This window comes from Crocuta crocuta, unplaced genomic scaffold, assembly GCF_008692635.1.
Source record: "Crocuta crocuta isolate KB4526 unplaced genomic scaffold, BGI_CrCroc_1.0 scaffold41, whole genome shotgun sequence".
Lineage (NCBI taxonomy): Eukaryota > Metazoa > Chordata > Mammalia > Carnivora > Hyaenidae > Crocuta > Crocuta crocuta.
Window position 1 is genome coordinate 3,306,148 of NW_027529428.1, and position 72,089 is coordinate 3,378,236.

Consider the following 72,089-nt stretch of genomic DNA (forward strand, 5'->3'; position numbering starts at 1 on the left):
AGTTTTCGGTTTTCTGGAGGCCAATGTAACATGATCGCTGTTAAAATGTTCAAACATTATAGACATTGAGTGTAGACAGGGAATATCCAACCTTGGAGACAAGTTTAGCTTAGGGACCAAGTCTACTTTTTGTTTGAATTGGCAACACATTCACCTGGTTCAAAAACCACAGATAAAAGACATATAGTGAAAATGTTCTTATCCTCTCCACCCAGCTAGCTTCTCTCCACCAGGAGACACGTTTGTCAGTTTCTTTTGCATCTTTCCAAGTTTCTTCAGCAAATCCAGGCAAAAACAAATATATAGTTATTCCTTCCCTCCCTTTGACACGTAAGGTAACATACTGTAAGCACTGCTTTGCGCCTTGCTTTTTTATTTCACATAAGAGATATTAAGCAAGTTTTGATTCAGAATGTAAAGAACCCAGAAATAAAAAGCCATGGCATATATGTGCATGCACACACATGCACACATACTCTCTCTCCCTCTCTCTCTCACACACACACACACTTTTCTTCTTTTTTTTTTTTTTTTTTGGTATAACTAAGCAGGATAAATTAATTGAGCCAATCATTGTTCAGTCTACTCTTCTCCATGGGCCTTAGGAAGAAATAGACCAGGGATAAGATCTGATAAGAAGATTCTATTTGATAGATAGTAGCAGAAGGTGGGAATAGGTGAGATATAGGAACCAGAACTTCTCAGGCTCCTTCCTTGCTGGTTCCAAAGATGCAGGGAGATCCAGCTATTTTAGGGACAGCCGAAGCTGGGGATGCCTCTCCTCTGGGGGCCTTCCTACTCTTTGGTTGTCTTTATCAGCAGAAATAAAAATGAGAGCATCCCAGGAGTAGAGAACGGGCTTCATCTCCTTTATTAACTACAATGTCAATATAAATATAAAACTCACCATTGGTCTGAGAGTAAGACTCTCCAACAGTGCAGACAGCCCCAGGGTCCAGAACTGGTGAAGTTCATTCCCCAGCAGGCAGCCAAGCAAGGACTTTTGCTGAGAAGTTCAGCCACGCCTCTGAAAGTAGAATTATCCAAGAAATTCTCTGACCCATTGCTTAAAATTTCTCTCAACACAAACAAAAGCTAAAATTTCATGATGTCAATCATAATCTTCTTTAACTTCTTTTGTGCATGCATGCACATGCACATGCAAACACACACACACTACAGGAACAAGAAAGCAAGCATGTTTTTCAGAGGGACTTAGCCTATTCATGGGACACTGCATTACTCCCCTTCCTCACAACACAGACAAGATATTTCCTGAAAGGAACACAGAAATCTTCATGTATTTTTTTTTAATTTTTATTTATTTCTAGGAGAGAGAGAGAGAGACAGCGTGAGCAGGGGAGGGTCAGAGAGAGAGGGAGTCACAGACCGAAACAGGCTCCAGGCTCTGAGCTGGCAGTCAGCACAGAGCCCGATGCAGGGCTCGAACCCACGAACCACGAGATCATGACCTAAGCGAAAGTCGGACGCTTAACTGACTAAGCCACCCAGGTGCCCCTCATGTATTTTGTTTAAGAGCTACAGTCCCAGGCTGTTAAAAAGATCTTACATAATGATGTTGGGGGAACACTGGGAATTTTTCCAAGTCTTCCAAAGTGGTAACTGTAATCATTGCTCAATCAGCAGAACTCAACCCTGGNAGACAGCGTGAGCAGGGGAGGGTCAGAGAGAGAGGGAGTCACAGACCGAAACAGGCTCCAGGCTCTGAGCTGGCAGTCAGCACAGAGCCCGACGCAGGGCTCGAACCCACGAACCACGAGATCATGACCTAAGCGAAAGTCGGACGCTTAACTGACTAAGCCACCCAGGTGCCCCTCATGTATTTTGTTTAAGAGCTACAGTCCCAGGCTGTTAAAAAGATCTTACATAATGATGTTGGGGGAACACTGGGAATTTTTCCAAGTCTTCCAAAGTGGTAACTGTAATCATTGCTCAATCAGCAGAACTCAACCCTGGGTGCATATTTCCTGCCTCTTTGGCCACTTCTGTCCCACAGCAAACCATCGGCTCGTGACAGCATTCAACCTTCGGAACAGAAGATGCTGAGGACAGTTTGTGACTCCTCTTTCTTCTGTCTTCTTTATGCTCCTTGCTGCCAAGCCCAGAGGTCTTCCTTTCATTAAATACCTGAGTACTTGACTGGGGAGATACAGGTGTGCTATTTTTCCCTCTCTTAGTCCTTCTAGGCAGCACAGGAAGGATTAACTTTTAAACCCTGTTAAAAAGTAAGCAAGTCAGCAAAAAACTGAAAGCAGAGTTGGAGTCAAAACGAAGAGAAGGCTCAGTAGTATAAATCAAACTGACATTTAAATATTTGAAAGAAGGGGCGCCTAGGGTGGCTCAGTTGGTTGAGCATCCAACTCTTGATATCGGCTCAAGCCATGATCCCAGGGACGTGGGATCAAGCCCCAAATCAGGATCCACACTGGACTTTAGATTCTTGGTCTCTCTCCCTCTCGCGTTGCCCCCTCCCCTGATTATGTGTGCTTTCTCTCTCTCTGAAATTAAATGGATGAATGAATGAATGAATGAATGCTGAAATGCCCTTTGGATGGCATTGTCTAGCCCCTTTGTTTTATGAGTTTCAGAAGGTAACTCATCCAAGACGGCAGTTAGTAGTGGGAGCAGTAGGCAGATTGCTCTCCTTTAAGGCTCTTCCAAGTCCAATGTTCAAGTCCACTTCCTGTCACTCCTGGATTTCTCAGAAAGGGAAGGCAGTAGCCGAATCCTGCCCTAGTTTATCTCCGAAGGATACCTCTGCACCCTGTAACGGCTGAGCGGCCTGTGCTGACGCGCCAGGCCGTATCTCCAGACTCGCTCAATTGCGAATGACAGAAACTCAACCCTGATCAGCTTAGGCAGAGGGGGAAGTGAATCCATTCGTGGAGCCTGGAACCAAACCTCAAGGTGGTGGACAAGGGTGAAGCTTTGCTTCGGGGACAACCTGGACAGAACCCTCATGTGCTGTAAGGTGTATATTTGTGTATGTCTTTGTCTCCCGTCTTTGCTTCTCTCTTCACATCATTTCATTCTGTCACATTGGCTTTCTCCTCAGGCCTGAAATCATGGCCAGGGACTGCCTCGTCTTTGCAACAAGAGAAGAGACTCTCTTCCTTTGTTTCTAGTTTGAAAACCACACTGAAAGGGCTCTGGGACCTTTGGGTCGTATACCTACCTATTCCTGCATTCAGGGGTACAAAGGGGTCGGCTTGGTAGCACCCCAATACTGAACAGAGGTGGGATTAGTTCATCCCACAGCGGGATGGTCTTCACAGAAAAGAGGCAGAGGTCTGGGAAGACAAACACTGGGTAGCCTCTCTCCTTCCCCTCCTTTGCACAGCTCGGCCTGATGACCCCTCATCTCAAATCCTGTCAATACCCTGAATTCTGAGCTATTTTGCTGATGTGCGCTGTCTCTCAGACATTCCAGTTCATCACCCATGTGGGCAGGCTCCTCAGTCTGAGGGACTCGCCCAGCAGCAAGCCAAGTTTCAAAAGAAAATCAATGATTAACATTTTACCCTGAGCTAAAGTGCTGGGTGACATTACCAAAGAGAGACTTTTTTTTTTAATTTTTAAAATCACTGAATCTTTATTGCTGCGAATTGCAACGCAACCTTAAATGCCTGAACTCTGAAGATCATACGTTGTTGGGGATATACTTCTCATACAAGAACATTTTATCTTAAGGCTTCAGCAAAAAAATCAGTCTTTCCTGCCCTCCCTGTCCTGGCATCTCGGATTGAACTTTTGAGTTTTATTAGCTTTATTCTTCTGAGCTTGGACAACTTCAAAACAAAAAATGGGGGAAAAATACTTTGCCCTTTCCTTTTGACTGGTAAAAAGGCACAAAACTACAGAATTGTTTCTTCTGCAAAAATTTCAATGACTCTTCCATTCCATTTACGATTTTCTTTGCCGCAGACATCTTTCAGCCACAGGATTCCAAAGCCTTTCAATGTCTCACTAGCTTCAAATTACATGAACGCCAGCAGCAGCGGACACTCAGTGCTCCTCTCTCTAAAGGAGTGGAGGCTCAGATGTTCTGGGCTGCTCCTGCCCATTGGCCACAATTGATGGCTTCGAGAGTGAAGCCCTGATCCAAGAGGCATTCATCACAAATCTTTCCCAGGATTTGAAAAAAATTGTGGTCAAATACACATAACAAAAAAATCTACCATCTTAACCATTTTTATATGTACAGTTTGGTAGTGTTAAGCACATTCATATTGTTGTGCAAGCAACTCACCAGAACTCTTCCAGCTTTCAAAACTCCAACTCTTCACCTGTTAACTCTCCATTCCCCTCTTCCCTTCCTCTGGGCCCTGGCAGCTGTCATTTGACTTTCTGTCCCTGTGAATATGACTATTGTATGTTGTATTAGAAAAAAACCCAGCCGTCCCCCTGTGTGTCTCCTTAACTCTCACATGACTTCCAATTCACAGCACTTCTGTCACTGGAGGTGTGTGCATTTCCCCCACAAGCTGTTCTGCAACACCAGCTAAGTGTCCCGCAAGTTAACTCACTTCTGACACTCTCTGCCCAGAGTTAGCATCAGACCCCACAAGGTAAGGGCTCAGTCCCTTAAGACTTCGTCGGACTTCAATGCCAAGAGGAAGTAGGAGGACCCCAGGTTCCTCAGGTTCCCCACATCTCCTATCTGACTTGGCCACAAACACGAGATTCCCATGACTTCCTCCATGGATTCAATTATTTACTAGAAGAGCTCACAGAACTCAGGGACACTTATTTATACTTATCGGTTTATTAAAGGATATAGTAAAGGATATGGATGAACAACTAGATTTAAAAAATACATAGGGCAGAGGCTGGGCGGGTCCTGAGTTGAGGAGATTCTGTCCCCTGTGTGGCATATATCACCCACCTGGTACCTGGATATGTTTCCTGACCTGGAAGGTTTCAGAACCCCATACTACTGGAACTTCACTGAGGTGTCCTCACATAGGCACGATCAATTATTAACTCCATTTCCAGCCTCTCTCCTCTCTCTAGAAAAGGGGGGGAGCAGGCTGAAAACTCCAAGCTCCTAATTATGTCTTGGTCCTTGTGGTGACCAGCCCTCACCCAGGAACCATCCAGAAGTTGACCCAGAGTCACCTTATTAGAACAAGAGATGCTCCTGCAATGCCCTTGTGACTTAGGAAATTATAAGGGTTTTAGGAGCCAGTATATATATTGACATATGTATAAAACAGATGTACTTTCTATTGACAGAGACCAACATATCTGGTTTCTATTATCTCGCATATGTATATACCACATTCTGTCATTCCATTCATCTACCAATGGACACTTGGGTTGCATCCGCCTTTTGGCTACTGTGAATGATGCTATGAACACAGGTGCACAAATACATATTTGAGATCCAGCTTTCAGTTCTTTGGGGTACATACTCAGAAGTGGAAGTGCTGTATCATAGGGTAGTTCTATTTTTCATTTTTTGAGGAACCTCCCTACTGTTTTCCATAGTGCCTGCATCATTTCATGTTCCCGCCAATAACGCACAAGGGCTCCAATTTATCCACATCCTCACCCACACTTGTTATTTTCTGGGGTTTGTTTGCCTTTTAGATGAGCCGTCCTAATGGGTGTGAGGTGGTTTTTGCCAGGATGTCTAACCAGACCTGAGGAAGATGATCGTTCTCTCCTATGACAGACGCCATGGAGGAGGGACTCGGGAGTTAACTGTCATATTTTCTTGACCATTTGGAGGAACACAGTCTGTGTTGTTTCTAGGGTGCTACATAGTCCTACCATTCTCCCCTTCAAAGTTCCGAATCCAAGCGAAACCTCTTCACAGAAGCCCAAGCGGCTGCAGTGGGGACTGAAGTAGCCACATCAGTACTTTTCGAGGTGGACCGCGGACTCTGACTGGAAGTCACGTCCAGGCTATTCTTTCCGTTCCTCTTTCCTCACCAAACGGAACTTATTTACCAGGCGATGTATGGGCAGGCCTGCTGTGTCAGCCGCTGCCCCTCCCCTCCTCACCCCGCCGCCTCCCAGCCCCACAACAGAGGCAGAGAAGGCTCTGGTGAATTTACTGCAGAGAAAGGACAAGATGACAAAGAAGACCACATCCTGCCTGTCCCCAGAAGGAGGAGGCCATGCCTGTGTGAGGAATAACCCCACTGCCAACCTCAACAGCCAGAAGAAGCCACTCCCTTGTGCTGGGAGAAAGAAAAGGACCTGACAGGGAGAGGAAAGCTTAGTGTCCAGAAGTTCTGAGAAAGCAGACACTCACCTTTATGGTTAGTTGACTTAGGCTGACACATGAAGGGAGGGGGAAAAGGTCTCTCTCCTTATGTCCCCAATATTTCTAACATTTAGGTTTCTGAACACACAGGACTCAGCACTGCCTAAGTGCATCTATTCTTCCTGAGAAAAAATGCTGAGTGTCCTCAGCCGTGGTGAGGCCACTCCCTGGGGTTGTCACCATCCGGGGGTGAACCCTCCTGAGGTCAGCCCGGGAAGCTTGAGGGCTCTGAAATGGGTCTCAATGGAGCATTGATTAAATTCCCTCCAGGCTAATCCAACGCTCTAGCCGAAAAATTCGCTCCCCAATCTGTTTTCCATCTTAGATTTTTCCCAGGTAGGACATTCAACAGAGCTCACTGGAGATTATGCAATGAATTCAATTGAAGGCGTAAATCTATTCCAAATAATAAATGCCAGCGATATTAAAATGCCCTGATTTGAACTATATGAAATGCCTCACGTTATTAAATTCTCAGGGAGGAATTAAAGTCTAAAAAAAATTAATATCCTTTCTCTGGAAGGTTGAGCTCTAAAGAAATTAAAAATCCACCATTATTTCCCGCCCAGATTCTTCTCGGTTGGGGTCGGTCAGAGGGGCCTCGTTCAGTGAGGGTGGCGGAGGCTGGCTCTTTCCACAGCTGCCTCCACTACAGGACAGTCCTGGCTTCGGGCTCTCCAGGGTGTCACTCCGTTGGCCGGTTGTCTGAGGTCTGTGACTTGTGAACTACCACTCGCCCGGGAGAAAACCACCCTCATGGGGGCAGTCCCGCTGCCACGGAGCCTTCCCCACGGCTGGCGGAGCTCAGGGCTGAGCTCAGGGGTTGCCTGAGGCGGGAGGGGGAGGGGGAGGAGGGAGGAAGGGGGGAGGGNGAGAGAGAGAGAGTGAGTGGGGGAGGGGCCGAGAAAGACAGAGACACAGAGTCCGAAGCAGGCTCCAGGCTCCGCGCTGTCAGCTTAGAGCCCCACGCAGGGCTCGAACCCACGAACCGCAAGATCATGACCTGAGCCGAAGTTGGGCGCTTAACCCACTGAGCCACCCCGGCGCCCCTCCCTCAAAACCTTTAAAAAGGAAACCCACCTCAGAGAAGTATCTCTGCCTGCTTGGAGGTAAGAGGGTCCTCGTTCTAGCAAGCACCTCGTCTCTTCCACGCGGGACTTTGAAGTCCCTGAAAAAATGAAGCTGTTTCTAACTTCTCTCAGAGTCTGTCCTGAAGAAAAGGCCTGTGGTGCTGAAGTCACTGGCAAGGACTGAGGCAGCAGTGTAAGCTTCACAGTCATACAAGGCCGACAACCTCCAAGGCCGAGTTCTTTCTTCTTTTTTTAAAGTTTACTTACTTATTTTTGAGGTGGGGGAGGGGCTGACAGAGAGGGAGAGCGAGAATCCCAAGCAGGTTTTGCACTGTCAGTGAGGAGCTTGACATGGGGCTTGAACCCATGAACTGGAAGATCAAGACTGGTGCTCAACAGACTGAGCCACCCAGGTGCCCCTGCAAGGCTGATTTCTGCAAGAAAACACTAGACTTTATCTTATCAGTTGTATTAAAAAAAAATCTAGGCTTTGAAGACGATGGACTTCACTCTGTTTAAGATGACTGATTTCTGGGGCGTCTGGGTGGCTCAGTGGGTTGCCTGTCTGACTTTGGCTCAGGTTATGATCTTACAGTCTGTGAGTTCCAGCCCCACATGGGCTCGCTGCTGTCAGCATAGAGCCGGCTTCAGACTCCCTGTCCCCCTTTCTCTCTGCCCCTCTCCCACTCATGTGCGTTTTCTCTCTCAAAAATTAGTAAAAATCAAAAAAGGAAGATGATTGATTTCTGCAAAGTTATTTTATTAAAAACATTATAATTAATTTTTTAAAAACAAAAATGAATGGAAAACTATGGTGAAACTTTTTGAGGCATTAGCCAATTTAAACTTATTATCTAGTTGTAAGGCTATTGTATTAACGACATTGTAGAAAGTGATGTAAGCTTAAGTGTCCATAAAGAAAAGGAGACAAAAAAGTCATGGTCCACAGCTTCAAATTTCCCATTCTCACCACTCATCACAAAACAGTCTGTGGTTCACTTGACTGTAAGCAGTAGCGTGTGCCAGGGTGTGCATGATATAAAGTGTAAAAAGATAATATCTCTGACCCCTTACAGGTTTTCAAGTCTTGGAATGATGTGTGAAAGTGTCTCCTATCTGGTATATACAGTAAGGTGCTCGGTTCATAGGAAAGACTTAGGTGACAGTTTGACTTTGGGGTAAAGAAATTAGAGAGGCTATTTAGTAAATTGATTTTAGTGTGTTTTTTAAAATTAAATTTATATTTGACATATAACATTTTGTAAATTTAAGGCATCGAACATGTTGATTTGATACATTTGTATATTATGATTGCCATTGTAGCCGTAACTTAGTACCTCTACCACATCACACAATTATCACTTCTTTTTAGTGGTTAGAATAATTCAGATCTAGTCTCTTAGCAAGTTTGACAGGTTTTAAAAAACTTTTTTTTTTATAGTTTATTTATTTTTGAGACAGAGACAGAGCACGAGCTGGGGAGGGGCAAAGAGGGAGACACAGAATCTGAAACAGGCTCCATCCAGGCTCTGAGCTGCCAGCACAGAACCCTATGCGGGGCTCAAACCCACGAACCTCGAGATCATGACCTGAGCCGAAGTCTGACGCTTAACTGACTGAGCCACCCAGGCGCCCCCAAGTTTGATGATTTTGATACATTATTGTTGTCTATATTTACTACACCGTGCATTCTATGTATATTCTATGTATAGGACTTCATACTTGTTGCAGGTTTATAGCTTTATACAACACCTCTCCTATCCTCTCTCCCCGTTATAGTGTTTTAACACCATAGTCAAATTTTAGCATTTAAGATACCCACCTGGGATTATCTAGTTTTAAGATTTTGTAAAGTTTTATTTAGTTTTTCTGGTTTAGAGATAAAAGCCTCCTCCACACGTCAAGGACTCTGAGGACTATTTTTTTTCATTTTTTAAATTATTATTATTTTTTTTTACAAATAGTTTGTTGTCAAGTTGGTTTCCACATAACACCCAGTGCTCATCCCCACAAGTGCCCTCCTCCATGCCCATCTCCCCCCTCCCCCCCCCACACCCACCAATCCTCAGTTTATTCTCAGCATTCAAGAATCTCTCATGGTTTGCTTCCCTCCCTCTCCCCCACTATTTCCCCCCTTCTTCTCCTCCTCGGTCCTCCGTTAAGTTCCTTTTAGTCCTGAGGACTATTTTCTAAGACCTTAAATAAACCAGCTAGTCCTCACTGGTCACTCCAGAACAAAGTTAACAATTATATAATCTATAGGAGGCATACTTATCTAATTCTAAGCTGCCTGGTTGTTGTTTTGGTTTTTGTATTTGAAATTCACACAGGTTTACAATTTATGAACTCTGCTAAGACGACATGTGTATTGAGCCCTTTCAACCTTCCAGTACCTTCTGTGCTTTATGAGCAGCCTCCCATACCAAGCGATCGCCTTAAGTCACAGGGCATCTGCTTTGCTTTTTTTAACTCTGACAAAATTATATTTTAGGATTCTGCCATAGATGTGTCAATGTGAGGCTTTAAGGGTAACAAAAGGACTTTTAAAAGGGGAATCTAAGGTAAATTACCTTAAGCCTATTGAGAGGGAAAGAGACAAAGAAAGTTGGGCTTTGGAAGTAATTTACAAACAGAGAGAGGCTTTGACCCGTCCAGTAACAAAGTGAAGGTAGGAAAGCTTTACATTCTCCATGCACAGCAATTTGGTCAGGAGCAGAGCAAATGTTTGAGACATTCTACCCAGTGTTTTCAAACCATAGGTCATGACCCAGTAGTGGATTGTGAAACCTACTTAGTGCGTTGCAAACAGAACCTCTTTAAAGGAATGAAACAGAACAGGACATACCAGAGTGTCCCTAGAAGTACTGTAAGAGCAGTTTGATGAAATTTTCCATTCATTGCGTATGCACACAAGGCAGGTGTGGGCCAGGACCATTACCTTATACTTTGCACAAAATATTATTTTTATTGTGGGCTGTGTTAAAAAAAAAAACAAAACCCAACAAACAGTTTGAATATACTATGTAGGAAGCCATCCAGGGGTACAAAGCTCATTTTCCACGTAGATACTAGGACAGGTTTTGAAAAATAAATGGACACAGGACATACAGGGTGACCGACCATCCATATATTTGTATTTTCCAAGTTTTGTGTCATGAAGAGAATTTAGAAAATTATTTATCGACCATAAAACATACTTCTTAAAAAACAAAATCAAATAACCTGAAGTGAATGGAGTCAAATATGAAAAGTCCCCTTTCATCCCTCCTCTCCAGCTGCCATCTGCAGAGTCACCATCAACAGCTTGACGTGTATTATTACTGAATATTTTCTAGGTGCACACAGACACCCATGTGTGCTATGTATATGTAAGCAGGATTTTAGCCATATACGTGTAAACAATGTGCATTAAGAATTATGGTGGAACTTGTTTTTCATATCGGTATGACTTTAAGATTTTCTTTTTTTAAGTAACTTCTATACCCAACATGGGGCTCAAACTCACAACCCCGTGATCAAGAATTGCACGCTTTACTGGGGTGTCTGGGTGGGACAGTAGGTTAAGTGTTCAACTTCAGCTCAGGTCATGGTCTCACGGTCTATGAGTTCGAGCCTCAAGTTGGGCTCAGTGCTGACAGCTCAGGGCCTGGAGCCTGCTTCGGATTCTGTGTCTCCTCTCTCTGCCCCTCCTTTCCCCCACCTCCTGCCATGCTCTGCCTCTCTCTGTCCCTGAAAAATGAATAAACCTTAAAAAAAATTTAACAATTGCACACTCTACTGACTAAGCCATCCAGATACCCCACGTCCGTAGGTCTTAAAAATACTTCCATGCCCACACTACAAAGCTGCTATTTTATCTGCTGCAGAGTATTGCATGGTAAGAATTGGTAGGTACTAATTTAATAATTTCCACATTTATGTACGATTATGTTGTTTCTAATTTCTTATAATTTTAGAAAATGCTTCAGTACACGTTCTTCTACCTGACTCTTAAGACACTTGCGTGAATATTTCTTTAGGCTGGCTGCTTATAACTATTGTTAAATCAGAGTCTGGGCACAGTTTACATATCATATCACATACAATGATATACAACATCGAATTGTCCATTCAAAAAGCTGTATCAGCTTACATGTCCTTCAACAATGAGGGTGCTCTTTACGCACATTATCTCCCGCAATAGCTGTTTACTGGTCTTTTCATATCTGCCACTTCAAGGATTGAAAAACAGTATCTCATTTCAATTTTTGATTTCTTATGAAGTTGAATGTTAACTTTTCTTATTTCTGAGAGAGAGAGAGAGAGTGTGTGTGTGAGCAGGGGAGGGTCAGAGAGAGAGGGGGACACAGAATCTGAAGCAGGCTCGAGGCTCTGAGCTAGCTGTCAGCACAGAACCCGACGTAGGGCTCGAACCCACGAACCGTGAGATCATGACACTTAACTGACTGAGCCACCCAGGCGCCCCTAGGTTTATTTTTCTTTACAAAAATATTTATATCTTTTGTCCATTTTTTTGGTCTAGTTTGTAGGTGCTTTATATTAGGGATATTTCACCTTCTCTTATGTTTCACATATTTTCCCAATCCTTTGTCTCCTATTTGTTTAATTTGCATATATGTTTGATATATTTTAATGGAGTCAAATCAGTTTTTTTCCCTTTTATGGATATGGGTTTTGAGTCTTCTTTAGGAGGCCCTTCCTCATCCCACAAATTGTTTTCCAATATTTTCTTCTAGTTATTTTTATATTTTAATGTTTAATTCACCTGGATTTTACTTCCTTCCCTTGAAATGAAAGAAGAAAGTGTTTTCCAAGTAATCAGCAATCCCAACATCATTTACTGAATAGTTCAACTCTTCCTTACCTGTTTGTAATGCCATTTTTCAAGTATTAAATTCCCAAATATACACATTATCTTAGATTCTCTGTTTTGTGGCTTTAACCTATTCGACTGTTGCCAGAACCCCATGATTTCATTCACTATGGCTTCCTGGATTCTTTTGATTTCAGAATTGTTTTGTGTATAGTCTTCCAGATGAGCTTTGTAATTAGGTTGTTCCATCCGTTTTTAAAGCTTTGCTTTGATTATATGAAAATGTTCTGAATTTATAAGTTTATTTGGTGGAACGGACATATTTAATGTGTTGCATCTTCTTAGAAATGTGGCATGCCTCTTCATTTTGGCAGTCTTTTTTTTTATCTCTTTCAGCATAGATTTCTTTTTTCATACGGGCCTTAACATTTCTCTGTGGACATTATTTCTGCGTGAATGGGATCTTTTCCTCCATACATTTCCTAACTGGTTATTGCTGGTGTATAAAAAAGTTTTTGTTTTTGTTTTTTTTAATGTTTACTTTTGAGAGACAGAGCAACAGAGACAGATTGTGAGTGGGGGAGGCGCAGAGAGAGAGACACACACAGAATCCGAAGCAGGCTCTGGGCTCTGGGCCATCAGCACAGAACTCAACATGGGGCTTGAACTCACGAACCACGAGGTCATGACCTAAGCTGAAGTCAGACACTTACCCAACTGAGCCACCCAGGTGCCCTTGAAACAGTATTTTATAAAGGCTTTCTGCAAAACTATACCTTCTGTTAGTCAAAAAGAATTTTTTTCTATGTCCCGTTTAATGGTTTTCATCTTGGATTCTATTTAGCCAGAAATCAACGGAGCCACATACACTTTTGTTAGCACCTGCCTAGTATACTTTTATCTACTTCTTTATAATCCATGATATATTTTTTAGATTTGCTTTTTGTAAATAATGAGCAGTTAGACTTTATGTTTTTACTCAAGCCTAAGGAATTTGAGGATTTAACCTACTCAACATTTATTGTGAAAAAAGCATCTAGTCTTATTTAATACCTTTTACTTGTTTGTCTTCCCTGACTTTTCTTGGATTTTTAAATTACATCCCCCATTCCTGGTAGTTTGGTAGCTATTATTGACTTATATTTGCCTTGCTCTCCTTGTCTTTGCACATGGTAAGTTCACCCTTCTCTGCTCTATTAAACTTGAGCATGGTCATGTGACACACTCTGGCCAATGAAATGTGAGAAGTGGCACGTGTTTGGAAGCTTTCAGTTCCGTTGGCTGACTGCATTAGTCTCTTTTTCCTTAGGTTGCAACCAAGAGTATTGTAAATAGTGATGCTTCATCAGCTGACTCCCAGGTTGAGGGTGAGATGGAGTTCACTTTATTTTCCCATATGCATGAATATTTCGACTTTTTCTGACTATAGGCATCTCATGATTATAAAGGAGAATGGCGGGTCACATGGCATCATCAGTTTCTTTAATGTAAAACCTTTTATGGATTCATTGTTCAGTTTGCTTTGTAATTCTTAAAGAAAAATCTTTTTGTTGCTAAGAAATCTAATACCAAAATCTGTGTCGTCTCATTAATCCCATGAGTATCTGTGTGCTTGTGCAATTAGTCTATGCCTGTTTGTGGATGGCTCTCACTTTTCTTTCATAATTTTTTTCTTTCATCCCTTGGCAGAACTGGAGGGGGAATCTCTCAAAGCTTCTATTTCCTGAATTTAAGCTTCAGCTGAACCCATTCTGTGATCTAGCCAAGTGCTTTTCATAATCGTATTTTTAATTTCCAGAAGCGAAAGATTTCTTTTTCCTAGCATCTTATTCTTCTTTTAATGAAGAACTAATTTTTAAAAATATTTTTATTTTGCACAGAGATTGAGATTGAGCAGGGGAGGGGCAGAGAGAGAGGGAGACACAGAATCCGAAGCAGGCTCCAGGCTCTGAGCTGTCAGCAGAGCCCAACGCAGGCTCGAACTCACAAACTGTGTGATCATGACCTGAGCCAAAGTCGGACACTCAACCGACTGAGCCACCCAGACGCCCCCCTAGCATTTTATTCTTTAGGGATACCATATCCATATGACTCTCTGAAGATCTTAATCATATTTTTATTTACTTTTATTAAAAAATTTTAAAACATGTTTTATTTCTTCTTAGCAGAGAGAGAGAGAGAGAGAGGGAGAGGGAGGGAGGCAGAAATGAGTGTGTGAGGGGCAGAGCAAGACAGGACACAGCTTCCAAAGCAGGCTCCAGGTTCTGAGCTGTCAGCACAGAGCCCGACATGGGGCTTGAACCCATGGACCGTGAGATCATGACCTGAGCCAAAGTCGGATGCCCAACCGACTAGCCACCAAGGCGCCTCATTAATCATACTTTTAAATTTCTTCTGTTTCTTCTAGGAACAACATTCTTAAGCAGGTTAATTTGTTGTAATTTGCAGTCTCCTTTTCTGTTACTGGTTTTCTTCAAATCTAATGATTCTTGGCGTATTTATAGATGTGGACCTAACGCCACAGTTTGAAGTGCTTTTCCTAAGCCAAGTAATTCTGTTTGACTTTCAGTGAACACAAATTCTGATCACAGGTGCCTCCGGTGATGATCAAGGGAGTGGCTGGTCTCCACAGCCAGAGAGAGTGGGTGAGTGCCTCATCTTCAGTTCCTCCTCATAGTCACTTGGGTGACATCACTCTCCAATCTCAGCGTGTCCTGTGCCAGAGCTCCCACTTCAGAGAGCTGATTTCTTAGCCTCAGCCTGGTTCTAAACTCCCCAGTTAGGTGCTTCAAAGATGCACGGAACGGAAGCTTAGCTGTTCTGCTCTTGATAACTAACTGATCCTTTGATAATGTGCTTTTTATCTTCTAGAAATTCCACATTGTTCATTTTCTGGTTTTCCAACTCTGCTATTAAACTATTTTTGTTTTAATACTTTGCTAATCATCTCAATGAGATTCTGGAAGAGTAAAAGAATGTGTTCAGCCAGCTCTGTTAAATGATTCGCTCTAGCATGTGGTTTAAAATCAGAATCTTAAAAAACTTAATCGTCAATCCTATCTTGCCAATCCTCTGAAAATCAAGTGTTACAATCTTGAGATTAGGGATTATTCTATAAATATCCATTTGAAATTAGACGGATCCCTGGATACAGTACCAGATAGACATGAAATAGTAATTTTTGACCAGGAGTAATTATGTGGATTTAGGGCAGGATAACAAACTCTTTGCTACATCATCACATCTGACACTATTTTAAAAACCTCAAAAGGTCCTCTTTGCATAGACTTCATATGCTCTGGCAATCACTCAGTAAATGACACAGAAACTTCTCAGTAAAGAAACATGGCTTGTAACTTTCTCCCAAATGAAAATACTGCCCTTCAGGGAAGTGACCTTGCTTCAGGTGCAGTGTTGGAAGTTTAACATCAAAGTGCTAAAAACTATTAAACAACAAAACATCCATATTGTTGATTCTTTTTCATTTTTAAAATTTTTAATTTTTTTAGTGTGTGTTTATTCTTGTGAGAGAGAGAGAGAGAGCGTCCGCAGGGTAGGGGCAGAAAGAGGAGACACAGAATCGGAAGCAGTCTCCAGGCTCTGCGCTGTCAGCACAGAGCCCAACGTGGGGCTCGAACCCACAAACCAGGAGAGCATGACCTGAGCCAAAGTTGGATGCTCAACTAAGCCACCCAGGCACCCCCATATTCTTTTTAAAAAAATTTTTAAAAATGTTTTATTTATTTCTGAGAGAGAGAAAGAGAGAGACACCATGAGCAGGGGAGGGCCAGAGAGAGAGGGCCACAGAATCAGAAACAGGCTCCAGGCTCTGAGCTGTCAGCACAGCGCCTGACGCGGGGCTCGAACCCATGAACCATGAGATCATGACCTGAGCTGAATTTGGATGCCCAACTCACTGAGCCACCCAGGCGCCCCTAATTCTTAATGAAATCATCTCAAATGATTACAAAAACACATAAAACATGCAAGAATTTTAAAACTGTAATGTGTATGCATACTTTTTTTTTTTTTTTGAGAGACAGCATGAGCAGGGGAGGGGCAGAGAGAGTGAGAGAGAGAGAGAGAGAGAGAGAGAATCCTAAGCAGGCTTTGCGCTGTCAACATGGTGTTGGATGTGGGGCTCGGTTTCACAAACCGTGAGATCATGACCTAAGCCAAAGTACGTGTGTCTTTTAAAGATCTGTGGTAAAAGCAAACTGAGGTGATCAGCATAAAACTCATTTAACTTATACCTCTTCCCTATGCTCTATTCCCCAAACTTGCCAGAATTTATCTCACTTGAAGAGTACAAGTTACTCTTCTGTACTTTGTAGTACGGACTGTATCTCTGTTTTCGCCTTACTATATTTCCACGTGTCCCCAATTGTCTACATTACTTATCTCATCGTTTTCACTGCGTGTATGTGGGTGAGACCCCTCCAATTCACTGAGGGTTCAAATGACTTACACCCTCATCTGCTCACATCTCTTTCTGCCTGTCCTAAGAGCACTCATGCTCCCGGCTCCTGGGATCCCGAGGTACAGCTAAGCTGTTCACCCCTCAACATCTTCAGTAGCTCCTTTCTTCGGTTCCTTCCTTTCAACCTATAAACATTTAAGTCACCCTCATTCTAAAAAAATTCTTTTTTGACTCCTTGCTTCCTCTTGTCCAAACTCCTTTAAGGAGGATCCCACACCCACTCTTCACTGTCCCCCGGGGTCAGCCCTGCCCCTCAACTTGTCTCAGTCTGGCTTCACCTGCCACTTCACTGAATTGCCCTCACTAAAGTCGCCAGGGCCCTAACCACCAAATCCAGGGGACACTTACATTGTCTGCAGCAGGACACTGTTACCTATTTCCTCTTCCTTGAAATGGTAGGACCGCTCTCCTCAAAATCCTTTCTCTGCTTAGGACTTAAGATTTTGATAGTCCCCACAGTTTTCTGTGACCTCAACCATTTTCATGATTTTAACTATCGCTCATATGTGCTGACAACAGTCAAATGTGTCTCTTTCCCTGACTTCACATGCATGTCGTTATTTACCTGTCCTCTCCTAAATTCTATAGGTGCTTTGAAACTGAACACATCCAAATCTAAAGTCTTCTCCCCAGTATAGTTCTTCACCCCCTATTTCTAACTTCAAGGACATCACCAGTCAACCTCAGTCACACAAGTGGGAGTCTGGCCTCTGCCTACTTCTTCCTTACCTCTTACAACCAAGTCTTGCTTATTTTGTTTTCTAAATAAAATTCAAATTTATTTCCTCCCTTCATAGATTATCTTATTTCAGACCATTTTTACTCTTGCTGTTGACTAATTCAGAAGTTCCCAAACTGGTGTTTGGTAGAATTGGTTGTTAGATGCTTTTTTTTTTTTTTTTAAAGCCTATTTATTTTTGAGGAGGGGCAGCAACAGGGAGAGAAAGAGAGAATCCTAAGTAGGCTCCGTGCTCTCAGCACAAACCTCGATTTCACGAACCGTGAGATCATGACCTGAGCCGAAATCAAGAGTTGGACGCTTAACCAACTGAGCCACCCAGGCGCCCCGTTAGACACTCCTTTTAAAAAAGGATTCTATAATCAAATATATTTGAAGAGGGATGTGTACCTTAAGCCTGTTCTGGAAATTCAGAATCACCATTAGCCTCCTGCAGCCCCAAGAAATCATATTGTAGAGAAACCTGCTTAACTTTATTTAAGCCAGAATTTCCCTTACTTTTGTCTATGGAACCCTTTTCATAAAGACAGGGGAGGAAGTTTTTAATTTTTATTAAAAAAAACAACAACAATGCTCCTCTGAAGTGTGTGGAATCATCTCTGATCTCTGTGCTTCAACAAACTGATGTTCTACTGAACATCCACGATCTAACATGCAACCCTCAATATGTCATTTCCATTCTTCAACCCTTTTAAGTTTCTTTTTAAAATATTTTATTCATTTTTGAGAGAGTGAGAGAGAGAGTAAATGGGAGAGGGGCAGATAGAGGGGGACATAGGATCTGACGTAGGCTCTGTGCTAAAAGCAGTGAGCCTGATGCCAAGTTCGAACTCATGAACCGTGAGATCATGACTTGAGCCAAAGTCAGACACTTAACCAACTGAGCCACCCAGGTGCCCCCACCCTTCAACCCTTTTATCAGCTATTTCCTGAGAAAGAACCAGCTCCATGTGACATGGCTTGTAAGGCCACTGCCTGATGACATTCCACGAACTCTGAAATGCTCATCTGGCATCCCCTGAACATACCACTCTCTCGCTCCTGGTTCTATACTTCTGCCTATGCTGTTCCTTGCACCTTGAGTATCCTTTCCCTTCCTCACAGTATTCACCAGTTTCCAACTAGTCCTTCAATGCTCAGCTTAGTTATTACCTCTTTAGATGACCTTTCCAGTTCTTTCTTCTTCCTCAAACATGGGCTACGTTTTCTAAGCAATCCCATCACAGAATGGAAAATGTAGTATTAATGCCTCTACTTGTGTGTCTTCTACTTTCAGTCTACTGTTAGATAAGGGCCAAGGCTACATCTCTTTATTGTTTTCTTCCAATAGCAGTCACTCCATGATTCAAGAACTTAGTAGTAGTGTCGTAGTCCTCTGGGTATCAATCAGGCTAGACCTTCTAGAAGAGACCTGATACTCCAGCTTTTCTCTGATCTTACCTCTCAAGTCACAGTCTGGTTGAACTCAGGACTTATCTACGCATGTTTTACCAGGAAGGCATAATTTAGTCCAGAGACAGGCATTCATTTACCCTTACATATTCTGCCTTTATTAAAAAAATTTTTAATGTTTTATTTATCTTTGAGAGCAAGAAGGACAGAGCATGAGTGGGGGAGGGGCAGAGAGAGAGGGAGAGACAGAATCTGAAGCAGGTTCCAGGTTCTGAATTGTCAGCACAGAGCCCAACACGGGGCTCAAACTCACACACTGCAAGATCATGACCTGAGCCAAAGCTGATCACTTAACCGACTGAGCCACCCAGGCACCCTGCACAATCTGCCTTTAAAATCCCAACCCAGATGGGGGAGGGGCGCGTATGCTTTCTACTGGTCCCACGGTGCACTTCCAGCGCTCACTGGCTTTTCTCTCCCATGGCCTCCTCAAGCCCTTCCACTCTTAACAAGGTAACAGGACAACAAAGAGATTAAGAGCACAGGTTCTGGTTCAAATCCCAGCTCAACCACTTACTTAAAGCTCTGTAATTTTGAGCAACTCACATTATCTGATTCCTCATCCATAAAATGGTGCCCTACCTTATATTTATATGATTGCTGTAATCTATAAATATGGTTAAGTACCTTGGTCAGTATTTGCTGCTTTGGTTATTATGATTTAGGTCACACCAATGTCTTCAGGCCAAGTGATTTATAGTATTTCCACATTTAACCACACGTTAAAACTATCCCACTTATTACCTCATCCCTTTCTAGTGCTATTACCCTGCTTCATTAATTTTTTTTCTCCCTCTACAGAATATTCGCTCTGCAAAAGTACAGGTGTTGTTTTGTTCTCCGCTGAAAGCAGAGCGCCCAGAATGGTATAGCGTGTGCTAGGCTCTCAGGACACACCTGTTGAATGACTGGTGTACAGTGTCGAAAAGAAAAAATAAACCAAAAGTTTCATTACAATAAAAAGACTAGATAAACCTTTCTCTAATGGCTCCCAGTACCATCTTTTAAGACACCATATGCCACAATGAAAATATAAGAAATTTATTACAATTTGGAGGCAAAAACATAATTTCAAAAGATTTAGACCTATGTCAGGCGTGATACACTATGGATGCTTTCTTGAATTTCAAAGTCAGATCCAAGAGTATCACTTTCAGAGTGTTCTAGTAGATTGAGTTTACTTTTAGTTCTCTTCGATGAAAGAGTCACTATTTTACTTTCTTTCTTGACAGAAATGGAATTTTTCAAAGACTCACTTTTAATTGGTTCGTTAACCAGAGAACCATCTTGCCCGATTCCGTTACTTTTCCAATGTATGGATGAGTCAAAGCAGGAATGCAGGTCGTTTCTGGACTGTTTTTTAGCAGAGTGTTTTTTGGTATGTTCACCTGTTTTGGTCAATTTCTCTGAAGAAGGTCTGCTATTTCTGGATAATTCGTCGTCTTTTCTTTGGCTGCCAATTCCAGGTATCACATCTGCTGACGGAGAACATGTTCTAGCAATGAATTCTTCGAAAGATTCCTGCCGCTGCTCACTGGCCAGGGATCCCAGGTTGTCTCTCGAAGTTTCTAAGGGCTCCTGTGTGGAGACGGGGACATGGAAGGAGTCGAGAGGCAAAGGAATTCTAGCATCACTTGTAATTTTCTGAAACTGGAGGGAAAACAAAAGAAGACAAAACAAAAATTCAGTGATGAAAAAGCCACCCATTAAAAAGTAGAGTCCGTGACTTTAATGTTACTCTATGATCTTATTATTAAGACAGATAGTTGTTTAATCAAGATTTTAGATTCAGTGTTTTTCTAATTGTATCTTGCCAGGTGATTCCCAACTTAACTTAGCTATATCCAAGACAACATCTACTACATTTTCAGACTTTATGGTCTGGGGTAATTATTACCCACTTCCTGTTCCTTCATTAAAAATAATAAAGCTAGAGGGGCGCCTGGGTGGCTCAGTCGGTTAAGCATCCAACTCCGGCTCAGGTCATGATATCATGGTTCATGGGTTCAAGCCCCACGTCGGGCTCTGTGCTGACAGCTCAGAGCCTGGAGCCTGCTTCAGATTCTGTGTCTCCCTGTCTCTCTACCCCTCCTGTGCTCGCGCTCTGTCTCTGTCTCAAAAATGAGTAAACATTAAAAGAATAAGAAAGCCTTATTCCCTAAGAAAATTAATTTCTTCTCTCTCCTCCAGAAACATGTGAGCAGTAGCCAATCTGTGACGGGACTGTGTTCTCAAGTTGTCGATTCCCAAGACTGGCCGAGGCTGGCCGAGATGGGAGATGGAAGGCAAGGGAAAGGAAGGCCAGGGGAAAAGCGGACAGGTTTTCCCCTCTCATTCCCGTAACTGGGAGGTTAACCAGAACACCCTGTCTGTTAGTTATGTCTGGATTACTTATTTAAAAAAAATTATCTGTATCAGCACTTGTACCTTCATTAGTGTTCCTTCATTGTTAGCTGTCTGCATACAAATAGAAACCTAGATGAAATATGAATAGAATAGACATTTACACAATTTAAAATTTGGAATATCTACTCTAATGTTTCATTTCTATCTTCACTGAGGACAGTTTGGGCTTAACATCATAAATTTTCAAAAGGCCTCCCCATTTTCTCATTTACAACTGTACAGTAATATGAAATGGGCACAAACTTACTAACTTCAGACTGAGAAAGGGCCCCAAAGAGGCTCGCAGGCGTGTGGATTCCTAGAGACAGATTGTCTTCATTTTCCCTCTGACTCTCTAATTCCCTTTTGCTCATCACTCTCAGGATCACTAAGTTCTGTTTCGTCCACTCACTTGGATGTTCTGCACGTGTCCTAGGGAGTTCTGCTTTGATTCTGGTTTTTCTTCTTCAGGTGCCTTCTTTTCTTCTCTAGGCGGACCACTCATCGTAGAATTCATCTGGGGACGACCCAGTAAATGAAAATCTGACTGATCTATACCAGCCATGGTGGCAAGCTGACCAAGCCTGGGCAAGAGGAGAAAAGGAGAAAAAAGCAAAGACTGTTATAATTGCATATGAGCAGCTTAGATTTCCACATACCTACAATCATGAAATATTTCTTAAGAAAATTTTTTTCGGGGTCCCTGGGTAGCTCAGTCAGTTAAGTGTCTGACTTCAGCTCAGGTCATAATCTCTCAGTTCATGAGTTCAACGCCCACATCAGAGTCTGTGCTGACAGCTCAGAGCCTGGAACTTGCTTTCGGATTCTGTGTCTCCCTCTCTCTGCCCCTCCCTGCTCACGCTCTGTATCCCTCTCCTTCAAAAAGAGATAAACATTGAAAAAAAATAAAAAAATTTTTTTTCAATGTTTATTTATTTTTGAGAGAGAGAGGTGAAAGCTGGGGAGAAGCAGAGAGAGAAAGGCAGAGGATCTGAAGCAGGTTCTGACATGAGGCTCGAACTCACAAACTGTGAGATCATGACCTGAGCCAAAGTTGGACGGCTTAACTGAGTCACCCAGGCGCCCCACTCATGAAATCCTTCTAAAATCTTAAAAGCCAATATCCTACCCCAGAAACAAGCCCCTATTCTCTCCTAAATTCTCAGCCCTTCCAGACCATGCCCTGGGACTCAGATCATCCAGTCCTTGAAGCACTCCTTCCTCCCCCAGCGACGTCCGGCCCACTCCACCACAATGCTTCGGATTCTAGCATGCACCTAGTGCACTGTCCCTCACCTCATCCCCACTTCTTTTCCACCTCTCCCCTCACTCCAAAAACGTGTTTGCTCCTTCCCTCCCCACACCAACCCTTTCACCTACAAAACATCACTCCATCAAGTTCAATCTCCAATTCGCTCTTTGGATAACTTCTCTTAGCAAAATCGTTCCTGGTTGGAAACGACCGATCTATCTCTGCCCTGCAGACTACTAATGATGGCTTTTATATGTAGGACAAAAATTGCTTTATTTTTTATCTAAGTTAAGAAAACTTTTTTAAACATTAATTTTGAGAGACAGGGACAGAGCATGAGCAGGGAAGGGCAGAGAAAGGGGGAAACACAGAATCTGAAGCAGGCTCCAGGCCCTGAGCTGTCAGCACAGAGCCCAAGGCCGGCCTCCAACCCACGAACTGCAAGATCATGACCTGAGCCGAAGCTGGATGCTTAACCAACTGAGCCATGCAGGCGTCCCCCAAAATTGCTTTAATTCAGACTTATTTTACAAGGAAAATGGATAACAGGGAGGAAAATTCCTATGCATTCTGGAATATTTTCAAGTAAAATTACCTTCAATTTAGTCTTTACCAAAACCTATACTTACAAATTAATTTATAGGTGATTCCTTTATAAAGAACTCTCTCCACTACCAAAGCAGGTTTACCATTTTGCATTTCTTTGAAAATTTAGGTCCTCATTAAAAAATAAAAACCCACTATCTTACATATAGTTACACCCCAAGTAAAATGATGGAAGCAATGAAAACTGCTCATGCTCCTCAGCAAACCATCATTACAGTTGCAAAGGGAATAATGCAATAGAGAGAAATTAACTAACCCAGCATCTTTAAGGAGATCCAAGAAAGCATGGAACTTCTGAAAAGAATTCTCAATGCTGCGCAAAACACCTTCGTCATCCAGGATCATATTTGTCACGGATTGCGCATGAAGGGCTTCAGACAAAGAATAATTTATATTTCTTAATTGGGCATTTTCATGTTCTAGCTATAAAAGAAGATTGAAAAATGTCTGACATGATTTTCTCGCACTGTCATCAAAAGAAAGTAGTTAAACATTTCAAATGTAATTAATTTGTAATTAACCTAACTTTCCACCAGTAAAGACAGAGACCACATCAGATAATAATCAAAATCCAGAAACATCTGATAAAGTTTCCTATATAACACTCAGATGGTATATAAATAAAGTTCTGTTTTAGTCATGATCTTTGAAAAGATCACTTTTCTAACTGCTTATATTCATAACAGAGCCTCATTTTACATTAGAAAATTAGCTGCTTATGGTTCCCTTTAAATTAGAAAGTGGAAGATCGTCTGACTTGAGCAAAGCATATTCCAACTTGGCTGGACGTTAAGGATTAACTTTACTGGGCAAAATATTAAATGCTTAAGTTTAAAAGTCCCAAATCATACCCAACTTATTAACTGTACAATGATCAATATTCTCCTTGACTTCTTAAAGATATTTCCTCCCTTGGACATTCCCACCCCCTCAACATCTATTCATCTAAAACCATAAGCAAGCCTAACTGTAGTATTTCTCAGAAAGGCCCTTTTGTTCATGATGCACCTTTTACCTTAACAACTGCTCAACATTTACTGAATGAGTAAATGTCCTTCAATCCAACGTATGCACTTGCAAAAATTCTCCCTAAACTCACCTTATGATAATAAAATATATTTACATACAACTTTTTAGCTCATGTCCTACATCCATGAACATCAGCCTAATGTAATTCTCAGAATATATATTTTTATCTTTCACTGCATTCTTAGCAGTTTTACAATGTTTCATGCTTATTTATTTAAATTATTCAGTTTTCTAATTCACTGATAGTAAACAATCTCATCGTGTCTTTTACATTACTGTAAATACAGTATATGCAAAACTGCTTTCTTTAATTGAAGCATCGAGAACAGAAAATACAGAAAAAGTCACATAAAAGTACACACACACCAACAAAAAAAACCCCTAAGATTTTAACATTTTAAAAACATGTCCTCCAGAATAGAGATCATATGACCACTAAATATAATACAAAGATTCATACGTACAACAGTGTGCAACATGTTACAGTTTTAAAGTTCAAAAACTGCGAGTACATAGCTTCAAATAAAATCAAAATCAAACCAAAACACTCTCAAAAGTATAAGAAAAAACTTGTTTACCTCACTGACTCGTTTATCAGCCTTCAGCCTTATTACTCTTTCCTCCTTTAACTGCTTTAGGCATGCCTCCAGTTTTTCCTAGTGAGAAGCAATAGAGTAAGTATTATACACAATTCAGAGTACAAGATCCAAAAGCCTTTGCAGGTACAGATCTCACCAAGGATTTAGGCGCAGAGCCAGAAGTGAACTCAAGACTTAAGGATTATAGTCTATTACTTATGATATCATATCATGTTAGTGAAATTAACTGCCAAAATATATCAAATTAGCAATGTTAAACACGTACTTGAGGGGTGCCTCAGCCGATTAAGCGTCCAACACTTGATTTCGCTCGGGTCATGGTCTCACGGTTCATGACATGGAGCTCCATGCCGGGCTCTGTGCTGACAGCAACGGCACCTGCCTGGGATTCTCTCTGTCTCTGTCTGTCTCTCAAAATAAATAAACACTAAAAAAAGTTTGACTTGAATCCCACGCTTTCCAAAATAAATTTGTGGCAGCTCACCATAAAAGGTATATGTGTTTTATATAGTAAGTCAGATATTTATCTTACTTTTTTAAAATTAAGGCGAAGAAAGGAAAATTCTACTTTTATTTATGGGTCCCTTTATAAGAGGAAACCTTAATGACATGGCTAAGCTACCTGAATTATGTAACTGTAGATTCAATGCATTTTTAAAAAAGTAAACACTTTAGGGGCACCTGGGTGGCTCAGTCGGTTACGTGTCTGACTTTGGCCCAGGTCATGATCTCGTGGTTAGTGAGTATGAGCCCCGCGTTGGGCTCTGTGCTGACAGCTCAGAGCCTGGAGCCTGCTTCAGGTGCGGTGTCTCCCTCTCTCTCTGCCCCTCCCCCACTCGCCCTGTCTCAAAAATACATAAACATTAAAAAAAAATTTTTTTAAAGTAAAAGTAAACACTTTGAAAACCCTGAGGCAGAGACAAGGGGTGTAGGACACCGAAGACCACATCACTAATTAAGCTGTAGAGCCAAGTTCTGCACTGAGGAGGTTGAGCGCCATGCCTGCCTACAGAGGTGGTGCTCTTTCCTTTCACTAACGTCAATAAAGTAGAATGCACTTGGTAAACTCCCTTTTGGTTTCCAGGAACAAGACAGTCAAGTCCTTGCGGTGGGGGACACTACCTGCGGTTGGCAGAATTCTATGCCCCTCAGATTCCTACCTGTTGAACTATAGCCCTCCCAGCTACTCAAGCAAATGCTAATCTAGGTGCTGCAGCAAGGGCATTTTGCATCTGTAAGTCAGGTCCTTCAAATAAGTTGATCTTTAATTGAATTTAAGAGGTTACTTTTGGTGGGTCTGACCTAATCAGGTGGCGCCTTAAAGGTGACTGGGGTCTTGATGTCTGACGCGTTGATTTCAGCTTTATTTATTTATTCTAAATATTTATTTAGTTTTGAGGAAGGGGAGGGGCAGAGAGAGAGACAGAGACAGAGGATCTGAAGTGGCCTCTGTGCTGACAGCAGACACCACGATGTGAGGCTTGAACCCATGAACCGTGAGATCATGACTGGAGCCAAAATCAAGAGTTGGATGCTCAACCGACTGGGTCACCCAGGTGCTCCTGTAAGACAAAAGGCTAGTTGAGATGTTTGTATATGCAGAGGTGGCTTTTATTTTCTTTAATAAGTTTTTCATTATTTAAAAAAATTTGCTCAATGAACATATGTTTTTACACTCAACATATGTTTAAAAAATAAAAAAACTAGCCTACTAACTTCAAATTCTTTTTTTTAATATACATTTATTTATTTTTGAGAGAGACAGAGTATGAACAGGGGAGGGGCAGAGAGAAAAGGAGACACAGAATCCGAAGCAGGCTCCAGGCTCTGAGCTGTCAGCACATAGCCTGATGCGGGGCTCGAACCCACAAACTGTGAGATCATGACCTGAGCTGAAGTCAGATGCTCAACCGACTGAGTCACCCAGGCACCTCTCAAATTCTTTAATGGGGACAAAGGAAAAATATTACAGAATTCCTCTTCTTATACTTGTATAATGGTTTTAATATTTAAATTTTTTTTTTTTCCCAGAACTTCGAAACAAATAAGCCAACAAGAAACTAGTTCCACAGAGATAGCAGACTGAGATACTCCCCTCTCAGGTAGTTCTAGAGTACATCATGTCATTACATGAAATAGTTTCTCCCCCTACTGGAGGGAATTAGAACATAATGTTAAATTTTCACGAAAAAGTATACCTTCGTCCTACAAAGTAACTCATGCTCCTTAAAAAAATATGGAAGCAAATAATTAGAAAGTAAAATTGCTTGACATTCTCTTACTTAAATAAGACTAATCATCAGGTTTTGGAGAAATGTGCCTTCTTGTCATCCGCTCTCCTTCCCTTTCTATTCATTGACTAGTGGGATTTTTTTCTGGAACGAAGCTCCCATCATACTGTACTAATAATTTTATGTTCAACTGTTTTTCCATTTACCATCAAATCAATCATTTTTTATCTAGTCAGGGGATTCATAACCTTGCTTTTTTTAATGGTCTACAAAACATTCCACTGAGCAGGCTTCTCGGTCCATGTAACCATTCCTTTACATTTAAATTCTTTCCAACTTTTCAGTATTATAAAACTAAGTACCTATTTTTATGCATGAAGCCTTTCCCCCATATGTAGGAATAATTTTCTGTCAATAAATCCATAAAAATGAGTTTGAGATCAAGGCAAATGAACATTTTTAAGGTTCTGCCATACTGATCTCCAACTGTTTTCCAAAAGATTCCTAACATTTCAGACTGCTTTCAGCAATGTGTCACCCGGTATGCTATCTTCTACTATAACTGGTGGCTTGCTTCCTCACTTTAAAGTGCGAGAAATTTAGGGGCAGGGGGTGTTTTATCCCAGCCCACGTGCCTAGCACTAAGCACACAATAAAAAACTGCTGAATAAGGAACACTTGTGCCACTACAAGATCTATGTGTGTAAAAGACAGAATGTTTTTCTCTAACTGGATAGGTGAAAACTTCCCATTTTCCTTCAATATGCAATGCTTTGCTTATAATTAGCAATTAAATTTCTCTTTTCAATTCCTAGGTGGCTCAGTTGGTTAGGCATCCGACTCTTGATTCTGTCTCAGGTCATGGTCTCATGGTCGTGAGATCGAGCCCCGAACTGGATTCCAAGCTGGACATGGAGCCTGCTTGGGATTCTCTTTCTCCTTCTTTCTTTGACCCTTCCCTGCTTAAGTTCACATATGCTCTCTCTAAAAACAAAAAACAAAACAAAGCAAAAAAACAAAACCATTCTGAATCTGTGACTAAAACCTGACTCTTGGCTATATAATGTTGGACAAGCATAGTAACTTTGTCTCTATTTTCTCATCTATAAAATGAAGACAGGTTCCCACATCACAGAGTTCTTATGAGGATTATATGAGTAACATGTGCATATGCTAATGAATATATGTGAATGCAAACAGCAGTGAAGGACTGAAAATCAAATATTCTCATCTCACTCACACATCCAGCCCCCTTGACGCAACCCTTCTTCTTCTTCTTCTTTTTTTTTTAAAGTTTATTTATTTGAGAGAGACAGCAAGCACAGGACTGGGGGTGGGGCAGAGAGAGGAAGAAAGAGAATCCCAAGCAGGCTCTGCACTGTCAGCGCAGAGCCTGATGTGCAGCTTGGACTCACAAACCGTGAGATCATGACCTGAGCCAAAATCAAGAGTTGGATGCTTAACTGACTGAGCCACCCAAGCGCCCCAAGACAACCCTTCTTAAAGTAGGTTTTTAAAAGTATTCTCTACACCCAATGTGGGGCTTGAACTCATAACCCTGAGGTGAAGGGTCACATGCTCCACTGACTGAGCCAGCCAGGCGCCCCTTTAAGCAGGTTTTAACTGTAAAATACGATACACATACTAAAAAGTGCGTAGAACAAAACTGGCAGTGTCACAAATAAAAAGAGAACACTTACTTATGTAACCAGCACTCAAGCTGGCATATAGAGCTTGTCAGCATCTCAAAACCCACCACATCCTTTTACCGTAACAAGCACCTTCCCTCCTCCCCGAGTTAAAGACCGCCCTCATCCCTTACATGCACGCACCCCTAAAATACACTGGTGGTGCCACCTCCTGCCGTCACATAAAGAGAAGCACAGTGTACACAGTCCTCCAGCCAACACTGTTTTTAAAAAGCCACGGGCTCTGGCTCATGAAATGTTACTACTTTCTGAGTACACAGAATTTATTTTTTTAAAGTTTATTTATTTACTTTGAGAGAGGGTGCACTGGTGTGTGAGCAGAGAGAGAGGGGGAGAGAAAGAGTTACAAGCAGGCTTCACGCTGCCAGCGCAGAGCCGGATGCGGGGCTCCATCTCCTGAACTGTGAGATCACAACCCAAGTTGGAACCGAGAGCAGGACACTTATGCGACCGAGCCACCCAGGCGCCCCACACCTAATTTAATTTTTAACTCTTAAGGGACACTAGGGTTGTTTTCAGTTGGTGCCAATAACGTGCACGTGTCCTGCTGCACCCGTTATTCTAGTACGCGTACCGAGTGGGTGGGGGAGAGGAAAACTCCTTGGGTCGCGGGGTATTCATACACCTTCAGTTAACAGACAGTGCTACATGCTTTCAAAGGCAGCGGTGTCTGTTTATACACCCATATAAATATGTACAGGGTGTGAGGTTCCTATTACGCTGCAGGGCTAGGGTATCTGTTATTATCAGACATTTCTTTGTTAATGTGATTGGAGTTACATTTCGTATTGGCTTTAGTTCATTTTTTCTCTAGCTACTAATGGGATTGGTCTCTTTCCCACTGTTATTAGCTGTTTTGACTGCCTTTTCTTATAAGGTTTTACCTATTCTGATTTGTAATTCTTTTCCATTTCCAAGTAACAAACTTACATGACTATGCCATGATGAAATTTCAGACACTGTTAACTTCCTGCTTTACTAAACAAGAGGTCAGATCATTTACACTCTTTCCTGTGTCCACTCCTCTCAGTGAGGTCATGGCACCATTACTTTTCCCACTGCTCATGCCCTCTTAACTTGCAGTAAAATACCTAAAAACCTGTATTGTTTATCAACTGTAAACTCAACGCCCCATTTTGGGCAATGAGGACATTCATGCCTTTTCCCCTTCTGTCCATCTCCTGTTTTCCTTCCAAACTTAGCTTTTATGTTGTCAGAGCTGATATTTACACTCTGTTCTACATTTTCTGTTGAGAGATACTACACGACATAGGCACTGGTCCTACTAGGTATCTCGTTTTACTTTTTTTCTCCTGTCGTGCTGTAACTCAATTATCAGGTGAACCACGGTCATTTTTAGACTGTGAAAAAGGAGAGAAGGGAGGCTCAGTCATTAAGCATCTGACTTTGGCTCAGGTCATGATCTCATGGTTTGTGAGCTCAAGCCTCACTTTGGGTGAGTCCCACTTCTCTCTCTCACTTCCTCTTGCTCTCTCTGCCCCTTGTGGGATTCTCTCTCTCTCTGCCCCTTGCTCACTTGCACCCTCTCTCTCTCTCAAAAAACAAAAACAAACAAACAAACAAACAAAAAAACCCAAACAAACCGAGAGAAGAAAGGTCCCTGGAAACTCATGATTGACTGGCTTCTCTTATGTGTGAAGAGGCAACACTACACAGCAGGTGCCCTAGTTCTCCCCGTTCTTTTTAAAGTAAAAGAATCTCGAGGCGCCTGGGTGGCTTAGTCGGTTAAGCATCCGACTTTCGCTTAGGTCATGATCTCGCGGTTCGTGGGTTCGAGCCCCACGTCGGGCTCTGTGCTGACTGCCAGCTCAGAGCCTGGAGCCTGTTTAAGTTCTGTGACTCCCTCTCTCTCTGACCCTCCCCTGCTCACACTGTCTCTCTCTCTCTCTCCTAAAAAAAAACATTAAAAAAAAATTTAAAGTAAAAGAATCTCATTTTAGGAGAATGAGGGCAGGAACAAAAGTTCTCTCTCCCAATTAAGAACTTTCCACAGGCCTTCCTTGTCTCAGTCACATTTCTAACGAACTCCCCCCTCTCCCGCACGCACACCTGGGGCTGGAGCTATCTCTGCCTGGGGGACAGGTTCCCCTCGGTTGCAGCCCGTCTCTGTGCATATTCTAGGTTACGGTTTTCCTCTGTTTCTGGTTTCACGCTCTTGTACCTGTCTTCTGTCTTTACAAAATATGTTGAAATCTCTTCTTTTAACTGTTGTGGGTTTTTACAGTCGTAAGAATTTTAATACCATCACTTTTTTAAAACTTTTAAATGTTTATTTATTTTTGAGAGAGACAGAGCATGAGCAGGGGAGGGGCAGAGAGAGCGGGAGACACAGAATCTGAAACAGGCTCCAGGCTCTGAGCTGTCAGCACAGAGCCCCGTGCGGGGCTTGAACCCACAAACTGTGAGATCATGACTCGAGCCAAAGTCGGATGCCTAACCGACTGAGCCACTCAGGTGACCCCCTCATCATTTCAATGTGTCTTGTCAAACTGGAGAAGAGCCAAAAGGGTCCTCAACACATCCTGAATCAGCTATTCCCTAACTACAGTTCCTAACCTCCTGTGTCTTCCCCAATGCCCAGAGTCCATTTTGCAAGTACAATCTCCCTAGTCTCTTGGTGCAGGAAATGAACCCATATCTAAAACGACCTTGAATGCAAATGAGATTGTCCAGGGTCGTCTTGTCACTCTGCAACTTGGTAACAAAGTACTCAAGTGCTACAAATTGCTCATTTATAAGGTGAAAGTGGTAATTTTTTTAAGTTTGAGAGAGAATGTGTGCACACATGTATACCTGTGCATGAGTGGGGGAAGGGTGGGGAGGAGGAATCTCAAGCAGGCTCTGCCCTGTCAGCACAGAGCCTGATGGGTAACCTGATCTTGCAAACCACAAGATCTTGATCTGAGCCAAAATCAAGAGCTAGATGCTTAACCAACTGAGGCATCCAGGCTCCCTGAATGGGGTAATTCTGTATCAACTACACATTCCTCCCACTCTTAACACTTCATCATTTTCTTTAAAATTTTTATTAAAATTTTTAAAAAATGTTTTATTCATTTCTGAGAGAGAGAGGAAGAGAGGAGACAGCATGAGCAGGGGAGCGTCAGAGAGAAAGGGAGATACAGAATCTGAAGCAGGCTCCAGGCTCCGAACTAGCTGTCAGCACAGAGCCTGACGTGGAGCTCGAACCCACAAATCATGAGATCATGACCTGAGCCGAAGTCAGACACCCAACCAACTGAGCCACCCAGGCGGCCCCACTTCATCATTTTCAAAGTACTTATCTTAATTTGTCTATTTTATTGTCATTAATTTTATTTAAAAAAATAAAAATCTTTTTTTAAAAAATCAAATAGTAATTTCCACTGTCCTACAATAACAAGATAAACAGTTTTAAACCTGTCAAGTTTCACAGTAAAAGAAAACCATATTACATCATTCTTAGAAATTAAATGCAGACTTTGTAGCAGAAAAAAGACAAGGTCCCTCCCAAATGAGGTTTCCATAATTTACTACAAAGGTCAGCTCTGCATTAAAGTTGAAATAAAATAAATATGGCATTTTGAGAAGCTAATTTGTTATAAAAACCAATTTTTTCTTTCCTGTCCACACAAACGGAAATTGCAGATGAGATTAGAGGTCAGGTTAATTAGGCAATACAATATAACTTCTTGAGTTTTTTTTAATTCGGGAAGGGGGACTCTCAACATCCAAATCATCTTTTCAACTTTTTTATTAAAAATGAGGTCATATTTTCCTATTACAAAAAGAACGGTTCAGCGAGGACTTCCAATTTCCTGATCTGTAAAGTAAGAATATCAAATCAGCTGACTGCATTCATTCAAAAGTCTGTTCCCTTGAGTTTATCTGACCATCATTAAGGTTCTCTCTACAACTAATAGCTGATGGTTCTAAGGAAAGGAAAATATATATTACTGATGACATGTTTTGATTTTCATTTCTCAGAATTCAAACGTCTATCTCTCACCCTGCTCTAAGCTGAGGAACTGCTGAGGGGAAGACAGGACCCATGCGCGAGCTTAGCCAGTGGTGTCATCAGGCTTCCGCCAGATAACCACCACCAGTCTGAAAAATGATCTCTGTATCTTTAAAGTGATAACTCTGTACCTGTAATGCTTCTTGTTTTAAACTGGCTTTTGCAGGCTCTTCTTGAACACTTTCAGAGGAATCGTCGGCCTCTTCAATCTCGGAGGAAGAAGGACTCTCTACTGTCACCGTCACAGGAAAATTCGATTGCTTAGAGAGAGGAGACAAGGTTGTAGAAGAGATAACAAAACCCAGATACCGATATTAAAGGACATGTACCAAAAGTGATCTGAGGTATCAAGTCATTATAAATGTCTTCCGCTGCTCCTTAGTCTAAAACAGGCAATGACAAAATACAGCGACAGTAACTTATTTTTGCTGTTACTGCATAGAATTCTGTTGTTGTGATTAATATTTGAAATCACCCATATTATTTTATAAAATTTCGTTCACATAAGCCAAGTGAGGAGCCAGGGTCAATATTTTTCTCAGATCAACTTTACACTGCAGACAAGAAATTTATTCTCCACCATTAGGCACAAAAAGTCTAGAAGAAAATATAGTTTTGGAGGAAAATCCATCAGTAGGGGACTGATAAAGAAGAATTAGAAGAATAATTTGAAAGTCAATGTATCTAATGAATGCCAAACACGAGAATTTTAAAAAATAAATCAGTTATACACACACAAAACTAACCGGTCAAAAACATCTTGTCATCCTTAAGCCAAAACTAGGGTAACAGTAATGTAATTCTCCTGCCAAATTTCAATGCCACTGGAATGCAATTCAACATGATGTTTCCAAACATTTGAAAACTGACCTGGTCACACCCCATAAAGAGTTTACAGATTAAAAAGAGGTGCACTGGAACCATGAGAGACTCTTGAATGCTGACAAAAACTGAGGACTGATGGATGTGGGGGGAGGGGGGGATNCACTCCGACCACAGGCAGCAAGTCCGCCAGTGCAGGAAAACCCCAATGGTAGAAAGAGGTGTGTGCCCCTTCTTCCGGGCATGTGGGGTGGGGGGGCAGGGCTCACACCCGGGGGCTCTTCCCCCAATCACATCAGTGTGACCTTATTCAGAGCAGCTATGTAGTCTCCCAGGGCAATGGGGAGGAGAACCTGGCGCTCTGAGGGGATGAGCTGGTTTTCAGACCAGGAGACGGCAGGACAGGGGGAGTGTATGGCGTGGGTGGGTGAGGGAGGGAGAAGTGCTCTGAGACAGCAGGAGCTTTGGGACTGGCCTCTTTATTCTGCTTTCAGGACCCAGAACTTCTATATACAGCCCCCAAATAACATTTCTCAAAAACAGAAGGACATTTTTGAAAATGGCAACTCCACGCATTGGGTCAGGAATGTCAAATCTGTTTCACTGGGTAACAGGTGGCTTGTGAGCTGGAGAAATGGCTTCCCTGTTCACAGGTGAAACCACAAGGGCCCCAGTGTGCGCCATGTCCACACAACTACGCAGTGTCCCTGGGAGAGCATGATGACAAGGTGCATATGGACTTATTTCAGAGAGGGAGATGTTCCCTGTAAGGTTCTATTCAGTTTATTCTTTTATGTTTTGAGAGGGAGAGAGAGAGACAGGGGAAAGGGGCCGAGGGAGAGGGAGAGAGAGAGAGAGAGAGGGAGAGAGAGAGGGAGAGAGTGAGGGAGAGAGAGAGGGAGAGAGAGAGGGAGAGAATTGCATGAGACCTGGTGGTTATTTGCATCCTTTGTGATCTTGAGACCTATTGTCTTCCTTCTGTATTTGTCATGTGGGTGTTACACCCCCCTGCAACGTCACTGTGAGTGTAGGAAAGAATTCTTGCTGTGTCCTCAGTANCCCAGGACCCTGGAATCACGACCTGAGCCGAAATCAAGAGTCAGACGCTCAACTGACTGAGCCACCCAGGAGCTCCCATTTAGTTTGAAAAGCAAAGAGAACGCCCTCCCACCTTTCCCACTTCAACTTTCTATATATTGTAAATATGCAAACTACATACCTGCAAGTGATTATAGACATCACGAGTCTTGATTAACGGAAAACCCCTAAGGAGATACCAACAAATTCAGTTACACTTTGATGTGAATACATCAGCAGTTAACCTCAGTTAACACAACCTAGTAGTATTATGTACAATAATACTGTTAAGAATACATAGAAATTGTATATTAACATGAGTAAGTTCAAAATAAGGACTGGGGAGGCTCTGCTATGAAGAAAAGTGAACAGAATTTAGCAAACTGACTTGTGACTCTCTGAACCTGAGAGGCGACTCCACTTCCTATGTTCAGGATGGTTGGGATTTCCAATCTAACTTCTTTAACTGATAATCGTTCTCCAATTGACAACTCCGTGTGGTCAGAAGGGACTCGAGATTACTAAATGTCACAAGAAGAAGATACGAAACCACAAAGCTATAAAACTACAGTGCAAGGCTGGGGACTTGGAACTATAGTTTACGCAATAATTCACATCACCGTTTGTGAAAAGGTGTAGCAGTCAGTTGTCCAATGGAGATTACATTCATCAACATAACGGCTAATGTACCTCACACCTACTTCAAGCCTTAAAATTTAAAATCAATTCTTTGTTTCCCGAAGCAATTGCTCACCCTCAATTTCTTGAACACTACCATGTAAGTTACTTGAAAATACTCTATAGCAAAGTGATACACTCAGCAAGCCTAAAATTATGGTTTAACCATGGAAAGAGATGTCTATATGTTGACGACCAAAATTATTCTGCACAGTTATCTCCAAGTAAGTAAGCAGCTAAAACTAGTTATATCTAGTTTGATTTACTAAATCTGATTCACTAAAGTGAGTTAAGACAGTTGACCGAATTAGATTAAGTCTAATTCATACTCCCCCATCCATTCTGCACTAAACTATCGCCCACGCCTAAAATGTCTTTTTCCTTATTCCTATAAATCCAAGTTCTTCCTCTTGCACTGTAGGGCCTGGCTCAGTCACAAGTGCCTTTAATGAAACCTTTATGACCTGCACAAGTGGGGATAATTTTATCTCCTCTGGATTCCTTGTTGTGACACTTAAGAAATGACTTTGAAACGATCAATTATAATTTTTTTTGTTTTGTTTTTCTTCCTGAAAGGACTCATTAGGCAGAAATCACATGGGAGTTACCGCCTTTCGTTCACAGAAACCGCTAGAGACCAACCATGTAACACAAGCTCCAAAATGAAGATCTGTGACAAGACAGGGAATGAAAACGCCCTACCGGCTCCTCTTTGCACGTTCTGCTGTGCGCCACGGCAGGAAACCAGACACGCCCGGAGGTAGCGGTTCAGGGGCATAGTACTCTTTACCAAGGCAGTGTTTTCTTCCATTACTTACAGGTTTCTTTGTACCCAATCCTATGTTTGCAAAAGCACGAAAAGAAAAAATCAGGATGCGCTAAAGGGCAACAGAGCAGTCATCACATGTTCACGCTTCTACAAGAATAAACAGGCACCGGGCAACGATGCAAAAGCCATTAATAACAAGACTTTGTAAAAATGTTTTTACATAGGCCTGGTACTGTTTAAATATATACACTCTCTACAGTAACAAGTTATCGTTGTAACTAAAATATAAGTACATGAAATGTACAAAACATGCAAAAGTAAATAAAACATATATCCCAGAGAATGAAACGCGCACGATACATTTCTTGTATCACGCAGAAACTTTCAGTTGGCTGACTCTCAGAATAGCTTTGGTATCTCTGAGGTTCCAGGATAAGAGAAACACTGATATATCCGTGATTCCTGCCAGACAGGATCTGAATTAGACCAAAATTTCAATTTAAGATTAATTTTTCTACGTGAAAAAGATCAAAGTAATAGGACTGAAAGCTTCTAAAAGGCAGACGAGTCAATGTTACCCTCTGCAAGTCTGCTGACCGTCATGACTTATTTAGTGTCATATAGAAAACAAAAGAAATAAACCCACTTATAAAAGAGCAAGATAAGGAGATTTGGCCTAGATGTCAATACTTAGGGGTCAAGTATCCTTATGAAATATTTGGTAACAAAAACTAGACCTACATGCTAATACACTTTATTTAGAATAAACCATATATTGAAATTGACTTACACTTAAAGATTTATTTTTTTCTGTGTTACTGAAAACAAGTGATATAGATTGGTTATATTCATCCTTCAAATCTATTTCACAATACTACTTTAGCAGCACCAGGAAAGTATGCGAAATAAAGTGTAAGTGGTAATACAGTGTAAATATTTCATAGGGGGAGGCTTACTGGTAATCACCATGTAACCCTGTATGTTTTCTTGGGATACATTTATTTTTTTTATTTTTTTAAGTATTTTTATTTATTTCTAGGAGAGAGAGAGAGAGAGAGAGAGAGAGAGAGAAAGACAGCGTGAGCAGGGGAGGGTCAGAGAGAGGAGATAAAGACTCTGAAATAGGCTCCAGGCTCTGAGCTGGCAGTCAGCACAGAGCCCGACGCGGGGCTCGAACCCACGAACCGCAAGATCATGACCTAAGCGAAAGTTGGACACTCAACCGACTAAGCCACCCAGGCGCCCCACTCTTGGGATACATTTAAATGCCTCTTAATATATATAGAAATTCCATTCACCTTGTGCTATGTTTGTTTTTTTTAACTTAATTACTCTCAAGTAAAAAATGTTCACTGTCTATGTGGTTTGTACGTATACGTCTTTCCCCTTACTTTCAGAAACTAATGCAAAGGCCATTTTTAAGTAAAACCCAAAGAATTTATACTTATTAGGAGATTTAAAAAAAATCTCATAAAAGTTCCTATCTTCTTACTGCACACATAATTACAATATGAATATGACACAACTCACACAACTATTCAACCCCTATACTCACCTGGATCTAACTATATAGCGACCGATTTGGCTTACCTCTATGTCTCCATATAACTGAGGCAAATATAGAAAAAAGCCCAAGAAATAAAATTACTCTTAAAACAGCTCAGTGAGCTTAAAAACTTCAGTCATATTTCCACTTTGTTTAATTATGCTAAGAAAAAAATTTTTAAGTTTTATTCTTGTTTCACAAAGTCCTGTTATATACCTCTACGTATTAAAATTACAGAAATCCAAATATGACACATATACATTTTCTTCCTATAGATAACTCTATTTCCAATATTATATCAAAATACCAAGTTTTTTCTTTTGAGAGAGACAGAGGGAGAGAGAGTGTGCGCCAGCAGAGAAGGGGCAGATGGAGAGGGAGAGAGAGAATCTTAAGCACGCTCCACGATCAGCACAGAGTCAGACATGGGACTTGATCCTACAACTATGAGATCATGAGCTGAGCCAAAATCAAGAGTCAGACGTTTAACCAACTGAACCACCCAGGCACCCCCAACTTAAGACACTTTTATGAAAAGTTTACATGATGTAAACTTTTAATAATAATATATAATTAGTGTGATATCACAAATCTCAACTTCCTTGCATACACTTTTTGACTGACTACTAAAATATCACTGTTTTGAAATAAAAATTGGTAGAAACCTGTAAGCTTTCTTTTGATTTAATAAACACTTAATTCCTATCTAATATTTTGTTGAGCAAACAAGTTGACTAATGGAAAATCAAAAACATGTATCTCTTAATGATAAAAAAAGTTATATTTATGAACATGTTTACAATATGATTAAAATTACTTATATATAAGCTACTTCTAATTTTTCATGAATTTATTTTTTTAAGTAGGTTCCATGCTTGGTGTGAGGCTTGAATTCATGACCTTGAGATCAAGAGTTGCATGCTCTACGGACTGAGCCAAACAGGCACCCCAAATTTTTTACTAATTAAAAAGGTAGACAAATCAACTCAATGAAACCTTGTGAACATATTAAAAAGCATAACTATGAGTCATACAGAATTTTAATTTAATTTAAGATGAAGTGAAAGGGGGCATGTAGGTGGCTGAGTGGATTATGTGTCCGACTTCAGCTCAGGTCATGGTCTCAGAGTTGGTGAATTTGAGCCCATCGGCTCTGTGCTGACTGTGCAGAGCCTGCTTCAGATCCTCTGTCTCCCTCTCCCTGCCCCTCCTCAGATCACGTGTGTGTGCTCTTTCTCTCTCTCTCTCTCTCAAAAATAAACACTTAAAATTAAAATAAAATGAAGTGAAAATAGAAAAATGGCAAATTATACTTAAGCTACATGGAATCATGTTACAGACAATAGGAGGAGAAAATGAAAATCTTAACAAAGAAATACATTCAAAATAATGAACTTTTTATGGGACATAAAGTTGCTTAACTAAAAAGATGGAAATATTAGCATCTTTTTTTAAAAGTTATTTCTACATTCTATAAATTCGCATAATCTCTATAAAATATTTACAATCTTTCTAATCTGCATGCAGTCAATATTGCTTATTACCTTCAATGTCATTCAATGAGAAGAGATTTCAATTTTAGCACCCTGAACACATAGCAGGTGTAAACACTAGTAGTGCTAAAAAGCCAGGCTAGAAGGAGTTACCGATTCTAATAGTAGCTTTCCCTTTTCGACCACTTCCCAGAACTATAGTTCTCTTTTTCTGTCTAGCAGTTTTGAATGGTTCCTTCACTGTTGGAGAAGTGATCCACTGGTACTGGAAGAGAAATAACAAATACTCATTTCAGTTACAGGTAATTTATGAGGTTTGATCTCAACTGGAAGTTCAGATATTTTAAGTTAATAAAAGGTTTGGAATCTGCATATCTGGGACCCCATATTAAAGAATCACACAATTTTTTCAAAAACAGAAAGTCATATGATTTGACATTTTGATTTAAGATGGCAGAAAAATGCCTTGATAGTTTTATTAAGGGGGAAAAAAAGAAAAACATGCAATTAAAGAAAAATTCTTCCTAGAGAACCACTACATGGTACCTCTGACTTGGCGCTCCTTCCATTCTGGAGAACTTTCTTAATAACTGCTTTCATCACAGAGTGATCTAAAATAAAGTAAAACTGAAATTACAGTAATTGCTTCCCAATGAGCGGCTATCCCCATTTAAAAACAAAAGCCAATTAATCACTGCTTCTCACATAAAAGTAAATATAAAACCCACATTGTGTAATTACAGACCTATTTCCCCCTTTGAGTATTCTAATTTCTTCCTCAAAAACCGAAGATAAAAGTATGCCTTCTCCCTTAATGTCCCCAATGATTTCTATGTTGCCAGCAGTGAGATAAAGTCTAGATACTTTGTATCTTAAAGTGGCTTTGATACCTCTGGATAAAAAGCAGAGAGTCTAGGCGCCTTCCAGATGCTTACATACATACATAACAGGCACCTAAACCATCAAACCAAAGTCCTGATGGTCTCTCAAAGTTGCCCCTGTCCACAATCCCCCTTTTTCAGTGAATGGTACCAACCTGTTGCACACATAATCATCTAGGACTTGCTCATTACTATTTTCTTCATACCCCATACCTGATCTGTCCCTAAGTCTTATTAGTTACACCCTCAAAACACAACCTGAATTCAACTGCTTCACCAGCTACAAACTTCCACCTTAAGCTAAGCCATAAACAGCCCTTAGTTGGACTCCTGACTGGAGTGATAGTCTCCTGACTGGTCTCCCCACTTCCCTTCTCTATTCCCGCGCCCACTCCTAAGTCCATTCTTTACACCGGGGTCATCTTACTGAAACGTTATTCAGTTCAAGCCTTTCCCACTTCAAAGCCCTCTGCTAACACAGAACAATCTATGTCCTTAGTCTGGCTTTCCAAGACTTTATTTATAAGATCACATGCTTGGCCACCAACGTGACCTCACTGCACACCATGCTCTCCTTCACCCAGTGCTCCGGCCAGGGCGGCCTCCGTGCTTTTCCCTAATACTCCACCTACCCTGCCACCTACGCACCTGCACACACAGCCTCCTGGTCCTGGGACGTGCTTTCTCCAGGTCTCCCATGCCTTACCACTTGTCACTCAGCTGTCCCCTCAGAGGTCATTTCTCCAGTGAAGCTGTCCGCCGACAAATTTAATACAGTCCTACTGCCCCATTCAATGTCCTCACATTAAGGTGTGTTTGCACTTCCTGCTATCTAAAAGTACACTACTTATCTGCTGGCTCGTGTCTACCTGAACTCCTCCACTGAAACCTAAGCTGCATGAAGGCAAGACTTTTGTCTATCTGATTCACTGCCACATCCCTAGCACCTAAAACCTCTGTCTGGAGCACAGAAAGGATTCAGCCCCTACTTAGAAACTTAGAAATGAATGAAATGCTCTTTCCAAGAATGCAAACGTCCCACAAGGAGGAAATAGCTCTCTTGGTGGAAGCAGGTTCATTATCTAGATTCATGTCTATACACAGTGGCAGGCAAGAGGAATTTACAAGTTTCAATTGATTTTAATTAGTAAATTATCTGCTAAAACCACAAGGGAAGTACAGGATTAGAAAAAGTATGACATTAGGAAAGTAAACACATTAAATTTTAATGTTTTTGTTGTGTTTTTTTCCTGAGAGAGAGAGAGAGAGAGAGAGAGAGAGCGTGAGCAGAGGAGGGTAAGAAAGAGGAAGAGACACCGAATCCGAAACAGGCTCCAGGCTCCGAGCTGTCAGCACAGAACCCGATGCAGGGCTTGAACCCATGAACTGTGAGATCATGACCTGAGCCGAAGTCGGATGCTTAACCGAATGAGCCCCCCCAGGTGCCCCAAAACACATAAAATTTAAAAAACTGTCAATACATGGAGAAATTCTTTGTTTGGCCATTTGTTTTAATCAATTAAAGATGTGACTTACCAACAAGTGGATTTTTCCTTATATCCAGAATGACCAGAGTTCTGTTGGTTTCCAGGGCCTTTAGTAAAGCCTTTGCTCCTTCATTGGTGAGGCCACATTGCTGCAGGTCAAGTGCTTTTGATGAAAGATAAAAGGTCACTTGCCACCTCTCTACAGATTTAACACACAGTCAACTCTCATGTATTCCTGTGCGTATAAGCCTAATCATGGCAGGTACAGGCACACATAATACAAAGTACACACACACATAACACAAAATCCAATAAAAAATTCTTTGATGTGTCCCAATTATCCTGCCCATAGTACCAATAAATTACCCAACATATTCTAAGATTACATGGTTGAAGAATGACTGTAAACAGTCTATGAGTGAAAAACACCCCAAAAGGAATCCCAGTTCATAATTAGCAAGAATGCTCGTGGCAGTGGGCCTCAGCTGCAAAGACTAGTGGAGTTCAGCAACGGCACTGCATTCTTCTGATATGGTCTTGAGCTCCAAATCATTTTTGAAATGAGTTGAAAGGAAAAAGCCAAATAGAGGATATGTGATAAGGGTTAGTTTTAGAACAAAAGAGACAAAGAAAGATGTCTCAGAGGATGTAAATAATAGCAAATCCAAAGAATGGGTGAATAGGGAACATATGCTAAGAACTTATCAAGAAGGAATGATAGTCAAGAAGACTTTCTTTAAAAGGTTAAAGAACAGAGCAAGTGATCAGGAACACTAGTAGTTCATTTAAACCAAAGGGATCATCACAAAAGCACAGGTATACAAAACATTACGTAGAAGGAAGCTATCATACGAGCCCTTCTCTAAAAATCATTAAAGCGTAAACCATTACATCAAAGTAACTGGAGGCTTGTAAAACTGCATGACACAAAGAAATGAGCCAGATACACAGAAATGATATGATGCAACCCTTACAATCTCTTACTACAGAAGGGACAGAGGATACAATTCACCAACGAGGCAAATTAATAAAAACTGTTAATTGTCACTGCTATATAAAGTGAATACAAATTAAAACAATAAAATGGATTGTCCTATTGGATTAGGTCAAGATCATACAAACAAAAACCTTTAAAATGTGCATGCCCTTTTGACCCAGCAACTCCCTAAGAATTTCACCAAATGATAAACAATGTAGGCCAGGGTGTGCATGAGAGTACTGTTTTTAGGTGAAAAACTGGAAAGAACTAATCTTTCTGGCAAGAAGGAATAAGCTGAGTGAACTATGGCATATTCATACAATGGAACTCTGAACAGTCACTAAAAAATGATGTGGTAGATATAAATTTATTGACTCATTGAGTATCTCATACTATATTCAATGAAAAAAAGTTATAAAATTTGGATTAATTCTACCTGCATAAAAGAGGGAGGGCTACTAACTTTTGCAGTTTTATAGTTTTTAAGTGACCCAAGCCACTGCTTGTAGAAGGTAGAGGCCTCATATAAGCTGTTAAGGTGGATTATAAATGGGCACAGAATTTCTGTATGGTAATTTGGCAACATGCCATAAATGTCTTAAAAATGTCATGTTATGAGCTCATTCCACTTTTAGTAACTTAATATATACAAGTAATACCAATGGATACAGAGACCTGGGAACAAAGTGTTCACCACACATTGTTTCTGACAGGGAAAAGCACAAACTGTCAAGTCTAATTGCAAAGAGTGATCACACTGTTGCACATCAATATGATGGAGCACCAGAGGGTACATCATTAATTAAAAGAGCATAAATTAGTAAGTATGCTATGAGTCCACTTTTTTAGTCTCTCAAGTATACGAGTATATTTGTAGAAAAATAAAACCCAGAAAGTACACCAAAAATGAACAGTGATTGCATCTGAGTGTTAGGATTATGGGTAACTGTGTTTTCTTATTACTCTGTATTTCCTATAAAGAATATATGCAATTCTTTGAAAAGCTTTAAAGCATAAAAGGTATTGGAAAAATAAGGCTTTGAAAAAAATCCTATGACAACAGTCATAAGATCATGTCAAAAGCTAAACACAGTTAGCATTTAAAAATTCAATATTTTGCATTTTAGAATTTACCTCTAAGCCATAAATCATCACTGAGAGATTCTGCAAAAGCACTTGCGCCAAGGTCACCAATGAGCGTGTTGCAATTCAAAGTGATGCGCCTCAAACCAGCCATACAGTCCAGGTCAGGTCTCCTATAACGAAGACTCTCAGCCCACGTTTCTTCGTGCCTTCTCATGGTCTGATACTTCAAAGGTTTAAGAAGATGAAATTAAGATGTTTGAATAAGGGAATGGGGGAGGCCTTACTAGGATGGCTTATCATGTCATCGTCAAAGCAAAAGATTTACCAGTCGACTCTAGTTCAGGGGTCCAGTGACCCAGGTTCTAGTTTGGCGGTGATTAGTTAGATTCTAGCCATTGGGTGACCTGTAGCTGATTAGTTATATAAACTTTGACAATCAATTACATTCTATAAATTTTATTTTCCTTGTCTCCAAGTCAGGGAATTAGTTCTAAATTCTGTTATTGCCTAGGCTCTGAGTTCTTTCATTCTGTTCTCCAGTGGTCTCCATAAGCCTGATTGCCCAGCCTGCAAGGAAACTTTCTGCAACATGTATCTTATTTATTGAAAAATTATACACAGGGAGTTCTGTCCATATATTCTATGCACATTATAAACTCCCGAGGTATTTTTTAGATGATACAAAAATAAATATAGAGGTTCTAATATTTTCTTTTCCGAACCCAATGGATCTTGCTTACTACTTTAGGGTATGAACACCAACTTCAGAGACCTGCAATATGCAAAGGCAGTTTGACATGCTTTAGGAAATTGATGGTTTGATTTTTAACCAGAGATAAGGTCATAAAGACATATTCATTTCTACATACTCATAAGATAAAATGTGGTAACAGGGAACACTGACTTTAAAAGAAATCAATCTTGGGGCACCTGGGTGGCTCAGTCAGATGAGCGTCCTACTATGGTTCAGGTCATGATCTCGCGGATCATGAGTTCAAGCCTCTGAGATGTCAGCACAGAGCCTGGAGCCTGCTTCGGATTCTGTCTCTCCCTCCTTCCCCGCTCCTCCCCCGCTTGCGCTTTCTCTCTCTCTCTCTCGCTTTCAAAAATAAACATTAAAAACATCAAAAAGAAAGAAAGAAAGCAATCTTATTACAAAGCTCAAACATCAAAAGTCTCAAAGTTCCTATGATGCTCTATGATGGAAAATTACTGGTACTGTTTTCCTATTAACAATAACTTATAAAAGCAACAAGTGGGAATCACAGCAAAGCATTTACATGGTGCTTATTATGTTCCAGGCACTATTTTATACAAATTAGTTCATTAAATACAAAGCACAGAGGCAAAGTAATTTGTCCATGGTCACAAGCTATGAAATCGGAGAGCTGGCATCTGAACCAAGGCTATTTGTTTTCAGAATCCACGCTCTTGACTGTGGTTTTCTATATCCTGGGTCAATGGACTCACTCTGTACAGGCCCAAAGGTAAAATATTCAGCCTTGAGCCATACAGTTTCTGTTGCAACTACTCAGCCCCACTGAAAACTAGGGTAGGATGAAAACAGCCACAGTCACTCTATAAGCAAATGGGCGTGGCTACGTTCTAAACAACTATTTATCACAGGTGATGGGCTGTCTTCAATAACTCAAAATATATGACGGGATTGTTTACGATGTATTATATATGAATTTCTTATTTCTAGGATTAAGTGAACTACCTTCACTAAATGGTAAAACACAGACTGAAAACTGGTTGTATTCTTTCAACAAAACCAAAACTGCAATCACATGTTATCGAAAGACAAAAACAATAATAAAAAAAAAAAAAACCTGCCATCTTGAATTAAAATGTGTTTCAATTACATAATATGTTTTGATGAAAGTTTAAACATACAGTCACCTTTAAGATCTTGGCCATGTGATCTGCTCCCTCCCACGTCAGATTACAGCCCGTGAAGTTTACTGTCTTAAGAGTGAGAGAGTTCTTTATACCTTGACAAATAACTAAAAGAGAAAAAAAAAAAACAAAACACACATACAATAAGCTGAAGGGCCTATACAGTCTGGTTGATCCTGACATTTTTGCTGTTCCTGAGTCTATGGGAGGTTTATACCTATATTCTTAAATTCATTATCTACAGTCTTCCCAGGCAATGCTGAATTGATGGATTCTAAAATATGTTAGCAACAGGGGCGCCTGGGTGGCTCAGTCAGTTAAGCATCCGACTTCAGTTCAGGTCATGATCTCACAGTTCGTGGGTTCGAGCCCCGCATGGGGCTCTGGGCTAACAGCTCAGAGGCTGGAGCCTGCCTCGGAGTCTGTGTCTCTGTCTCTCCCTGTGCTCCTGCTCATGATCTATCTCTGTCTCTCAAGAACAAATGTTAAAAAATTTTAAAATATGTCAGCAACAAAATGTTATTCCAGTTTATAGCAATAGTTTAATTCTATTTCGATGCTAAAAATGAATACTCCAAACACTGAAAACTTTGTTCCCAAAGGTACTATATACCTTTTGGGACATATGAAAGAAAAATCTAAAAAGTCTAAGACCCTTCCTAGTTTCATTTCCAGTGATATAACCCAAACTCAGTTATCAATTTATTTTTTTTTAGTTATCAATCAATTTAAATGTCAACTATAAACCCAGAGTTTTATTAAGTGCTGTGAAATATACTAGAGCAATATAAGACAGAAGATGTCAAATTCTCAGTTCCTTCAAATTAAAATACAGCCTTCCTTAACACCCCAGACTCTACTGGCCACAGTGAACACACACCAAGTCTTCAGGACCTCAATCAATAATCCCCTTCTTTGTGATTATTTCCATGATATGCCCCCACCAACGCCGCTGAGTTTGCTGACCTTTGCATATGTTCCCTATTTTAGTACATAACATACTGCATTATATAATTAGGCTTGCATTTAGATGTTTTAACTATTTAAAGATAATCACTTTTTGTGTTTATATATGGCTATTTCCCTTCTCATAATATTTCTTGAAAAGAAAAAGGTGAGCAAACACAAAAATCACAGACCAGTATATATTTGTGTGGCTTGTGGTTTAACATAATCTTAAGTAGACTTGGTTCAGAGTATGTAGCATGACAGACTTGGCGTACAAGTGAGATGAGACCATGGTTTGAATAGGCACAAGAGACAATCCAGGTAGAGCAGCATCAAGAAAAGGTACAGATGGCAATTAACATGTGTGCAGGCAAACATGAGATCAGTCTGGCAGGAGGAGACTTAAACAAGATTGCAACTTACTCTCTAAACCTCCATCTCCAATTGGACAATTTGCGAGAGACAGGTGCACCAAAGTAGCCGATTTATTCAATCCCTTTAAGGTGGAGAAAAAGTTACAAACGTTATAGGCTCAGTTTACCCTCTAAAGCAAATATCCAATGTTCGCAGGAGACATTGGAGACGGCTTACCTTCATCAAAATAGTTAAATCTCTCTCTCTCAGAACTAGTCCATTTAGCTCTAGGTTCTTCAGAGCGCTTGATATACTTAAACAGCATTTGAGAGCTTTACATAACTGGAAAGTCACATCTTTGCTTCTTATTGCAGGAACACGACTTCGGCAAACTTTATTCCTGTCAGAACCTAAAACAAAAATTATGATAAGACATGTATTATCATTAGAAAGTATCTACTCTGTGCCAAGATACAGAAATGAATCCTGGTCTTAAAGTCCGCTCTGAAGGACAGATGTAAACTCAAAACGTCAACCACGTGAGTTACAGAAACATAAACTACATGCATGGAGGTTCTGTGAAAGCAAAAATTTATATCTAAGTGATGGCTTCAGGATAATGCTGAAGTTGAATCTAGAAAGAAGAGAATGACCACATAAAGTCTGAGTGGAAGGTGCATTAACCCTGTGCAAAGACGTCCAAGCCTGACACCTGGTGGCCACAGAAAATACTGCAGGTGGGGACATCAAAAGGCCAGGGTGCAAGGGGGAGGAGACAGAAATTACAATGGAGAGGTTGGCCCAAACCAGCCTAGGATAAATAGCCCATGGCTTTTACCTCATAGGTGATGAGGACTGGGGCTGCCAGGGGCACAGTAAGGGTGCCTCTGCAGTTAGAAAAATGTACCTAAATCAGATAGATTAGACAAAGCACCCCTTCCACAAGGCCAACTAGCCCCTTGGGTTTTTAGTAAGAGCACAGTTCAGATTCCATGCTTCTGCATCGAACACAAGCTGTGCAGCCAATACCCATGGATCCTGTGCTGCTGAGCCATTATAAGCATTAAAATTTTTTTTCTTAAATATTTTTATTTATTTTTGAGAGACATAGCATGAGTGGGGGAGAGGCACAGAGAGAGAGAGACACACACACACACACACACACACACACACACACACACACAATCTGAAGCAGGCTCTAGGCTCTGAGCTGTCACCACAAAAATGCGGGGCTCAAACTCCCGAACCACGAGATCATGACCTGAGCTGAAGTCTGAAGCTCAACCTACTGAGCCACCCAGGCGCTCCACCATTACAAGCATTATTTTAAGGACACATTTTCATTTTAGAAGATCACTGAAGCCCAGTAGGCAGATTAGCAGAGAGAAACTGAGCTCAGGGGCAGCAACAATCACCTAGAAGCTGGTGAGAATAAACAAACAGACTGAGGAGGACAAAATTTATAGGCGGGACCCATGGCATGCAAGAGAAAACAAAGGTTTGGTGAAGGAATTCTGAAGAGAATGGTCTCTGGGATACATTTTTCATACACTTGATGTGAAGTACGGGGTAAGATTAAGTACAATGACCTTGATTTTGAGATACCTTCAAACTGTAATTTCTACCCATATCTAAGTTATTACTTTGGTTAAGTCAAGTCCCTTTAGAGGTACAGAACAGTTTCTAAACCTGAATAAGACGTAGAGAATAATCTGACTTCTGTTCGCCAGGGGATAAACTGAAATGTCCTCGCAGAAGAGATAACAGGTGACATGAAATCCAGAAGCTTGAAAAGGGCCAGGCACATGACGAGGGTTCAGATTTTTTAAAAAAAAATCAGTAGCTATTTCGTCTCCTGAATCTTCATACCTTCCCTGTGTGCTGGCTACTTTGCCTTGGCTTGTAAACATACTCAAATGTGTCCATTTAAAAATCATCTTTTAGAGGTAGGATTTTCTGGATCTTCTTTGTGGGCTACCTTAGTTTCTCCCCTGCCTTCAAACACCCCCCAATGGAGCCCAGATCTGCACCTGGGGCCCAGAGCTGTGTAGCACACAGGGCCCCCTGAAAGCATTAAGGATGAAGTGAGATCTTCTCCCTGACCCCAGACCCCAATCCCCTCCTGCTGTGTTGTGTCTCACAGAAGGGGGCTCCTATAAATTGTCACCCAAGCTTGCTGTTCCCCTCCTTTCTGACTGGTCACCAGGCCCCATCCATTTGTCTCTTTGATCTCTGAAATCCAGTCAGTCCTCTCTACACCTTAATTTGGGCTCTCGGATTACAATGCACCCTCCTCCCAATCAACATGCCCTTTAGATGGAGGTCAGAGCAAGCTTCTAAATCAGAAGTCCATCTCATCATCCTTGAGTGCCTCTCACAGCCTTTAGGATAAACATTCAACCATCGAACAGGACAGACAAGGCCCTTCCCTGTGTGGCCCCCATGAGGCTTCCTATTCCCGCCCTCCCTTCTTTAAACCCTAAATTGTAGTCCTCTACCTTAGTTTTGCCATGTTCTCTTAGATTTCTCAAACTTGGGCACGGGCAGCTCCCTCCTGCTGTCTAAGCAGCTCCCACACATCCTCAGAAAGGAGGCAGCTCCTCCAAGACACACTCCCTGAACTTGGCCTTCTAACATTCTCAGCTGTACAGCGCCGGAGCTCACTTCTTGCAGAGCCCTGACTACTGTGCTTGTGTTTACTCGCTGCCTCTCCCAGCACAACAGGAGACACACCAGGGCAGGAAACTTGTCTCTGGCACTGCGTGGTGCTGTACACTGTACACTTTTATACAAATGACCCGCTTAATTCTTTTCTACGGGTAAAAGGTATTGATTTATTTTTAAAAATTCCAGTATAGTTAACATACAGCGTTATGTTAGTTTCGGGTGTGATATATAGTGATTCAAGAATTGTATATTACTCAGCGCTCACCGCAGTTAAGTGTATTCTTTAACAACCCATGGAAATGTCAGTTTATAAGGGCGGGGATTATACTTTAAAAGTAAGGAGCGCCTGGGTGGCTCAGTCGGTTAAGCGTCTGACTGCAGCTCAGGTTATGATCTCACAGTTCACCGGTTCGAGTCTGGTGTTGGGCTCTGTACTGACAGCTCAGAGCCTGGAGCCTTTCAGTTTCTGTGTCTCCCTCTCTCTGCCCCTCCCCTACTCATGCTCTGTCTCTGTTTCTTACTAATAAATAACTGTTAAGAAATTAAAAAGTAACTTGCTCCTGCCATACAGAGTGTAAGCCCTGTAATTCAAACCCCAGGCTCCTTTCCCATCTGTGCTCTTTCTACTATATGCTATTACCTAAACAAACCAAAAACTTGTGGGTTTTTTTTTTGTTTTTGGGTTTTTTGTTTGTTTGTTTGTTTTTGGGTTTTGTTTTTGTTTTTTTTTTGTGTCACAGTCTTGTCTTACTCAAAAGGAAATGTAGCAAAAGGCTGGGACGTATCAGTTTTCCTAATGCTTTGTTCTGTACCAGGCTAAATCATGCAAAAAACAGGTAACATCTGCCAAAGGCTTAATGATGTCCCAGACCGCACTAAGTGCTCTACAAGCATGCATCTTTGCAATGATCATGCACAACACGTCCTATTAGCCCATATTACGGAAGAGAACGCTGAGACTCGCAGGCCTTGAGGGACTCACCCCGAGGCCCCGAGCTGGTAAGACTCCTAGGCCGCACGTCCAGTGTGCTGCACACACACCCGGGCAGGGCGCACCGGTGCCGGCGCCCAGCCTCCAGCTGGCACCGTCTAAAATCTCGCGCCGCTGCACGGACACGAGGAACACCGTTGGCGGGAACTACAAACCTGTTTCGCCAAGCCAGGGCTGGAAGAAGCTCTTGACGGAGACGAGGGGCAGATCTTTATTAATCTTGAGGGTGCTGAGGAGCGGCGCCCAGTCCACGACGCGCAGGCGGTCGGCATTGAAGTCCAGCACGCCCTCCCGCAGGCAGGCGCGCACCGAGGGCAGCGGCACCGAGTCCTGCAGCGCGCACAGGTACTCGTAGTGCGAGAAGAAGTCGGCCGCGCAGTCGCGGCGCAGTTTCACCGAGTCGATCATGGCCCGGGGTCAGCCTCGGGGGACGCCGGCGGCGGAGACAATGCCCGCTGGCGCCCCAGAACCCCGAGTCGCCGAAGGCCGGGCGGCTGCGATCCCGCGGCTGCGCAGGAGCGACGGCTCGGCCAGAAGACGCACAGCCCCAGGCCCCGGCTCGCCCANGGTTTGCAGAAAGGACTTACTGGTTGATGGAATAAAAAGGAGAGACGGATGTAGCATCACATTTACAAAGTGGTCTGTGCTTCTGACAAGTGTCTGTACTTGCACCGCCCAAGAGAGGGGACACTTGGTGAGGGATGTGCGAACGACCGAGTGGATATCCACTGCCGTCCGTTACATTTTTGCTGCCTCTATCAGTGTCTGCAAGTAACTCTTCACTTCTGTTGTTTCTACTTCCCTCACGCGGTTGTCGGCATGTTGTAAAGACTTCCATGAATTCAGCACATTATTGTGATTACTACTTATCGCTGTGTTTTGTATGGATAATGGTGGTTAACGCTCTTATAATTAGTACTTTCTGTCTCCTGGGCATCATTTAAAGTTTTGTTTAAGTAGGAAATAATTTAGTTTTCCTAACAACTCCACAAGGAACCTAGCGGTTGTATATCCACTTTACAAAAGGGGAAACCAAGGCAGAGGAAGGTAAGTACCTTACAGCGAAGTAAGTCGAACTCAGATAATTGGCCTCAGAACCTATATTTGCGTCCATTTTCTAGAGCAGTGATAATCCTTTGGTCAGGCCTTTAGGCATTATGTTTACAGCATTCCTCTTCCACTGTAGAACCAAGCTAAAGTGGAAGTCGGGGACAAAATGGAGAAATTCAATTGCCACACATAAAGGAAATCTAACCTAAGTTACAGGAATATGTAGCTCTTCTCAGAGATCAGCAGAGGACACTAGCCAATCCCCAAATGCCAAGTCTGATCATCCCTTCTCTGGACTTCCTTGTTCCCTTGACTCAGCTACCCTGATCCAAATAAAATAGAAGACCACTAGGCAACCAATCAGCTTAAAAAACCAAATACCTTATGCCTCACCCTATAAAAATCCCTTAACCTGTGAGCAACTCAGAATTGGTTGCTCTCCTCAGTTTGAGTTTCACAGGTTGGAAGGCCAAAGCCTTGCACTAAACTCATCTTTCTGCTTTGTTTTATTCAGTGTGCAGAGTTTGGTTTTTGACAGCATCCACTGGTTAAGTGGGATTGTTTTACCTCTTATTCACTGTACTTCACTCGGTTCATCCTGGCAACATTAAACCCAGACTTCCAACCCAGCTTACCTTCCCATGGAGCCTCAATGCTGATGCTATCTGCTCATCTCTAACACCGATCTTCTCTAGACCTGCTTTCAGAACAGTGAGTTTGTTATATCCAGTCCTGTCTTATTTTAACTGCCATGCGGTTCCCATTTCTTTTTTCCACTCCTGTAAGCTGTTCACAATGGCTCTTCCAAATGTCCTCCACTGGTCTCATGTCACCACTAGACTCTGTGTCCCGGCTCTCCGACGTGAGGAGGATACTTCCTAGTTCCCTAAGAAAATAAGTTCAGACACAGACTTGCTCATCTTTTTTTTTTTTTTTTTAAAGTTTATTTATTTATTTGGAGAGAACGAGCTGGAGAGGGCCAGAGAGAGAGAGGGAGAGACAGAATCCAAAGCAGGCTCCATGCATGTCAGAACAGAGCCTGACATAGGGCTCAAACTCACCAACCGTGAGATCATGACCTGAGCTGAAATCAAGAGTCAGCTGCTTAACTGCCTGAGCCACCCAGGAGCCCCTCTTCATCCTCTCCACAACTCTGGCTGCCAACCAATCCATGCTCCACCACTTCTTCAAATCCTTTCATGACTTCCCATTGCTCCTAGGATAAAGGCAGTCCTCCTCACAATGGTCTAAAATCTTGCTACTCAGCATGGAGTCACAGACTAGCTGCTAGGTGAGAACTGTCACTGTTCTATAAGGTAAAGAGCTTGCTTCAGAACGTAAATCCTGTCTGCACTAAACATACTGATGCGTTCAGCAGGCAAGACTTTCTTGATGAAAGTAGCCATGATGAAAGTAGCCGCGTGTTCAGTTACGTTTGAGAACAAGCTCCTTATCTCATTGCACACTGGCGCTTTAAGTGCCCTGGGCACTGCATCCCCTGAGCATGATGGGGGCATGATCTCTGCAGCGTCATCTTGCGCCCTCTTGTATTCAGGAATCCAGCCCCCAGTGGACTCCCTGCAAGCCTACGTACTTCATGGCTCATTGTCGTCTGTGCTCTTCCCTCTACGTGAAATATCCTTCCCTTTGGCCTGTACGTGGTTAACGTCTCTTCATCCTTCTCAGCTCATGTATCACCTTGTTAAGGGAGCCTTCCCTTACCTATTCAACTCTTCAGTCCCCCTGTCCTAAGCTCCTAACACCACGTAACTCTTCATTCAGACCTTCATCACATTTCACAGCAATTTTTAAGATAGATGTTTACTATATGGTCCATGAGGAAGTGATCACATTGTTTTACTTACTCTTGCATCTCCAAGGACTAGCACTGTTACTACACGCTACATGTAACTGTGGCACTGGTTACAACACTTGTTAAATTCCACCATTTATTATTTTACATGTGGATTATGATGCTTGCTTCAGAGAATACCATGTTTTCCTACATTCAGGCTCAACTTACATCATTTATTATACCTCTCAAGGTTCATAGATCATGCTGTTGCCCTGTTCCAAATCTTCCATGACAACACAATATTGCCCAAAAGTTTAAGACTGATGTTTAAAACTTGTCATAATTTGGTTTTAATTTCACTTTCTGGACTCTATAAAAATGTTTTATTTATTTATTGAGAGAGGGAGGGAGAGGCAAAGAGAGAGGGACAAAGAATCCCAAGCAGTCTTTGTGCTGTCCGCACAGAACCTGATGTGGGGCTCCATCTCATACTGTGAGATTATGACCTGAGCTGAAATCAAGAGTCGGATCCTTATTTTTTTTTAATGTTTATTTATTTTTGAGAGAGAGAGAGTGCGCAGAGGAGGGGCAGAGAGAGAGGGAAATACAGAATCTGAAGCAGACCCCAGGCTCCGAGCCGTCAGCCTCATGGGGCTTGAACTTGCAGACCATGAGATCATGACCTGAGCTGAAGTTGGATGCCCAACCGACGGAGCCACCCAGGCGCCCCAAGAGTCAGATCCTTAACCAACCAAGCCACCCAGATGCACCTCCATATTTGTTTTTTAAATTTTTTAAAGTTTATTTTATTTTCGAGAAAGAGAGAGTAAGTTAGGGGAGGGGCAGAGAAAGGAGGAGACACAGAATCCAAAGCAGGCTCCAAGCTCCAAGCTGTCAGCACAAAGCTGACGCGGGGCTCCACCCCACAAACCACGAGATCTTGACCTGAGCCCAAGTCGGATGCTTAACTGACTGAGCCACCAGGGGCCCCCAGACTTGTTATTAATTGATGGGTCTAATTATCTCTATATCTTTGCTCCCTTCCAGCTCACGTATTATAGTATCAAAATACGTGATATTTTGATAGGCACCACTCTTATATCTCCTTCTCTGGGAAAGCCTCACTGAGAATCCAAGCAAGATATGGATCCCTTCTCTTTTCTGAACTTGCAAACAGTTCAGTAGGATAGATCTGGAACTGCCATAAGGCATCTACATCTTCTCTCTTCCACTGGTATCACAGAGTGCAGATACATCTCTGTGCTCTGTGCACCTCTTAGCATGGTGTTATACACATAGTCAAACTGGTCAGTAATATTTGGTGAATGAATGAATGAATGAATGAATGAACGAATTAAATGAGTTCCCTAGCCTTTTCTCTCCTCTACTTTTCAAGGTTCTGTAGTTAGTTACATTTGGACAATAGGCTGCTTCATAGCAACATAATAACTAAGCTCACAGAGTGTTGCCAGTAGCTGCTAAGAGCACCCCTCCACCACTTTAGAACAGCTTGTTCTCCCTCTCAAAAGAAAAGAGCAGGATTCCTTTGTTTACTTGGCATTGAGAGACACTGGGGGCATCAGTGCTCTACATTCAGCGAAATGCCCATTTTGATTGTAATTTTCCCCTATGAATAACAGCTATCCACAAAGATGTTCCTGTACAATTTTTCATCCTTTTGTATTCATAAAAATCATTTTAGCTACATACAAGCAGAACATAAATAGAAAAGAACTCTGCTTTATATTTAATAAAAGTTTAGGGAGATGTCCTTCTGGCACGTTACCAGACTTTTTGGGGAAACTTTATGTGAAATACTCTGGAGAGGCAGCAACAGTTCAAAAATTCTCAAAATTTCTGAGTACGCAGTTGCCTCATGTATAGGCACCGTGGTAGCCATCTAGGTAACAGGAATTTGGAAGATACTCTATTAGACCTTTCATGCTGTAATAATGCGGGAAAAAATCATCCTAAAACTCAGTGACATCAGCAAGAATTTGAGGTTTTTCGATAAGGGTTAACAGTAGTGACTGTGGTTTAGACCTCCATATGGCTGGTTTTGCTCCATGGTGGGGTCCATTTGAGGTCAGCCCCACATATCTGACTCCAGGGCCCAGCTGTGGGGCAGCAAATCCTAGGCACACTCTTCTCACCTTGGCCACTGACACACAAGAGGTGAGCCCACTTAAGACCTCTGCTGGCATCCTCTCTGCTCACACTCCATTTGCCAGAATGGCTGGAGACAATCAATATAAGTACCGCTAGTGAGCATTAAGCTTAGCTACTGCTTCTAGAATGAGAAATAAATGAGGGTTAAACAGGAAAGAGTATCATTTGTAATGGCTGTATGCTCTGACAATGTGGTATCAGTCCTGTGAATGACAGAGAAAGACTGAACAAACACCAGATGAAGTTAAAAGTGTTTTCAAGCATTGTTTATTAAACATAACGTTGAAATTGCAAGTCTGAGTCTGTTCTATGAGTAATATGGAATAGAACAAATGAGAAGTTATGGCTTATTCTAGTTATAACATCTACTATGAGCTAGGGAGCTCGGGTGCTCAGGGTATAAGAAAAAGAATACAGAGGTGATATAGAGGAGGTTTACTTAAAACTGGAGTGCTGAATTTGAATTAGAATTTTCTGTGTGTAATTAATAAGGTATTTTAACTGTTTATATTTATATAGATGTTTAGGTCAATGTAGAACTATAAATTTATATATAGCTATATACTGTCTATGTAAATAAGTATGACAAATATGTGTCTCATATATTTGTTAAACACACACACGCACATATATCTTATCTCTGTTGAGTCAGCCTAGAACCACTGGCCAACCCCATAGCAAAAAACATCCATAGGGCCCAGATTATGGTGGTGTTATGGCTGATTTCAGGTCTTTGGTGCATCTGTGTGAGATGAACTTGAAAACTTTGTGATACCAAATAACAAGTTATCAAAGACTAGGGTCATTTCAAAAGGATTCAGGAGCCAAATGTGAAGAGGCTCTCTGTGGGCAATAGAACAGTTTGAACTTCAGTAGGATAATAATTACAATGAATTGAAACCCATCAACTATGTTTAAATCCATGGGTTTCTATGGATACCAAAAAAAAAAAAACAAACTGACATATGAAGATAATTGGGGGAAAATTCATTATATTGAAAACTGATTTTTTAAATGGTAGGGGTGGGACTGGATGGGGTGGGAGAATAACCAAGCTTTTATCCTCTCTTTCCATTGTGAACTGTATCACTGTGTAACCACATTGTAGACGAGGGGATAGATCTCTTCATAAAAGTATTTCTGGCAATAAATGGGAAAGAAGTGATCAAGTTAGAATATCACAATTTTGCAATCTCTGATAAGTTCATGTTGAGATGTGGCAGAATTCAGAAATGCAAGATTAACTAGAAGAACTGTGGGTTCTGGTGATTGAACAAAAAAGTTGTGTATTCACTGAGTATCAGTGGCTGCCAATATCACATAAAGAGAGATAACCAGACATTATCTGCTCCCTGATGAAATAATACACCACAGTCTTTAGTCTTCCCAAAAGGATTGGTCAGTTTCTTATTTTGTAGGAAATAAGGGCAGAGGAACATGTTTAACAGCACCATGAACATGTACTCAGCAAGATCCGTGGTGTGGGGAACTCCACAGGTAGCCTGCATTCTTCATCAGACGGATTGAAAGTCAGTAAAAGGATGGAAAGGTGACTTACAGATTAAAAGAGAAAAAGTCATTATTGAAAACAAGAAAGCTAAACCATGCTGTCTAGGGAGGAAAACTTGGATGATACATTTATAAAGAAATTTGAGGATGAGTCAATTATAAAAGTCAGGAAAATGACTACTTTTTGTAAGAAAGAAATTATAATTGGATCAGGACACAAGCGGGGGCTTCAGGCAAAGTGCTATTTCTTGCACTGGGTGTGACTACAAGGGTACTAGTCTTATAAGATCATTACGCTATGTATTTACCTTTATGGTTTCCTGAGTCTGTGACTTATAACAAAAATGTTTTTAAAAACCAAGCACCTAAGAATAAATATAACAAAAAGTTTTATGAAAACTCTACACAGAAAACTGAAAAACTTTATTGAGATAAATTAAACCAGACATAAATAAATGGGTTGTTCTATCATGGGTCATTGATTGCATGATTCAATATTGTAAATTAGCTATCTTCAAACTTTCTACAGATTCAATGCAATAGGAATCAGAATCCTGTCTGTATGTGCATGTGTAAATTGACAAGCTGAATCTAAAATTTTATGGAGGTTCTTTTTCTAAATTATTTTTTAAATTTTTAAAAGTTTTATGATTTAAAAACTTTTTAAATTTTATGTAAATCCAAGTTAGTTAACAACATACAGTGTAATAATGGTTTCGGGAGTAGAATTTGGTGATTTATCACTTACATATAACACTCAGTGCTCATCCCAACAAGTGCCCCCACTAATGCCCATCACCCATTTAGCTCACCCCCCCACCTCCCCTCCAGCAACCCTCAGTTTATTCTCTGTATTTAAGAGTCTCCATCAATGTTGTTGCAAGTGACAAGATTTCATTCTTTTTTTTATGTTTTATTAAAAAAAATTTTTTTTAATGTTTTATTTATTTCTAGGAGAGAGAGAGAGAGAGAGACAGCGTGAGCAGGGGAGGGTCAGAGAGAGAGGGAGTCACAGACTGAAACAGGCTCCAGGCTCTGAGCTGGCAGTAAGCACAGAGCCCGACGCGGGGCTCGAACCCACGAAACACGAGATCATGACCTAAGCGAAAGTCGGACGCTTAACCAACTAAGTCACCCAGGCGCCCCTTATGTTTTATTTTTGAGAGAGAGAGAGAGACAGAGTATGGGCAGGAGAGGAACAGAGAGAGGGAGACACAGGATCTGAAGCAGGCTCCAGGCTCTGAGCTGTCAGCACAGAGCCCAATGCAGGGCTCGAACCCACGAACCACGAGATCATGACCTGAGCCAAAGCTGGATGCTCAACTGACTGAGCCACCCAGGTGCTTCAAGATTTCATTCTTTTTTATTGCTGAGTAATATTCCATTTTATATATACCACATCTTCTTTATTCATTCATCAGGTCAATGGACATTTGGGGTCTTTCCATATTTGGCTATTGATAATTCTGTTATAAACATTGGGGTGCATGTGCCCCTTCAAATCAGCATTTTTATATCCCTTGGTTAAATACCTAGTAGTGCAATTGCTGGGCCTATATAGGGTAGTTCTATTGGTAATTTTTTGAGGAAACTCCATACTGTTTTCTAGAGCGACTGCACCAGTTTGCATTCCCACCAGTAGTGCAAAAGTGTTCTGCTTTCTCTGCATCCTCACCAACATCTGTTGTTTCCTGAGTTGTTAATTTTAGCTGTTCTGAGAGGATTTTAAAGTTATTTTGAAAAAGAGAGAGAGAGGGAGAATGAATGAGTGGGGGTAAGGGGGGGGAGGCAGAGAGAGAGAGATAATCTTAAACAGGCTTGGCACCAAACATGGACATGGGGCTCGATTCCATGATTCTGGGATCATGACCTGAACCAAAATCAAGAGTCAGATGCTCAACTGACTGAGCCACCCAGGCGCCTCTCTTTGGAGATTCTTAAGGTCAGTCATAGTAAGGCATGAAAAAAAAAGAACAAAGTTGGAGGACTTAAACTACCAAACAACATGACTCATTAAAGGTAAGATAATTAAAACACTGTGATACTGATACAAGAATAGAAATAGAGCAATGGAAGAGAACAGAACGTTTGGCCCCTACCCAGATAGATAAGGTCACTTCATTTATGATAAAGATGACAATATAATGGATGCAAAAAGTGCTATATATCATTTATAGAAAAAAAAAATCGATCCTTATGTCACTGTGTATACAAAAGTCTGTTCCAGGGGCACATGCGTGGTTCAGTTGGTTAAGCATCCAGCTCTTGGTTTCAGCTCAGGTCATGATCAAGTCCTGTGTTGGGCTCTGTGCAGAGAGTGTGAAGCCTGCTTAGGATTCTCTCTCTCCCTCACTCTCTGCCCTTCCTGCTGCTAGGACTTTCTCTCTCAAAATAAGTAAATAAACATTAAAAACAAAAACAAACCTCAAAGTCAATTCTAGATGGCTTGTTGTTCCAAATGTTCAACAAAATGACCAATGAAGAGTGGTAAGGCAAACCAAAGAATGATAGAAGATCCTTTCAATATCTATTTCTGACAAGATCTTGGTTCCAGAAAAAGTACTTGATTCCAGAAAAAGACAACCCAACAGAAAAATAGGCAAAGCTTGAATGAGCACTTCACAGAATATACAAAATCACCAAAAAAACCAACACAAAACAAAACCCCATGACAACGTGCCCATCCTAATGAGGAGAATGAAAAGTAATTTAATAAAAAATTTAAAACACAAGTTAATCAGGGATATTAAAACCATAATGCGTTGGGGCACCTGGATGGCTCAGTCGATTAAGCGTCCAACTTCACCTCATGATCTCATGGTTTGTGAGTTCAAGCCCCGCATTGAGCTCTTGGGCTAACAGCTCAGAGCATGGAGCCTGCTTCAGATTCTGTGCCTCCCTCTCTCTCTGTCCCTACCCTGCTTGTGCTCTGTCTCTCTCAAAAATAAATGAACATAGGGTCGCCTGGGTGGCTTAGTCGGTTAAGCGTCCGACTTTCGCTTAGGTCATGATCTCGCGTTTCATGGGTTCGAGCCCCGCGTCGGGCTCTGTGCTGACTGCCAGCTCAGAGCCTGGAGCCTGTTTCAGAGTCTGTCACTCCCTCTCTCTCTGACCCTCCCCAGCTCACACTGTCTCTCTCTCTCTCTCCTAGAAATAAATAAAAATATTAAAAATAAATAAATAAACATAAAAAAATTAAAAATAAAGTAAAATAAAACCATAATGGGATACCACTGTATGTGCACTCTAATGGTCACATTAACGGAGCTGATGAAGATGGGGAGCGTCTGGAACTCCCATGCACTGCTGGTGGGAAAGGAAATCAATGTGTGCGCTTTAAAAGTGCTGGCAGTAGTATGGAAAGTGAAAGTATGTGTAGCCTATGACTTGGCAATTGCATTCCTAATATATATTCAGGACACGTGTGTATATATATGTCCCAAAAAGCATGCAGTGTGTTCAAAGAAGCACTGTATAGCCCCAAACTAGAAATAACTCAAATATCTATCAGAAATAAATTGTAGCAGAATAAATAAATTGTAACTTCATGCACTAGAATACAATGAAAGTGAATGAACTCTTGCTGCCTGCAAAAATATGGCTGAATCACAAATTTAATGTTGTGTGAAAGGACCCAGAGGCAAATGCGTGCATACCATATATTATCAGATGTTCCATTCCAAATTACCACAACCTTTAGCAGCTTAAAACATACATTTATTTGTCTCAGTTTCTGTGGCTCAGGAACCCAGGTGTGGCTTAGCCGGTGCCTCTGTCTCGGTGCTGTCATTCAGGGTATCAGCGGGGGCTGTCATCTCGTTTGAAAACAGAACCGAGGGAGGATCTGCTCCTAAGTGTGCTTGTTTGGTCCTGGACGGAATTCCTTCTTCATAGGTGACTGGGCTGAGGGCCTCAGCTGTTCACTGGCTGGGGCTGTGACCTTGCCGCGGGGCCTCTGATAGTGCAGTTTACCACATGGCCCCCAGCTTCTATCAGAGGGAGCAAGAAGGAGGACAAGGTAGGATCTTTGGAAACTAGCCTAGAAAGTGCCATCCCATCACTTTTGCTGTGTGCTCTTGTTGTAAGTCACTTGTTCCGACCCATACTCAAGGGGAAGGAATTATACGAGGACATCAATACCAGGAAGTAGAGGTCAGTAGAACACATTTCGAAGCTGCCTACCATGTGATGTGATTGCATTTTTAAAGTTCTGAATCAGGTGAAATATATCCATAATGATAGGACTCAGGATTGTGGTGAATCTTGGTGGAACTTTGGGTTGCTGGTAATGTAGGAGTGCAAAGATCTGGTTACACAGGTGTTCTTTATAAAAGCTCATTGATAGTTCTTTTTAATGTTTATTTTTGGGAGAGAGGGAGAGGGAGAAAGAGCCAGCAGGGGAGGGGCAGAGAGAGCGTGGGAGAGAGAGAATCCCAAGCAGGTTCAGTGCTGTCCATACGGAGCCTGATGCAGGGCTTGAACTCACAAACCATGAGATCTTGACCTGAGCTGAAATCAAGAGTCAGATGCTTAACCAACTGAGCCACTCAGGCACCCCAAAACTCACCAATGTTTCTAATTTGTGCACTTCTTCCCAAATGCATGTTACATTTCTATTTTAAAATGTACTGAAAAATAAAAAGTTAACTTTCTCCCCTACAGACTCATCCTGTTGATAAACAGCTTTCATTTTCCATAATCAGGGTCTCTCCCCCTCTCCTGGGCCAGGCAGTAAAATGCAGCCCAATTTATACTCTGCTGCTTAAAAGCTGACAACTTAGCAAAAGTGCAGGCAGCATTGTGTTCGGAAAAAACATGGTTCAAATCCAGGTTTCTGGTTGTGCAACCTTGGTCTTTATTTTGCTCATCTGTATTATTACTATGCATCAGGGGACTGCATGGCAAACTAGTAACTGGAAATCATACAATATACACCTTAAAGTCCTTCCAAAGGTGTATGACTTAAAGTTCCTCCAGAGATTCATAATGGTTTCTAATTGCAACATGTGTTCAATTTCCTTACATTACTATGACCTTTGTGCTCAGTTTGGCCTGACTCCCAGACCTCTCCTCCTTCTCACTCAGACAGAATAATCCCAGGTTTCACTTCAGGTAGATGCTCTATTTTTCCCTATACATCTTCATCCTAAAACAATGGTCCCCTCTTGGTCAACCTCAGAGAATATACTCACACACAGATCTGACGAAGATACTTGCTTTATTTTCTTCTCAGACCTCTTCTTTTAGGAATCGCTGCTTAATCAAGAGCGAAGTGGTTAAATGAATTACCCCATATCCACTTTATGGAATGTTATGTGGCCACAAAAATATGTAGCAAATCTGCATATGCTGATGTAGCAAGGTATCCATGATATGTTTTAAAGTGAAACCGGAGAGATCTAGGACGGTCAGACAAGCACTATGCTCACAGAAATGTAAGATGTGTGAGAGAGCAGGGGTGTCTGGGTGGCCCAGTCGGTTAGGCGGCCAACTCTTGATTTCGGCTCAGGTCATGATCTTACAGGTTCCTGAGTTCGAGCTCCGAGTTGGGCCACGTACTGCCAGTGTAGAACCTGCTTGAGATTCTCTCCACCTCTCTCTCTGCCCCACCACCGCTCACACATGCACACACTCTCTAACTAAATAAACATTTTTAAAAAAAGATGTATTAGAGCAGAGACCAAGTTCATCTTACATAACTGCAGCCTCTAGCAGACACACAGTGGGCACTCATAAATATTCGTGGACTGACTGTGAGAGCACAGAGAATGACCTGGAAGAACACACATTGAGTTGTTATCAGGGTTCCTCGTCTGGAGGAGTGCTTTTTGTTTGGTCCATTTCTGATGCTTCAAGTAGTTTTATTAGAATGTATTTATGTTCATGTTTCCTGGCCCCGGGATGCCTGCCCCTGCAGCGGTCCGCATCTGTGTCTGTTTGTTGCTAGGGTGACTTTGGGCTACCAGATCTGGCTTTGCTTGTGTCCTGGGGAGCCACACGTGACCGGTGGCTCCCGTTCCTGTCCCCACCCAGCCTTTAAGTAACTGACAAATGGGACTCCCACAGCCCAGCCTTGCTTGGGCATTTTGATTCTATACAGCCCTTCTGGGATTCACCCTTAAGTGATTTCATTGACTTCAGGGGACTTTCCTTGAAATTGCACTTCCCTTCTGGCCTCCTTCCAGTTCCAGCTCCCCCAGATTGCCTCAGAACAGCTCCCCTCTGAGAGTCTGCTTCTGGGGACCCAGTCCAAGTCACTTGTGTAATTAAAGACGTTAAAATTAATTGGTACCTATTACAGGATGAGGTGGACGACCTCCTCACCTCAAGCTTTTCACACAGCAGAGCCTTAAGTTAATCAGTAAAAATGTCCAGGCACAGCTCCATGGCTCCAGGCACAGCTCCATGGCTCCAGGCACAGCTCCATGGCTCCAGGCACCGCTCCATGGCTCCAGGCACCGCTCCATAGCTCCAGGCACAGCTCCATGGCTCCAGGCACCGCTCCATAGCTCCAGGCACCGCTCCATAGCTCCAGGCACAGCTCCATGGCTCCAGGTACAGCTCCATAGCTCCAGGCACAGCTCCATGGCTCCAGGCACAGCTCCATGGCTCCAGGCACCGCTCCATAGCTCCAGGCTATGGGTAAAAGCTATGGTGATGCATCTGAGTCTTCTGTGCTCAGATAAACCTCTGTAATGAGAATGTGGCCTTGGTATCTGGCTGTGGGTTTATTTTGGGTCCAGTAGCCTCTCTTAGGACATAGGTGAAGCAGGTTGACTAGATAGACATTAAATGTTTCTGCCTGACTTAAGTAAAATGTAGCCATGTGTTTAAAGTTTTCAATTACTGACTTTGCTAGTGAGGCATCTCTCCCACCCTCTGGAGTTCCAACCAGTGGCATTGAAGTGTAGCTCTGGTGTTTACTGATTGTGTGATTTGAGCCAATTTACTTAACTCTTCAAGCTTTAGTATCCTTGTCTGTAAAATGGGCATAATGATATCCACCTCTTTTATATAAGCTTGGAGCTCGATGTCTGTCCCATTCTATGTATTCAATAAGAAAAAGGTGACTATTTTGATTGAAAGTTAAAATGTTTAAAATCTTTTTCTGTGCAAAATGATCTTGTTGATGGAGGTTATACAAATCTGTAGAACGTATCTATTCTTAGTAACCAACTGTAAGACTACACTACTTTGAAATCACAATTCTTCAGGATCAAATAAGGGATGGTAAGTATTACAGCAGTATAGTTTTTGTTGCTACCACTCACAAGGACAGATTTATTAAGATTGGTGGCGCTAAGGCAAGAGTGTCTATTAAACTGACAAGTTGAAAAGAGTTTTCTCTTTCTCATTAGCTGCAGTCCTCTTATTAAAACAAAAAACAACGGCGGGGGTTGGGGGCATGAGGCCTACATCAAATTGGGAGGCTTGGGAAATTCTAACTAAGTAGTTTCTCTTTTTTGATGGCAAGATTTAGCCTCTATTTGAAACACACGTGACATGAGACTTTGTGAATTTTGCCGGGACGAGTTTGAAGACTACAGGATTAGCTAGATTTTGGGGGAGCACTAAATTGGCCCTGTGATCTCCAGTGGGAGCCAAACTTAATGCTTCCAAGCCATGCTGTTTTTATATGTGAGACTCTAGTCTGGTAATTATTATTCAGCCTTTTGTATATGCCAGGAACTTGGGCATTTTATGAATTGCAAAATAAATATGAATTTCATCCACATAGCTTTTGGCAGAAAGAAGTTTCTTTCAACCAAGTCTAGTTTTGTTTGTTTTATTCTCATACTTACCAGTGCATACTAAAGGGAATAATCCATTCTTATTTATATTACTCTCCTTTTAGAGATCCTTTCTACTTTTCACAAACCTGGGCTTTACTGGTAAATGACTTTTTTGTCCCTGCATTCCATGGAAGGCTTATGGACACTGAATGATAAGTGGAAAGTAATCAAAACCCGAACTTGCAGATCTTTGCACTTGAAAATGTGTAGCCAATGGCAATGAGAAACAATGAAATCTGGCCATGTGTAGCAACATGCATGGACCTTGAGGGTGTTATGCTGAGCGAAATAAGTCAGGCAGAGAAGGACAAATATCATATGTTTGCATGTATAGGAGGATTAGGAGGAACTTGACGGAGGAACAAGGGGGAGAAGAAGGGCGGAAATGGTGGGGGAAAGGGAGAGAGGCAAACCATGAGAGACTCTTGAATGCTGACAAAAACTGAGGACTGATGGATGTGGGGGGAGGGGGGGATGGGCATGGAGGAGGACACTTGTGGGGATGAGCACTGAGTGTTATGTGGAAACTAATTTGACAATAAACTATTAAAAAAAAAAAAGATTAAAAAAAAAAAAGAAAGAAAATGTGTAGCCAGAGTCAGTTGTCTGGAGCCTTGATTCTGTTGCTAGGTGGCAATGTTCCCTTAACAAAAGGGTGGTTAGAGTCTGCAGTCAGATCCCTTTCTGAAACAGAAAGGAAAACACTGTCTTATTCCTTCTTCATTAGCAATTTTTCAACCAAGTTTCCTCAGGTTAGCCCACAAAGAGGCACCAGGGCTGTCAGAAATTGCCAGGCTGGAATGATCAAAACAAAATTTCTTCCTGCTAGTCACTGTACCTTGCAAAACTGGGCAGTCTATGGTATAAAGCACATGGTTATTTCCAGTAGCTGTAAAAATCCAATGTAGGCAGGGATCAGAGCTGTCCCAGGCCCTAGTGAGCAAGTGATAAAATTTCACTTGTCTAATGACTGGTGGTAGGTATAGTATTAAGTTCAGAAAACAGCCCTTGCTTTGGTTATGAAACATCTGTGGATGGTGTGCCTAAGAATCAATGAAGGTTCTTTTTTTAAAAAAAGGAGTCAGTTTCACTACAATACACAATAGGGTTGCCAGATCTAGGACATAAAAATACAGGATGACCAGTTATATGTGAAATTCAGATGAACAATGAATTTTTAAAAAATTCGGGTTTATTGAAGTATAATTTACATGTAATAAAATTTGCCCTTTTTATGTATACACTTCTATAAATTTTTACAAACATAAACATCACATAACTACTACCATACTCAAGGTAGAGAATAGTTTCATCACCCCCAGAGTTCCTCTGTGCTCCTTTTTAGTCAATCCCTCACTTACCCTCAACCCCTGACCGCCACTGATCAGATTTTGATCTTTGTAAGCTTACCTCTAACAACACAGTGTAAGAGGAATCATATAATACATAGGTTTTTGTGTCTGGCTTCTTTCACATTACCCAGTACTTTTCAGATTCATCCGTATAGTTGTAGGCGAAACTGATGGAATTATTTTATTTTATTTTATTTTATTTTATTTTGTAGTATAAGTATGACCTATGGAATAATTGGGTCTCACTTATAATAAAAAAGTACCTGTTGTTTATTTGAAAATTTCTCAATCAGTGGGTCAGTAGTGGAACTTGGAACCTGCATCTTAACAAAAATCCCTGGTGTTTCCCATGCAGGTGATTCTCACACTTTCAAACAGTGAGGTTCTGAGGTAGTAGGGTCATGAATCTCCTTGAGAATCTGCCTAATCCTGTTAAGTCTTTTACCAGAAAAATATTCATAGAAACTCAGTACTTTGCAGGACTGACCGAAGCTCATCAGCTCCATGAACTCCAGACTGAGAACTGGAGGGTTAATCACACGTACTTTACTGGGAAGCTCAGGTCTTCCCCAGAAGTGAGACGAACACAAGCTCATTTTTGTTTCTCCTGCTCCTTTATTCATTATCTTTCCTGATGCTTCTCAGAGCAAAGGGATTTTTTTTTTGTCTTTCCATAAGATATAGGCCTTTCCATTACTATTTAAATGTTGGTTTTATTAAAGCAAAAGTGGATTTACCACATTTACCTATCACAAAAGCCATACATACTGAAACAAAAAGGTAAAATTGCAAGGAAAATTAGAAAATGCAAAATAGTAATGCATAGTCTTCCTACCCAAAGAGGTAGCAAGATAATAATTTTATTGAATTGTCTTCATTTTTTTTTCATAGCTGTGATAGTAACATAATGATGCCTAGGTCCTATTCCAAATATTCTGATTTACTTGGTATGGTGTGTGTTCTGGACTCAGCGTTTTCGAAAGGCTTCTTCGGTGATTGGAACATGCAGCACAGTTTGAGAGCCGTGGCTCCAGGCATCTGTCATGGATTTGCTCTCCGTGTTGTGTCTATATTCTCAGTTGGTTGGCCTTGCAGAATGGGTCGTAGAACCCACTGGGAATCAGTCGTTATCACAACTGTGCATCCACACAGGGAGAAATCTAATTACTAGCTTATGCTGGAGGGAGGTCTACAACTGGCCATTCATGATGAAGAACAGGGGAGCCCAGCTTGAAGAAATAAGATTAGATCTGAATGGGAGAAAATTATACGCTGGAATTATTAGATTTCACCACAAACCCCTGGAGTGGCCTGAATTCCTGTGATTAGTGAAAGCTAATCGCAGCTGAGGAAGGAAAGGAGACAATGACTGCAAGGCTCCAAGAGGAAGACATAATAATAGAGTTAAGATTCCAGGCACAAAGCAGATCCAAGTCCCTGGAAGTGATACAGGCATGCCCCAGTGACCTGCAATCCTATCTCCAACAAGCAAATATGTCGGCCAGGGGTATCCCTACAAGGAGAGTTCACCGCTTCTCTAGTCCCACACTTTCCCAAAGCTGGTATAGGAGACTCCAGTTTGCTTTCTGGGTGCTAAGAGTTATCGCAAGTGAAACTGCTGTGTGAATCCAAACACCAGCTCCCTAGTGTTCACTAATCCACATTGCAAGGGTGTCTAAATTCAGTGGCAACCTTTAGGTTGGCCCTGAACAATGGGAAAGGGATTGAAAGAGTCTTGAGGTATATTTTATGAGAGGTCTCACGGTTGTAACCCTTGAGAGTTCCATAATCACAAGGACTTGTCTCCATCCTTAGACACCCTGGAGGGAAAGACTGAAAAGATCAGGGACCTTCTCAATGCTTCTCATGCATCAAAACATGCTGGTTCTTACACTAATGGTAGAATAAATGGGTCAGGGGACTCAGGATGGAGATTTTTTAAATTATTGAAATGAAGTTGACATACGATATTATATTAGATTCAAGTGTACAACATAGTGATTCAACATTTATATAGACTGTGATGCAATCACCATGGTGAGTCTGGTTGTCCTCTGTCACTATTCAAAGTTGTTACGTTATTAACTATATTTTCTGTGCTGGACATTGCACCCCTGTGTCTTATTTATTTTATATATTTTTTAATTTTTAAAATTTTAAAAATGTTTATTTAATTTTAATAGTCTTTACCCCCAACATAGAGCTCAAAGCCACAAACCTGAGATCAAGAGTCACATGCCCTTCTAACTGAGCCAGCCAGGATCCCCTTATTTATTTTATAACTGGAAGCTTTAAAAAATATTTATTTAGTTATTTATTTTGAGAGAGAGAGAGAGAGAAAGAGAAAGCAAGTGGAGGAGGGGCATAAAGAGAGGGAGTGAGAGAATCCCAAACAGGCTGTGTGCTGTGCTATTAGCATGGTCCCAACATGGGGCTTGAACTCAACAAACTGTGAGAGCATGACCTGACCTGAAATCAAGATTTAGATGCTTAACTGACTAAGTGACACAGGCACCCCTGTAATTGGAAGTTTGTATCTTTTAATCTTCTTCCCCTATTTCACCCATCTTCCCATCCCCTTCCCCTTTGGCAACCACCAGAATTTTCTCTGTATCTATTAGTGTCTTTTTTACTTATTTGTTTGTCTTGGTTTTTTACATTCAACATATAAATGAAAGCATAATGGTATGTGTATTTGTCTGACTTATTTCACTTAGCATAGTACCCTCTAAGTCCATCCATGTTGTTGCAAATGGCAAGATCTTCTTCTGTTTACGGCTGACATAAAGTATTCCATCATATATATACACACCATATCTTCTAAGTGGTCACTTAGATTGTTTCTCTATCTTGGCTATTGTAAATAATGCTGCAATTAATATGGGGCTGCGTATATCTTTTCAAATTGGTATCCAGAAGTGTCATTGCTAGATTGTTGGGTAGGTAATTTTTTGAGGAACCTCTGTACTGTTCTCCATAGCGTCTGTACCATTTTGCATTCCTACCACAGTGAATGAGGGTTCCCTTTTCTCCACATTCTTGCCAACACTTTTATTTCTTGTCTTTTTTGATAACAGCCATTCTCAAAGGTGCTATGTCATTGTGATTTTGATGGGATGGTGAATCACCCGTGCACATCCCATGGCAGACATCATGTAATATAATTCACTATAAAATTATGGTAGTTAGCAGACCAGCTGCCGGATACTGTTATTTATTAATAAAGCAGAACATTAATTACCAGAACATATTATTTTCATATTTTGACAACCATATTTCAGAATTATTGCACATCTTTGTAATATGATGTAATTTATGTATTTGCGAACATGAACAAGGTTTCATTTTGTATTATTTTGACATGCGATGTTTATTACTTCTGTTCTTCAGAGGTAATTTAGGAATGGGGAGGTGAAAACTAGCAGAGGGAAATAGGGAAATGTAGCTTACATTCTTTTATTCTACACTTTATTTCCTTTGTTCCCAGGGTATTTTTTTTTTAATTGGATAGTATGATTTACATATGCTAATTTGTTTTCTATAAGAGCTCCATTTGAATTACCTTTCCCAGTGAATAATTATTTGCTTCCCAATGGGAGGCAAGAACTCCTGCTGGTTCTATTGAAGAATCAATGATAAGGTACATTAATGAGTCTCAGAATCACTCCCAGGAGACTCTTTTCCTCTCTGTGTTCTCTCCCATTGATGTGGCCTCTCCTTTTCACAGTATTAGAAATTCACGCATGATACTTACTAGCTTATTCTGTATGTCTTCAGATCACAGGTGGAGATGGGACTTTCCAAACCATCTGATACTCAAAGTTCCAAAATCAATAGACGGTTTAGGTATCAGCACCACCAGCTACTCCCCCGCCACCGATGTTTTAGGAATAAATGTCAAGAATAGAAATGGAAATTATCTATTCCAGCAGGCCTAATCATAAACATTCTCAGGGCTATTTTTATGGGAGACTGTACTGTAACACTGTTCTGAACTCTTTTCTCTGAAGGGCACAATCCAGATTGGCATCTCAGAGCCTTTATTTTATCAGAGATAACAGTAAAGGAAACTTACATCACTACCAGTGAAAGTTAACATTCAAGACAAATAATGAAATGTATTTGTTTATGGGCATTTTAACGTCTCCCAATATAATGAAGAAAATTGTGTTTTTATCATATGCTTTTATGTGTCTTATGTAATTGTCTACCATTTGTCCTGGTATGATACGAGGTATGATATCAAAATAGCCCTGTTCATATTTAACACCTTTGATGAAATACTGTAGAGACAAAAGAAGGGGTGCAGGGATTGATTAGTATGTCATGCTGTGTAGGTAAATAGCTCTTTACCTCTCTATTCCCTTCATCTTTTCTTGGGTCAGGGACCTGAGAGGAAGCTCTGGAGGTATCTTTTCAGCTGTTGGCATTAACTGCTAGAATAGAGGATGAGAGCAAGGCCAGGGTATGAGATTTCTTGTAGAGAATGCTTTCCTGCATATTTGTTTAAAAAATGGTAAGTCTTCCGTATATATTTTGCACCCACTTTTGTAGATATCATACTATTTATTTTCATTGTAATGATGCCTTAGGTTTTTGTATACACACATATTAAAATCCATTTAATGGAGAATGATTGTGGTGAGGGAGTGTTTGCCATAATCTGTCTCTCTTTTTTTCTTTTAACAAAAAGGGCACAAAACATGGGGCTCCTGGGTGGCTCAGTCGGTTAAGCGTCCGACTTCGGCTCAGGTCATGATCTCGCCGGTTCGTGGGTTCGAGCCCTGCATTGGGCTCTGTGTTGCCAGCCAGCTCAGAGCCTGGAGCCTATTTCAGATTCTGTATCACCCTCTCTCTCTGACCCTCCCCTGCTCATGCTGTCTCTCTCATTCTCTCTCAGAAATAAATAAAACATTAAAAAAAAAAGGGCACAAAACAGTTTTGTTCTCAAACATTTATTAAAATAACTTTTTGCACAGGGTTCTGTTTGAGCAAATCAACTCATCTTAGACTCTAACAGATAATAATACTGCAGAGAAACATAAACACAATTGAATACGTCAGTGCATATCTCTATGAAAGGCAGTATGCTGTGTACTGCGAGGTTTTCAAGGACAGTCTCTGCCTTCATAACCTTCGAATCTTATAATGGGGAGGAGATAAGTACATACACAAAGCACAAAGCCGAGAAGCATAAATGGTAGGAGAGATATAGCTAAAGACCTTTTGGAGTTCTAAGGAAGATGAATGTCAGATTCCAGGCCTCACCCACAGAAACTTAGAACGTTTGCCGTGTGGCCCCCGAACCAGTGCAGGCATTTCTGAACATGGGATGCAGGTGGCCCCCAGACTACATTTTTTTAAATGTTTTTTTTAATTTTTTAAGTTTTTTTAATTTTAAGACAGACAGACAGCATGAGCAGAGGAGGGCCAGAGAGAGAGGGAGATACAGAATCTGAAACAGGCTCCAGGCTCTGAGCTGGCTGTCAGCACAGAGCCCAACGTGGGGCTTGAACCGACGAACCATGAGATCATGACCTAAGCAGAAGTCGGGCACTCAACTGACCGAGCCACCCGGGTGCCCCCAGACTGCATTTTGAGAAAGACCAATCTAGCGGTCTTATAAACAATACAGCTTTCCTTTTTCTTTGGGTCACTTCTTCATGTTCAGTGTAAGTACTCCATTAGCACATTACAATGTTATCCAGAATACAGCACTCACTCATTGTGAGAGCAAAAGCTCTCTACCCCACCTTCTACTCAACGGCTACGAGTAGCCACAATCTCTTATCTGAAAGTGTATTGGATAAATGTGTTCCAGACTTCATAATTTTGTAGAACGGTGCTCAACAATCCATCTTTAATAAAACTGTTAGCTTACGTTCAGCATCAAAACCCTTCAGGACCCACCACCTCTCTCTACTCCTCCCATTGGGGCCCTCAGCCCTCAAAATCCCCCCTCACTGCTTCTGAGAACTTTCATGCTCTTCTGAAATAACCTACAAATTTATCTTAGATCACCTTTTTATCAAATTATCAAATTCTATCAAGTATTATTATACTTCT

The 72,089-nt window shown here is 41.4% G+C and overlaps 1 protein-coding gene and 1 long non-coding RNA gene across 3 annotated transcripts; one reads left to right on the forward strand and one right to left on the reverse strand.

Moving 5' to 3' along the window:
• The first annotated feature begins 19,022 nt into the window (after positions 1–19,022).
• Positions 19,023–20,581, forward strand: LOC144227670 (uncharacterized). The gene is made up of 2 exons (XR_013334007.1): positions 19,023–19,302; positions 20,082–20,581. It is a non-coding gene; the product is annotated as an uncharacterized LOC144227670 (long non-coding RNA).
• Positions 19,875–50,899, reverse strand: CEP78 (centrosomal protein 78). 2 transcript variants are annotated; one of them, XM_077759353.1, is made up of 16 exons: positions 50,511–50,899; positions 46,935–47,107; positions 46,767–46,839; positions 45,399–45,502; positions 43,545–43,719; positions 41,481–41,594; positions 39,610–39,674; positions 39,217–39,328; positions 35,958–36,093; positions 34,720–34,765; positions 32,810–32,938; positions 24,700–24,777; positions 23,349–23,515; positions 21,647–21,818; positions 21,277–21,324; positions 19,875–20,499 (listed from the first exon to the last, which is right to left on the reverse strand). In XM_077759353.1, the coding sequence occupies exons 1-16, from the start codon at positions 50,761–50,763 to the stop codon at positions 19,936–19,938; spliced, it is 2,409 nt and encodes an 802-aa protein (XP_077615479.1). In that variant the 5' UTR covers positions 50,764–50,899; the 3' UTR covers positions 19,875–19,935. The 2 variants fall into 2 exon arrangements, with proteins under 2 accessions (XP_077615479.1, XP_077615480.1); XM_077759354.1 differs by lacking the exon at positions 21,277–21,324.
• Between the last annotated feature and the right edge of the window lie 21,190 nt (positions 50,900–72,089).

Coding starts and splice junctions, on each gene's coding strand:
- CEP78 (XM_077759353.1), bottom strand. CDS start 50,763: ATGATCGACTCGGTGAAACTGCGCCGCGACTGCGCGGCCGACTTCTTC. Junction 46,840..46,934: donor ATTTAACTATTTTGATGAAG/GTAAGCCGTCTC, acceptor TCCACCTTAAAG/GGATTGAATAAATCGGCTAC. Junction 45,503..46,766: donor TGGAGATGGAGGTTTAGAGA/GTAAGTTGCAAT, acceptor TTTCTCTTTTAG/TTATTTGTCAAGGTATAAAG.